The 72,089-nt window shown below is 40.5% G+C and overlaps 2 protein-coding genes across 4 annotated transcripts; both read right to left on the bottom strand.

The window, feature by feature from the left end:
- Window positions 1-5,736: 5,736 nt before the first annotated feature.
- Window positions 5,737-9,476, bottom strand: LOC147894115 (putative pentatricopeptide repeat-containing protein At3g01580). The gene has a single exon (XM_087385105.1). It carries the CDS (start codon window positions 9,368-9,370, stop codon window positions 6,674-6,676), a length of 2,697 nt encoding a protein of 898 aa, XP_087241231.1. The 5' UTR covers window positions 9,371-9,476; the 3' UTR covers window positions 5,737-6,673.
- A 36,870-nt stretch (window positions 9,477-46,346) lies between these two features.
- LOC147894114 (laccase-4-like) lies at window positions 46,347-49,974 on the bottom strand. 3 transcript variants are annotated; one of them, XM_087385445.1, is made up of 8 exons: window positions 49,499-49,974; window positions 49,235-49,384; window positions 48,945-49,096; window positions 48,513-48,760; window positions 48,205-48,333; window positions 47,518-48,110; window positions 46,996-47,356; window positions 46,347-46,854 (listed from the first exon to the last, which is right to left on the bottom strand). In XM_087385445.1, the coding sequence occupies exons 2-8, from the start codon at window positions 49,334-49,336 to the stop codon at window positions 46,724-46,726; spliced, it is 1,716 nt and encodes a 571-aa protein (XP_087241571.1). In that variant the 5' UTR covers window positions 49,337-49,384; window positions 49,499-49,974; the 3' UTR covers window positions 46,347-46,723. The 3 variants fall into 3 exon arrangements, with proteins under 3 accessions (XP_087241571.1, XP_087241573.1, XP_087241572.1); XM_087385447.1 differs by having other exon boundaries at window positions 49,553-49,974; XM_087385446.1 differs by having other exon boundaries at window positions 49,557-49,974.
- Between the last annotated feature and the right edge of the window lie 22,115 nt (window positions 49,975-72,089).

Below are 72,089 nucleotides of genomic sequence, written 5' to 3'. Positions count from 1 at the left end.
AAACAAAATTTGCAGCCATGGTGGCAATAACTGACCTTATGGTGGTCATCCGGAATGTAGGAGCAAAAGTCTCCTCATAATCTATGCCCTTCTTCTGTGCATAGCCTTTGGCAACCAGCCTTGCCTTGTACCAATCGATGGACCCATCAAGCTTCCTTTTCACTTTGAAAACCCATTTGGTACCAATGGCATGTTTCCCTGGTGGCAAATCTACAACATCCCAAGTTTGTTTTTTCTCAATGGACTGCAATTCATTGTGCATGGCATGCGCCTTCGAACTCGAGCAATCCAACCGTCACGATCTTCCAGTTGTCCCCCTCATAATGAGTGAACAACCTGGAGTCTTCTAGGCACCATGCTCTGAGGTTTTGTTTCAACCCATCCTTCCTTCGGCAGGGTCTGCAACCAATGAATATCTGCAGATAACTTGGACCATGAACTCTCGCTGAGTTCTCAAGCAGGTACACTTTTGGCTTCAGTACTCTTTGTCCATCACCTTCTAGCAATCTGCATTCGAGATTTCAAGAAGCACCAATACTTCCCCTTCTGCCTTCGAAGAAGGCCAATTCCTTCCAATCTCGTATCACCTGAGACAAATGAAGAGCAGAGTCTCTCCACAGCATGCTATAAAGGCTCAAATGTAAAATATCAAGTACTTATTAGACTGTCGTACTGCCTGTGTGCTTGCTCTGAAAGCAAACCCTGTACCTCATCGAGGCACCCACCAAAAGCCTATGTAATCCTATCGTGTCAGTGTCAACAGCCACGCACCTGGAAGGTACCAAGCGCTCCATGCTGTCCTTCATTTTCACAAAGGCATCTGACAACTTGAGATGGACCTCTGTACCAGATGGTGTGCGGAAGCGGAACCTGATTTGGTGGAGCAGGAGCCACTGGATGAAAAGCCAGGAAAAGATTTCGACATCGAAGTGATCCAAAGGACTACGACCAAGGAGTTATTGGAGCATCATCATCGACTTGTTGGCATTGGGCCTGGATGTGTCGGTGAGAGGGAGTGTTGGAATGGTCACCTCCCCATCTGTAAGCCCCCATATGAGGAGAGCATGGGGGAGGTTGACCTAGTGATGTATAGACTGCCACATGGGCAGAGAATGGGGCTGCCACATGGGCAGCACATGAGCTGTCATGTGGACAGCACAAAAGTCCTTGTGCAAGAGAGATGGCGGGGGCATGAACCCCTGGATCTGACCTGGCAAGACAGAACTGCAGAGCAGGTCACGGGCTGGAATAGGCCCTGAATAGAGGCGCACAAGTGGCGCTGACATCAGCATGTGTACAGAACAAGGTACAAGGGTGTGCAGACCTGGGACAGGTGGCGCAACTGTACAAGGCTGTACGGGGCTGGATGAGGCCTGTTAGAGCAGCAAAGGAGGCTGCCATGAGGCAGGGACCTGCCTTTATATAGGCTGGGCCCTTGCCTTGATTGGAGGGCCAAGGCCCTAGAAGAGTGGGCCATAAAAGCCCCAGTTTGTGAGCCCTAATAGGGCTGGACCAGTCACAGACTGGTCGGCCAGACATTGTCTATTTACTGGCTCACACATCTATGCACATAAGTTTAAGAAGTTTGTGATTCCACACCCACACGCACACTGTGTGAGCTCCTGGGCAATCCTATGTGCGTACCCTCTGTTGGGTCATTTCTAGCATGCAACACAATGCAACTTGTGCAACAGAGCCACTATCCGAAGGGCCCCCTAGGGATTTTGCTTGGGCCACCAAAACCTGGTTGACAAAGGGAGGCCATGCCTTCTCCATCGAGATGGTCACCCTAGTAAACAGGATCCATGGACATAGCACCTTTCGGATTGAGGTAAAGGATGTGACTCCCCCTTCTTGGCAGCATCCAGTCTCCTCTCGATAGGAATGTGTTTTGGAGACGGTGCCAAAATCACTGTTTAGAACATCTGGGTAACCCACTACAATTTGGTTGGGGTGTTTCTATAAGGCTTGGCCTACGGGTATCTTTTATGTATTTACATAGCGAGGTATTAGCTGGATGTATAGTCCTCCCACTTGGCTGTTAGACCCTATTCCAGAAATTCTCTAGGCAATGAGCTGGGTTCTCTAAAAACAGTCTGCTTTTTTCTGACAGCCGGTTTTTCTCTTTATTTCCCATGATCAGCAGCGCCTCTCGGATTGCTGATTGGTATGGTTGGTTTTTCAGGGGAAAAAATAGAAAGAAGCATATATAGCACTTCGCAACATGGAAGTAGACAAGTATCCAATGCAAGCCTAACACAACATATTTCACATTATCCATTGAAGCTAGCCAAGTGCCATGAATTGACTCTGCAAGATCTGCTCGAGTTACAATAAATCTGGTATGCTTGAGGAGATATGGTGTCCCCAAATGTGAAACATTTGCATGCCACAACATGATCCATGCGTCTAGCACTCGGATGTCATTACTCTTGACATGCCCATTACTAGCCAATTGTATAGAGTATTTAATTCCACCTCTGCAACTTCCTTGATGGAGGATCTTTCCACTTTCAGCACCTTACCGTACATTCTTATTGACTATAGGACTACAAGAATTGCTTCGAGGCTTTGAGCCCAGTGAAATAGACATCATCTTTCCTTTCCTTTCATAACATTGTCAGTTCCACCATTGAAGCTCTTCTTCCAGCTCTCCAATTAGCATGAGCCTCATCAGCCATAAAACCCATAAACTCAGCCTCTAGGAACCCTTCCTTGGCCAGCACTCTATACAATATCTCCCAAACAACACTTGTGCTTCAATGTCCTACACCTTGAAATCACAAATTGCTACCGTCTATAATTCTTGCACAAGAGGAGTGTATACATGGAAACCCATGGTTGCCTACTCTTTCAGTTGAACTTTCTAGCTCTCCTCTAGGACGGATGTTGTTTTCTAAATTCGTTCCACTGCTGGTCCTTGGCTTAACATCTTACAAAAAAGGCATCTACTAAATCCTGAAGAAGAAAGTTGACTAGAAAATACCACACTTTACTTTGTCTCAATGAAATTCGATTTTTTCAGAGGTAGGATCAATTTGTTGGCATACATCTTTCATCCATCTTGACAACCTGCAAAACAAAAATGAGATTTAAATTCTTCCTTTTGTTGTTGGGCATCAAGACAAAGTAATGAAACACATATTGAAGTCACCTCCTCTTCTCAGTTAATGGAGACACTTTATCAACTAATTCTAAAAAGAGCTGCATCAGAAATTCTCTCTCCAGCGGAAACCTCCTTTGGAAATAATGCTTCCAGTATTAACTCCTTTGCAATCAGTCATTGCATTAACTGTCGTTGAACACTAAGGTCATCACAAAGTGTACAGAGCCTCAAGCCTCTACTGTGTCAGAGTAGCTGCAATCTCACGCCCTACCTCAATCTGAACCTGTGGGATGAGGTCCTGAGCTGACCCATGGTGAGCCATACTACATGAGAAAGGTGAGTCTTGTAGGTGTCCAGGTGTCAGGATGAAGTGATCGTTACTCAGATGAAGAAAATGCTCTCAATAGAAGGCCATCTTGGTCGCAAGTGACTACAAGGGAAATATCCATGTCTGATTGATGTATATACGCCATAGATCAACCTAAATGATCTGATGAATCTTGTTGGAAATATAGGGCTATGTGTGGCTATGGTTAATGGAAGTTAGAGGGGGCTAAAAAGGCGTGCAGTGACACGTGGCAGAACGCCTTGGGGATTAATCCCATAGGCAATTGTGACATTCAATGAACCTTCGATATAAAGAAAGGGAGAACCCCTCCCCTTCATCCCAGCCGGCTCTTTTTTGGTGAAAAGGAGGCTCTGCATGCTAAGGGGCGAGGAGTGGGACCCCGCACCCGCATCCCGGTGGCGACACGTGGCTCTATCCCACGTTTTCTAACAGGTATCAGAGCAGGTTTGGGCCTGCAGACTGTGTGACTGTTCAAACAGGTTGACACGTGTACTGCACGTGACTGTTTGTCCTTGATGGCGGTTGCTGCAACTGATCCTGGAAAACTGCGCACTCGCAGGAGTGGCGACCAGCGTGTGCTCTGACTGCAGTAATGACCAACAAGCACGGCGGTGGCAACAGCAGAAATAACTGCGCGAGCGTGATTGCACTCTGTTGCACAGCATCCAGAACAGGGTATTCAGAACGGCGGCTGGCGAGGGAGTTGACGACCTGTGTCAGCTTGAGAGTTGTCCGTGAATTGGTGCTGAGCTGGTTGACATTTGATTGGTCAACCTTGCCCTGTGTGTGTGGTTGACATCTGTTTGTCTGACTGTGCCCTGTGTGGGTGGTCAGAGTTTGAAAAGGCTGGTCTTGCCCTGTGTGGGTGACCAGCTGTGTTTGGTTGGCCAGCTCACAGTCATGGAGTTTGAACCATGGAGGGGTGTTGGAAATATAGGGCTATGTGTGGCTCAAACCCCCTCATGGAGCATGTTGGTGATGGAAGTTAGACGGGGCTAAAAAGGTCCTTGGCTCACGCAGTGACATGTGGCAAAAGGCCTTGGGGATTAATCCCATAGGCAACTGTGACATTCAGTGAACCTTGGATATAAAGAAAGGGAGAACCCTTCCCTTCATCCCAGCCAGCTCTTTTTGGGTGAAGGGGAGGCTCTGCATGGCTATGGGGCGAGCAGTGGGACCCCCACACCCGGTGCATCCCGGTGGCAACACGTGGCTCTATCCCATGTTTTCTAACAAATCTCTTGCCAGGTAATTGATCAACATCCATGCGCCACGAGTGGAACCATCTGGAAACTCATGCATACCAGCACTGCTCATCTCCCTTTACTGCAAGCTGCATAGATAATGAGAGGGCCCTCCATGGTAGCCTTTATGGGCCTATATCAGCCCAACCAAGCTGTGTGACTCAGTCCAAATAGGTGATGATCTGGAATGATGCATCTACGTAGAGGGGTCACGTAGATAATGTCATGCGGAGTGCAAGCTGCATAGATAATGAGAGGGCCCTCCACGGTAGCCTCTATAGGCCTACATCAGCCCAACCAAGCTGTGTGACTCAGTCCAGATAGGTGATGATCTGGAATGAGGCATCTACGTAGAGGGGTCGCGTAGATAATGTCACGCGGAGTGCATCTCTTCCCTCAGCCCATGCAAGATAGCATCATGACCTGTAGTCTCTCAAAACCAGTCCACTCATCGTCTTTGAGGTCTACTGCCCAAAAAACACCTGTATATAGGATGACTGGTCAGACTACAGAATCAAACTAGAGTGACTTCCTGTTCACGTGCTGGAAGTGTGATTGGAACCATTGTCTTTCCCATCTTGCCAATGGCTGCTAGTTTCATGTGAGCTTGGAACCTGTAAAGGTGCATCCCAAATATACATATGATTTGACTACCTCAATCAACTCGCCTGCAAGTGTGAATGTCTGCAGCTGCACGTCACTGGTACTGAAGATCATGGCCTTGGTTTTACACAAGTTGACCTTCATGTCTTGACTCTCACGGATGCATAAGTAGTCCCTCTGCTATATCAAATATCAGAATGACATCATCCGCATATAGAAGTATAGGTATGGCAGTTTGTGCCAAAGTCGCTCCCTGATGGGCTCTGCACAACTGCTAGCTCCCTGCCTCTCCTGCACTGTCTTCCCCACCCCTTCGTTTCTTCCCTTCCGCTTCTTCTCACGCTTCCCCCTCGTTCCTTTTGATTCTTTCAAGCTGTTTTCTTCCCCTTCCAGCCTCACATCCGGTTCACTGTGTAGCCACCTGGATTAGCCTGGGGTTTCCTTGGTAGTTGGCTCACCTGGGAGTTCCCAGTTTGGTCGTGGCACCCCACCAGCATAGGTTCCTTGCCATGGGCCTCACAAAGCGTTGTGGCTCCAACAAATGCAACTTTGGTGGATTGAAAATTAATCCAAATGGCATTCAAGACAGATTCTCATCCAAGATCAGCACGGATCCAATGCATGATTCCAGCATGCATGAATCACTGCTTTGAGGACTTCTCTCTATTGTTATAATATATGCCTTCTAAAAATACAATAAAAGAGAGGCCCCCATTTGTTGCCAAATAAAAGAGAGGCCCCCATTTGTTGCCAGACCCCGTCGATATCCCTGTACTTGCTTCATTCATTCAATCAATGCTCAGCATTCTGTTTCCATGGTTAAGGTTCATTCTAAAATCTATTGCGGGCCATCACTGCTGATAAACCCTGAATGACCTTTATGCTTAATCAGCATCCACTCAGCGAATTCTTGCATGACAACAGGAAGCTTTACTTCGTAGAGGCATGACACTCAAACTCATTGGAGGATTCCCAATAATGTTAAGAGATATACAAGGGAAGGGGAAATGAGGTTTAAAGAAATGGCCACCTTGCATCCATAGGGAGTATGCTCCCCCATCTCCTTAATCCTTTACTGTTCCAAATAAGCCAAATAAGCCATCACATGTTACTCACGTATTTTGTGATTCATAAATGAGCTTTTCCACCTCTACCCTCTGATTCTTGACACCTTTACTCTTTATAGTATTGCAATCTTTGCACGTCATCCCACTGGCTGCTGCCCACTGCCCACTGCAAAAATATTCAAGGGAGTTACATGCGGAGCATCTATTAGAAGGGCCCTCTGATTCTTGACACCTTTACTCATAATCTCCCGCAATTTTTGCACAGCATCCCACCTGCCCAGTGCAGCATAAATATTCGAGAGAGTTACATCTCTATTAGAAGGGCCCTCTGATTCTTGACACCTTTATTCTTCATAGTCTCTCGCAATTTTTGCACGTCATCCCACCTGCCCACTGTAGCATAAATATTCGAGAGAGTTACATATGGTGCATCATTGGTTGGATCCAATTTGAAGACGTGACCTGCAACACGTGCTGCGCGTTCCACGTCACCATGGATTTTGCAGGACCCAAGCAAGCATAACCATATGGTGGAACTCTTTTCAAATGGCATTCTGTTGATCAAGTCTTCTGCATCATCCAAATGTCCTGCACGTCCAAGAAGATCAACCATGCACATGTAATGATCCACTGTGTATGTCAAGCCATAGTCCTGGCTCAAAGACATGAAGTAGTATCTGCCATCATCAACGTGTCCTGTGTGGCTGCATGCATTAAGAATACTAAGGAAGGTAATTTGGTCTGGCTTGATGCCATTGAGCAACATCTGATGGAAAAGATTCAGGGTTTCAATATCAGGACCATTCTGAGCACACGCTGCAAACATGGCATTCCAGGTAATCACATCATGGTGGGGAATCCTACCAAACAGTCTCCTTGCATCAGACAGACTCCCACACTTACCATACAAATTAATTAGGGCATTTCCGACAGTGATTTCTCCCTCATACCCACTGTTGACAACTGCAGTATGGATATCCCGCCCCTTTTCTAAAGCTGCCAAGCCAGCGCATGCATCAAGAACAGAAACAAAAGTGACATCGTTGGGCACAACGTGCTCAAGCAGCATCTGGTTGAAAAACCCTAGGGCATCCTTGTCATGCCCATTCTGACCACATGCTGCAATCATAGCACTCCAAGAAACTGTGTCCCGATGTGACATTCTGAAGAACACTCTTGATGCATCCTGTAAACCCTTACACTTGCCATACATAGAGATGAGGGCATTCCCCACAGCAGCATCTCCCTTGAATTCACTGTCAACAATAGCAGCATGGATCTTCTTCCCCTCTTCCAGAATTGCCAGGTTTGCACATGCATCAAGAGCAGAAATATATGTGGCATTATTCAGCTTCAATCCATCAAGCTGCATTTGATGGAAATATCCAAGAGCCTCCTTGCTATGCCCAGTGCTAGCAGACATTGCGATCATGGCATTCCATGAAATGACATTCCGCAAGGGCATTCGACCGAACATGGACCTTGCTGTTTGGAAATTCCCACATTTGCCATACATGCTAACAAGGGCAGTTCCAACAACAACGTCTGTGTCGGATCCGCTTTCAATGATAGCTGCATGGATCTTTTGTCCATCTTCTAGGGCAGCCAGGCTTGTGCATGCATCAAGAGCAGAGACAAAAGTAACACAATTTGGCTTGAATCCATCAAGCTGCATCTGATGGAAAAACTCCAAGGCTTCCTTGCCATGCCCATTTTGAGCACACGCTGCAATCATAGCACTCCAAGTGATCACATCCCTGTGTGGGATTTGGTCAAACACTCTCTTTGCCTTGTGCATACTCCCACACTTGCCATACATGTTTACGAGGGCAGTCCCCACAACAATGTCATCTTGATATGCACTGTCTGCGACAGCGTCATGGATCTTTTCACCCTCCTCTAACATTGCCAAGCTGGCACATGCATCAATGGCGCAGACAAAGGTGATGTGGTTTGGTTTGAGCCCATCAAGCTGCATGTTGTAGAAGAAATCAAGAGCCTCCTGGCCATGCCCCTTCTCGGCACAGGCTGCAACCATAGCACTCCAAGAGACCACATTCCGCTTAGACATTCGGCCAAACACTCTCTTTGCATCGCATAGGCTCCCACACTTCCTGTACATGCCCAAAAGGGCAGTGCCCACCACCACATCTCTGTCAAATCCACCCCCAACAATAGAGACATGGATATCCTGTCCCACTTCTGAAGCTAAATTGGCACAGGCATCAAGAACACAGACAAACGTGGCCTGATTTGGCTTGAAACCATCATTCTGCATCTCGTAGAATAGCACCAGTGCCTCCTTGCTGTCACCATTGTGGGCACAAGCTGCAACCATGGCGTTCCAAGAGACCACGTTCCGCTGAAGCATTTGGTCAAATACAGTCCTTGCATCATTCAAGCTTCCACATTTTCCATACATATTGACGAGGGCAGTTTCCACAATAACATCCCCAGCATAGCTCGTATCGATAATGGTGGCATGGATCAGCTGCCCTTCTTGTAACAATCCAGCACAGGTGCATGCATTAAGGACGCAGACAAAGGTAACATGGTTTGGTTTGACACCATCAACACGCTGCATCTGATGGAAAAGCTCCAAGGCCTCCTTGCTAAGCCTATTCGTCACATAGGAGTTGATGAGTATGTTCCATGAATACAAATTGGGATTAGGTAGTTTGTCAAATACAGCTCTGGCATCCTCTATGCTCCCACAGTTGCCATACATTTGGACAAGACAGGTGCCTAGAAATGTATCGTGATCATATTGGTTCCAGCTCATGTGAGCATGCAGATGTCTACCGTACCCCAAAGCCTTGTCGTGAACGCAATTCTTCAGTAGGGAGGCGAGAATAGCATAGCCAGTTGATCCATTTGGCAGGTGATCCAGGCCAATCAGCTCGTTCTCGGATCCAACTGTGATCTCGTTGACAGATGTTTTCGGCTGTCTAAAAGCCTCGTGATGCTGAATACACCAATCCTTCAAAGGGTATAGTTCCATGCTTGTTGCAGGCTTGCTAGTACCCAGAGTGGCGCGTTTTTTTAGTGCCTCCTCTCCTAGATGCGACTTCTGCGAATAAATCACGTCGTCTGGGATAATGGGCACCCGTCTTGCATGATCATTCACTAATGAATCCTGCGTCTCTCGGTTGTGCCCGCTTAGAGTGATTCTCATATCTGAACCTCGAGAATATCTACATAAAAGAGCGCACCCTTGAGTTCTGCTAACAGAAAAGAGGAATAACCTCCCTGACTGATGTGCAGCTGATGCCCTCGATGATGAAAAGGGGGGTGAACAATACGTGCAAGATGACAAGCAGCTCATTGCCGCTCAAATTAGTTACTGAGCAGAACATGAATTGTGTTTAAGCAATGATTGTAAGCCAACCACCGAGCTGAAAACAACGAGAAGCAAATTTTCAAAGTGCGCAATTGCAAAAATGGCACTTTTTTTGAAAATTTTCCCAATGTCGCACTTTCTGTTCATTTCACTTTTTGCTCTTACCAGTAGCATGACCAATCTACCATGGTTACAGACCCGACCCTCTCAGCTTGGGTCTCAAGGTGGGATATTAAAATGTCCTCAATTGCAAGAAATAAAATTTCAAATTTCAAGGCCCCTTCCATCGTAGGCATTGCTTTGCTTTGCTTGGCTAGTCTTGGCTTGGCTTGGCTCTATGCTGAGTTTACTCAATGATTTAGCTAGATGAGTGGCCATGTGATGTTAATTTAGGGGCTCACAAAAAATCTCCCCCCCCCCCCTCTCTCTCTCTCTCTCTATCTATCTATCTCTCTATCTATATATATATATATGTGTGTGTGTGTGTGTGTTACACACACTCTCTGTCTCTTCGCCATCACAGACCCATGCTCTCTCTCTTGCTCACATGCATACACGCGGACACTCAAACATAGGAGATCCCCTCCCCCCCTGTTACATACTCTCTCTCTCTCTCTCTCTCTCTCTCTCTCTCTCTCTCTCTCTCTCTCATATACACAAATCTTGTGACTATTCCCCTCACACACATGCACACATTCACACAAACACTCAAATTTAGAAGTGCTTGTATATTTGTTTCTTCATTAAAAAAAGGTTATGAACGTACAAAATTTCATCCAATCAAATGCAAATGTGTCAAGAAAGCCTAATGCTTTACGTCAACAATCATGCACAAAACATGTATGCCAATGTATACTGCGTTATAATATGGAGTCTTCAAAGGCCTACCATTTCATGAGAGCTTTAGGAAAAGTCATATCCAGATTGATGCCCTCTTCTTCCTCTCCATCGTCACCTATGGGCTTTCACCATTCCACCAAAAGAAAGAGCACATTTGTAGCATGGCTCATGTCAGGGTGTTGGTAAGGCTCTCAGCCTTATGCAATGGTTAACTCCTTGGGCAACTGTGAAGATGTTTTAGGTGGTCTCATCGCCCGCCTTAGCCACAAAATGTACCCATCTGAGGAGTGCCTCCTTATGGACCATTAATCCATAGAACCACCTGACCAAATGCATGCATTTTGAAAGCTGCCTCTCCTCCACCAGTGATGAGATCCATCCATACCTCCCCAAAGCTGAACACATCCACCTTTGTTGTGACATGGCCTATTACTCTAGGAAGAAGCCCAACATAAGCAAACATGCACCTCAATCACTATAAATAATCATAAACACAAATTTACCCACAAAGAAGCTCCGATCCCCTAGAGTTAACATGCGCAAAAATCGATAGACATGGTTGCCAAATCAAAAGTAAGCATACTAACATATTCAAGAGCCAGATATCCATAGGTGCTAGCCAATCTCATCTCTATGGAGAATGAACCTTCAAGTGCAAGCTTTGCCAACCTAAAATCTAAGACCTTAGCCCTATAGTCATCGCTTAGTAGGCTTGAGATCTATGTGAATAAATCTCTTGCAACCTATCACATTGAATCCGTAACCTAAATCCAATGTGATTCTCAAATGCCTTTTCTAGTTCAAAGCTAATAGGTTTGTTGTGTCCAATTGAAGAGATGCTGGATTAGAGTGCCCAAGTGTGTGGTGAAAGGAGTTAGACATCATGGAGCATATGAGACAGGAAAACCCATGTGCATGGCACGTGGCTTGAACCTCCAATTCAAAGTTGAAATTCCCCTAGGCTACTTGAGCAATTGTGAAGATACTTTGGGTTGTCTCATTGCCCACTTCAACCACAAATCTACCAATCTGAGGAGTGCCTGCTTACTATCCATTAATTGATAGAAATAACTGACCAAATGCATGCTTTCTGCAAGCTTCCTCTCCTCCACCAATGATGAGATCCATCAGTACCACCCCAAAGTTGAACACATCCACCTTTGTTTTGATTTGGCCTGTTACTATAGGAAGAACCCAACATAAGCAAACATGCACCTCAATCACTTTAAATAATCATAAACACAAATTGACCCACAAAGAAGCTCCAATCCCCTAGAATTGAAATGAGGAAAAATCAATTGACACGATTGCAAATCAAAAGTGGGCATACCAACATATTTAGGAGCCAAGTATCCAAAGGTCTAGCCAATCTCGTCTCTATAGAGAATTTGTCGTCAAGTGCGGGCTTTGCCAACCCAAAATCTAAGACCCTAGCCGATGGCTTGAGATTTTTGTGAATATATCTCTTACAACCCGTGAAAATATTTGAACCCATAACCTAAATCCAATTTGATTCTCAAATGCTTTTTTTGGTTCAAAGGTGATAGGTTCGTCTCATCCAATTAAAGAGATGCTAGCTTAGCGTGTCCAAGGTATGGCGAGAGGAGGTAGACATTGTGCAGCATGCTAGAATCCCACATGCATGACACATGTCTCTAGCCTCTACTTCAAGCCTAGCCAAATTGGGTAAATTTTTTCTGCTGGTCGGACCAAACTCCCCTATTCTAACTTGCCCTTGCCACATGTTAGCCTTGTATGCTTGTCGCCACATGGCAAGTTCTAAATATGAAAGATAAAATAAGAAGATATGGACATTTTTGCCCTTCAAGTGCAAGCTTTATCCCATCGCTGAACTTGGATCATTTTGTAGCTTCCTTCCCCTACTTATCATCCTTACTGAGTGCTCTTCTCCCCTCACCAACACTCTGTCACACCTTCCTTCAGCCACACTTTACTCCCCTTCCCCTTCATATGTTGCAGGCTACTAGAGTCAAAGCTTCCTCCACAATCACTCACCTCACCCCCATGGCTGATTGGGAAGTGCCATGTTCATCGAGATTGCCATTTGTATCCATCTTCCATCCAAATTATGCTCAAACATAGTGTCCACGTCAAGCAATCTACAAAGGATTTGCATGCAACTCTCATCTCATCATCACAACAAATGCCATCCTAGATTAACTCGGTGGATTGGATGCTGAAGCCATGAACTACAACCAATTGTGCATTGCCAAAAACTCAGACTCCTGCCTAAGAGCTATCAAAATAGAAATCAAGCACCTAGAGGTGTTCTAATGCAAATTGTAGAATGGTTTCACCTAGAGCACAATGCTTTTACCTAGAGCAACGTAGACAACCAAGCATTCCATCATGTAGAAGTGGTCATCACCAAAATTAAGAATTGATGAAATCTTATGCTAAGATCACAAAGGGTTAAAGTGTTGCCATCGCTTCCTCTGCTATGGATCCATAAAGATGCCTCTGCCAAATCGCCCCTTGATTTTGCTATAGACTATGGTGAAGGATTCAATCATCGTTGGACCAGGCTTTGGCCCCAAATTGAATATGTCACCCCCCTAGCTTATCAAGAGAGACATACACCATAAAGGGTTTGCACTGAAGTCCCCTCTGCTACAAGCTCACGGTCGACTTGTTTGCTGGATGATTTTTGCATTGTTGTGGAGGATGATCACATTTAATGTTGATTGAGCTTTGCTTGGCACCCTCTTCCCTACAAGGAACATGAAAGCCCAACATTTTTCAAAGTATGTGCAAATCTTAGATTTTGAGGCCTAGGCAAAGGTAGAGAAAGGGCGGGGCTGCAGGAAAGGAACAACATACATATCTTGTTGTAGGAAACGTGGGGAAAATAATGGCAAAGCTGAATTGCAAGCAAAGCTCTTATTGAAAGTGTCGAATGCCACAAGGCTATTGAGTTCGTGTCGACTTGAGCAATGCTAAGAGAATGGGAGAGTTCAAAATCTCCATCACCCCTACTTCACGGCTTCTTCTTGCAATTCTACAAACGAGAAATCAACCTGATGGATAGCTATGCAATGCAAAAATATATTGGGGAGGACATCTCAATATTCAAAAGGAATTTAATATGCAAAATAAGGACAAGCTCTCGATCAACTCCACCACGAAATCCAAGATTGCCTGGTTGCTGAGGAGCGATTAAAAAATGAAGAGACAACTCTAATGAATCAAGTGCTGGCTCTGGTAGAGCTTCTGGAAGCAGAAAAAGAACATTATTTTAAGAGCAGTCACACTCCGGCCCCCAATTCCATCCCAGCCCTGCTTGCACTTTCCCCTGCACCCCCCTCTTTAGTACCTGTTTCTTTTGTGGGCCCTACCACCGTCCACCAACTATCAACACCTGTGGCCACCCAAGTGGTCACCCCCCCTTACGCTCGCTCCTTTAAGAGACATTTCTCACAGGCAGACCCCTCTAGTGTATCATCGGGAGACAATGTCAACATAAGACTTCTTGCAGCATCAGCACAACAGCTCTGCCTCTCTTCCAACTCCTACTATTCCTACTCTTGCTATTAAAGACGAACCATTTTAACCTGATGAACCTATTCCTGCTGCTCCCATTCCGGTTGATCCTATTTCAACAACTGATCCCGCTCATACTGATCCCGCTCCTGCTGATCCCATTCATGTTATTCCCGTTCCTACTATACCTGTTCCTACTTATCATTCATGCTATTCCCATTCCTACTGTACCTGTTCCTACTTATCATGTTCCTGCTGATCTCGGCCTTGACATCTTAGTTCTGAATGAGCAGATGTTTATTTTTGCATGATTGTAGTGTTTTTCATCTGAGAAGCTATTCTCGCTAAAAGCTCTTCGAGACAATTGTATATATATTTTTGACATCATAACATAAAGCCTCATTTTTGAAAAATAAAATAAAAAGTGCTTTCTTGAGTCTAAGATTGGGCCTGTTTTTCCCCCCCATTTCTCCTGCTCGCACTTTCCATCCATGGTAATAGGCACCCCAGGGCATCTTTCTTGCTTGTGTTCCAACTTTCTATCCTAGTTCTCTCGCTTGCATTTTACCCATTTGAAAGTTTGGTTCTCTTTCACGAATGGCAACATGCAACCCAAGGCGTCCCAATGCGAAGTGGTGTGTAACTTAAAATGCAAAAGTCCAAGACATCGAGGTGAGTGTTGTTTCTCGGTGACCTACAACATTCATATCATCTATAAAGGTTGCCAATAGGGTGAATGCAGATGATCACTAGCAAAAGATGGTTGTGTCGAAAGGAAGTTGGGTGCTAATGCAACCAATGAGGAGGAAAAAACCACGGTCGAAGAATATATTTCTGGCCTCTTGGAAAGGCAGGGTCAAAGATTTTAGAACAATAGATGGTACGAAAGGTATTAAGGAAATACTAGTCAAGCATGTATATATGCACAATGCTGCATGATTATCCAGATTATCTTCCATGACACAGGCCCAATTGTGAGTTTTTAACCCTTTTAGTTTTTAATGGTAGTTAGCAAGGTCTACTATGAGGTGGTGCCAAGTACGATTACCATTAAGTATATGATTGTAAGCCATAATTTTCTATTTTCTTTTTACTACTACAAGCACAGTAGGTTCATTGCGGATAAATTAGTTCCAATGGACCAAGACCTAGAAACAAAGTATTGGAGGTCAAGGCCTATGAAGATGGAATATTGGTCAGTGTAATCTCAATAGGACAGTGTTGTACGCTAGCCCAATTGCGTCATTACATTCATGTGGAGATAGAGGACAGTATTTTGAAAGAATTCTCATTCATTATCAACAACAAAAAGGTGCATATAAAGTTTACAAATTTGTTCTTTAGTATCTTCATTTGTTATATTTACATGATTCATTTGTTGTCTTCATTTGTTAGCATACATTAAAGAAGCAAATCGTACAGGAGGAGCTGGTGGACGAGGAGAAGATACAGGATCGATTCAGGTGCATTACATGCTCTAGTTGCATCAAAGTCCTCCTGAGGAGTGTCCAGGTATAGCAGAAGTTGAAAGTCTCCACCATCGCCCGCAATAAAAATTGCATTTAGAACAAGAACCAGAAAAGCCATAGCCTGCGAATGAGGATCGGCCTTCTCTATGAGTTGGACCTGTGGTGGTAGATATCTACACATGTACACAATCACTAAGATCAGTGTGATTGTTGGTCACTAAGTCATTGAGAAGTACTATACATGTACAAAAATCATGCAAAATCCTATACATTGTTATTATTGAGATGTAATATAAACAATCTCTCCAGCGATGCTTTTGCATTGAATTGTGCTCTCCCTCATACGCAATAGTATGCTTGAACATCTCATCGTCATCTCTTCTTGAGCTATTTGAGAAGCAACTAGAGAACCTTTGCTACTAGTCTAGCTCTCTACTCCAATCATTGGGGAAACATACTAGAGAAGCTATTCTACTAGTCTAGCTCTAAAGCTATATACATACTTTGAGTAAAAAACAGTAATGCAAACTGAGTTTTTTAATCCTATATGAAACTTTGGTACATGAATTATTCATAATGGAAAGTTTATGGTTTTACAAGTGATAAGGTCTCGATCTTTGTTAATTTTACTGATTTTCCATATGCTATCTTTAAAGCCTTGTAAGAAGATACCCTTGATTCTTGATTTGAATTCATGTTCAATTGTATCAATACAAAAATCCATAAGCACAAACATCCCAAATGGGATTGTTGAAATAAATAAAAACTCATATTATAGGTATTGTATCAATACAATGAGTGAGTCATAATCAAAATCTAAAGTCCAAATATGATGAAAATATGTAGCTACTCCTATGCAGATGAAGTTGGAGGCTACTATGAAGGCTGCTCGTGCTATGAAGGAGGCTACTGATCAGGCTACTGTGAAGGAGGTTGTTGATCAGAGGCTGAGGTGACTGGTAATCAGGCTATTGTGAAGGATGAGGCTACTCATCCGGCTACTGTGAAGGCTGAGGCTGCTCATCAGGCTACTATGGATCCTCACTGGAAAACTTCTCTTTCACTTTGGGATTGTCCTTAGCTATGATGGTTTCCTCACCCCCTTGCTCCTTTCCTTCAGCAACAATAGACACCTTACTTTTGGAAGCACTAGCTTTAGATCTCACTCTGCATCTCCCTTGGGATACTTTATGAGCATAAGTTAATAGCTTTTCTATGACCATGGATCTATATCCATCAACATACACTAGTGGAAAACTATCCTCTGAAACCTGCAATCAAGAAAAATAATAAGAAAGATTAGATTATATTTTGTTTCACAATGGCATTTGTACCATTACGAATGCCATTGTGAAATTTATATACTTACCCTATCTGGTTGCGGATCTGCAAAATAAGTATCTAAGAAATACTTGGCATGGATCATTGTCCTCCACCCACATGAATCTGTTGTGGTGCCTACACAAACTTAACAACCTTACGATATGGTTTATATAATTTAGGAGGCCAAAAACATCATTGAACATCCACAAATGTCCTTACCTTTAAGTAAAAAAATTGAACACTATCTAGCAAGTCCACATTTGGAGGACAATGATCCAAGACATCCAATAACCTTTTTAGGCCTCTGCAAGATAAAATCCTATTGTTAGCAATGGTGAAGTAACAACTTAGAGCTTTATTTATAGAGGGCTATATTGAAGAACAAAAACATATAGATCAAGGTCCCTATGTGTTCCATAGAGAGAATTCATACAAAAGACTTGTTTTTGTTGAAGATCACTACACACTAGGCTCCAATGGTTGCTGTAAAAAAAGATAGATACATTAGTCAACATTACAACAACAAATGATAGAAGAAATGAAGTAGAACGTATTATTCACTTACTCAGAGTGATAAGGTAACATGATGAGAGTGATCAAGGTGAAGTCACACTATTTAAGTACCTTTGGATTTCTTAGTAAGGGAGATATACAGGGATCAAGTACATGAACCTCAAGTTGTTGCCACTCTTTTAACCCTCCTCTATACATGTTGGTAAAAATATTGTTATCAATGCAGTGTATAAGAAACTTAGTCCACATCATCAATTAATCAAGAAACTCAACCATATTCATCATCTAAGCATGCAGATCAATTACTTGAGAATAGAAAAAAGAATTGTATCAGTCACCCACTCTCCTCATGATATCAAAGCTCGCAAACAGTCTTGGGTTAGTGTTATATCTCTCACAGAAGTGGCATGTTAAAACTTGAGGATAATATTTGATCCCAATTGCACTATCCTTTGATTATTTCTAAGATCCCTTAGGGTAGTTTCTTGGATGAATTGCCTATTAGTAGCATCCCTCTACTCTATCATGGCCTCCTCATAAGCAGCCTTGCCTCTTGTATCCTTGCTATGTGTTACCTCCAACATATTTATACCTTCATCCTTTGGTTTCCTTGCTAGTGGCACAAATAGAATATCCCTTATTTTGAGCTTCACCCAATCACAAGGACGAAGGAGTTTGTCATATCTATAACAAACTCTCTTAAGTGTCTCAATATCCTCCATCATCAAGGTGACCCTAAGACTATGTGCAGCAATAATCATGCAATCCTAGAAGAATTCCAACATCCAATCCTCAGCTGCCTCTTGAAGGGCCAATAATGTAGACCTATGCCATCTATAACCTAGCTGATTGTCATTACAGATCTCCCTCACAAGCCTTTGAAAGGGAGCCTTTGGTATTGCATATCCCATGGTTTTTTGAGCCTTCTTTATCTCCCTAAGCACTGACATCTTTTGAGAAAATCTCCTCTTCTTTGCTTGTTTGAGGATATGCACGGACTTCCCTTCCTCTTATGAGATCCTCTGACACTGGCACTAGCAAAAGGGGTAGTGGCAGCTTGAGCAATAGGAGGCCCCTTACCAACCAACTGACTGTCTACTTTGTCCTTGCCAAGATAGTCTTCCAGCTTGCAACCAAGAGCTTCATTAGAGAAATAGTTACTATTTTCTCTGTAGAGGAAGAAGAGCAAGACAAAACTTGTAACAAGTGGATATGCACAAATGTGCTTACAGAGGCGATTTGGACAGTTGGGAATTGTCCAATAAGCCAAATCACTTTCTTAAGCACATCATTTAAAAACTATACCAAACAACTTGAAGGGAATAGCATCACCAAAATTACAAATGAAAAAGCAACTGATGCTCCTACTTCAAAACAAACTTCATACATGTGCCTAAGAAAGCGATTTTGAGTGTTGGGGAGATGCGCAAGCTCCCAAATCAATTTGTTGAGCACACTAGAGCGATGTCTCCAGATTTTCCCAAAGTGTTGCAATTTATAAATACACTCAAAAGACTCCAGAGAATATCCAAAAAGAAAACTTTGTGTACAAGTGTGCCTAAGAAAGAGATTTATAGAGTAGGTAACAGGACCAAGAGACCAACATGAACACATTTCTATTATCATCTATCAAATTCCAAATACATATGAATTTTGTGCCTTGTTTAAAGACATTTTTTATTTGTGCCTAAGAAAGCGATTTGGAGTGTTGGAACCTAGCCCAATAGCTCAAATTGCTTTCTTGACCACACTTTACTACCAAATTTCCAAACACGTGCATTCCGTGCTCTATCCAAAGAGATTTCTAATTTGTGCTTAAGAAAGTGATTTGTAGTGTTGGGAGCTTGGCCCAATAGCTCAAATTGCTTTCTTGAGCACACTTTAATACCAAATTTCCAAACACATGCATTTTGTGCTTTGACGAAAGACATTTCTGATTTGTGCTTAAGAAAGTGACTTGGAGTGTTGGAGCCTGTGGCCCAATAGCTCAAATCTCTTTACTATCTGGGTATATTTAGAACAAGGGGTTGGGGGGGGGGGGATTCATCATATCAAGCCTGTAGGTCAATTTTTGTAGCGTGGAGAGAGTGCGGTTGATGGATGTGGAACCCATGCGATGGAAGGAGAGGGGATTAGAGACAATGGATTGGAGCAGGAGCAACAGTGTGAGATAGTAGAGAGCTCAAAAAAGCAAATGACTGAGGTATCAGGAGAGGTATATGCACCCACCTCCAAAAATGGTCAAGCTACCTTCGAATCCGTGTACACATGTGTGCCATAAATAGAAGGAATCCCTATTTAGCCCCCAAGTATGACCATCGTACATGCCATAAATAGAAGGACTCCCTATTTAGCCCCAAGTATGACCACCATACAAGCATCATCATCGAGAATCATGCCCTTCAATGGCTATCGTATGGACATTGGGAGTTGTGCCCATGGGTATACAAGGCTAGAAAGGCTTATTGAATGCCTCCAACTCTCCGATTCTTGCTTGCCTATTGTGTTCGCCCTTTCGACCTCCTATAACATATCCATACTCTCCTCTTCTTCATGATGTACTCTGCTCGTCCGATGCCTACAGCACCACCATACTCAATTCTCACATTACAGTAGCAAACATCCTTGGCCATGCTAGAAATGGAGCAACACCCAGGAGGCATGCACCCAACACTGTTTTTAAGAGTGCAAATTTATTTTTTTAATGCCTGGCAATAGGCCAAATCTTTTTTTTAATGGACAATTGTGCCTAAGAAAGCAATTTGAAACAGTGGAGGCCTAGCCAACAGACCAAATGCTTTCTTAAGCACAATCTTGAAATTGTGCTTACGAAAGCAATTTGGCATGTTGTCCAGGCCTCCACTCCCTCAAATTGCTTTCTTAAGCACAATCTTGACAAAGTGCTTGAGTACCATTGGGTTGAATGATTTCTTGGGCTCAACAGTCTAAAATTAAAAATATTTCCTTTCAGATCAAAGGGATCCAAGAAGAGTATCCCAAAAAAGGAGGTTGGATTTCACCTCCAAGATTGTGTCCAGCCAAAATCCTATACCAGGTAGAATCATCACTCTTTTTGTCAAAAGTTGCTTTGCTGGTTTTATTTTGAGTGAATGTAGATTCTACGTATTGTAAAGTAATGTAGATACTATGCTTTTGAATATGTTTCCTTGCTAGATAAATAAAGATAAGCGTAAAGGGAAACAAGAAAAGACAATGGAGTTGATTGCTGGGGTTGTGGTGAAGGACCAACCTAGACTTGGTATGTTCATCATTCAATGTGTGTGTTTCAATGTCATGTGTCCTTAAGAAGTGTGGGGACTCTATGAAATGTGGATACAAAGAAATGTTCTAATGTGGTTAAGAAAGAAATTTTGATTGTTGGAGCATTGTCCAACAGCCAAAATCGCTTTCTTGGGCACACATCTTGAATATGGTCTTTCATAAGCATATGTTTGCATTGGTTTGAGCTAGATACATTTATTGCCCTCATAAGAACTCTATCTTCTATTACATTGTCACAGTTTATTTTTCAAGATATATTTAGTCATGTTCCTCTCCCTTTTTGGTTGTTCATGCCATTGAAATACTTTTCCTTTGTGTGATCTTATAGACAAGGGTAAGAGCTTCCAAAAGGAGACCAAGGTAACAAGTTTTGATTTTGGGGCCATGGACCAACCTATTCCAAGAACAAATTTTAAAAAACCCAATTTGTTGATTGATGCTCTAGAATCTGCTCAACATTTTAAAATATCATTTGACAAAATTATTAAGAAATGTGCTTAACAAAGCGATTTATCTTGTTAAGCAAGCCTCCAACAGGCTAAGTCACTTTCTTAAGCATAGTTAAGTGATATTTAAAGATGAGCATATTCTAAAGCATCAATTTAACATATCTGCTAAAAATAATGCCTCATATCAAGTTGAATTTCTATTTGTCTTCAACTCATCATATAAGTTTTCCCTCTTTTAAAATATTTTTTCTTTATTAGAATCACAAGATAAGATCAGGGTTTCCTCTAAGAGAACTGTCTACTTCAGTTCTGATGTTACCCTCATGGAGGATCCTAAACCTGGTAGACTCTCATTTTATGTGATTTAATTTTCCTTTTGTTGATGTCTATACACAAGTAGATATTGATGAAGAGTTGTAAATGATATAGGGAAAAGGAAAAGGGGTTCAAGAGTATCAAGTACCCCAAAGGAAAGGACATCAGCACATGCCCCGGAAGGTTCCAAGGCAAGAGAAGAAACAAAATCATGTGATGAACTACTTTTTGATTTCCTTCATAAGTGCAATGCCTAGCAGGATTTCCATATTTTCTATGAAATGTTCAACAAGGAGCCAGATTATTCACATTTGGTTGAGCAACACATTGAATATTTGGATGAATAATGCAACATTTTTCAAAAGCTCACAGTGGAGGGCAGGATTTGTATTGGAAATAAATATCACATCCACATCAAGGATTTATTGACAGATAATAAGTTCAGGACTTCCATTCATAAGAGGTATGAGCCTTTGCCAAAGCATGCTAAGGCAGAGTGCAACATGCACAATAGAAAGTGCAAACTTCTAGATAGATCCTTGGGGTTAAGAATAAGTATTGCAATACCTATACCACTTTGGCCATGATTACTTAGACTATTGGTTTAATGGCAAAAATAGACAAGTGTTAGCAAACCAGGTTATAGCTATAATAATCGATCACCGAGCGGCAAACCTCCACATCCCAACACAAGGACAAACATAAGAATGGTAAAGAGAAAAGTGTTTCATCTAAAACTAAGTGTTTTTGTTGTGGAGAAAATCATTTTCATTCAGATTGTCCAATTTGGGTGGAACACTTTAAATTCTTAAAGAATAACATGGAAAGGAAAGAGGTAGATTGAGAATGTTGACTAGTTGTAGCTAAATCGCTAGTAATAGTTGATGCTAAGGTAATTAATCGGTCAAAAGGGGTAGTGACGACATTCAACGACATTGAAACTGTGGGTAAGGACATCAATTGGAAGGCACATAAGGAGTTGGTAGTAAACATTACAAGGGAGTTGAAAGAAAAAGCACCATTAGTTGAAATGCCTGAGCAATTCCAACATTCTGTTACCGAGCAAGGATAATCTTTGAGATCTATCTTTAAAGCAGAATCTGTTATGCCACATGAAACTAGCACAGAGCTAGCCCAAGCATGGGAAGTGTTCAAGAACATGAAAGTTAGTCTAACTTTTGTAGAGCTGATGCAAATAGCTCCATACTGTCATGACTTCTTTGCTCAGCAAATCAAGGAATCCACCAAGCAACCCAAGGAAGTGCAAAACTTAGCCACCATGCCTATGATTGATACACCAATCGTGGAGAAAGAAGTTCAAGTATCATCACTATCAAGATTAAGAAGCAAATTATACTAGATGTAATAGTGGATGGAGGATCAAGAGTGAACATCATTTCAGAAGAAATTTCCCAAAGATTAAAGTTCAAATCACATAACCATTGCCGTTTCAAGTGCGTATGCCAAATCAATGACTAGTGGGGTATGCTACAAGAAGATGTGGCCATCTCGATAGGAGGCCTTTATTATATAGTTAGTTTTATTGTGATCATTATGGAGCAACATGCCTACCTAGTTTTATTGGGGAGAACTTGGCTGAAAAGTGCAAAAGTACTCCATGATTGGGGTACAATTAAGATAGAGCATCAAGATGTGCGTATACCGACCAATCCTCAAAAGGTTCTGAGTTGTTGTCATCCTAAGAATGTAGAAGTTAAAGATCCATTTCTGCAAGATGTTGAATCTCGGTTAATGGAGTTGCATATCCTACCTATGGGTGAGATATGCATTTTTCAAGTAGCTGCTGACATCAAGAAAAAATTGTATGATGAACAAATTGCTAAATAGAACGACCTTTTTCTAAGCAATTTTATAGAGGAAATTGAGGGAGAAAGAGAGATTGCTGAAGTACCAAAGTAACAATTACACATCTCAGAAGTGAAGAGTTGGTCTTAAAACCTACACAAGAGTTGAAATTGGGAACACAAGAGTACCCAACCATGGTAGTGATAAGTGCCAACCTATCTACCGACAAGCAACTTAGAATGACAAGGGATCTATCTATTAGGTACGAGGATGTGTTTGCATGGAGTTATAAAAATCTGAGAGGAGTTCCTCCTACACTATGTCAGCATAAGATACCTTAAGTTCCAGATGCTAAGCCAATCAAGCAACAAAGGTATAGAATGAATCCCAATTATGCCAAGCAAGTCAAGGCTGAGTTGGATCAACTTTTACAAGCTAGGTTTATATATGCCATAGACTGAAGTTATTGTCTTTTTCCTATTGTATTGTGCCTAAGAAAAATGGCAAATTCCAAGTCTGTGTGGATTATAAAAAATTAAATGCTCATTTAGTTCCAAATCCATTTCCTATATCCTTTACTGATGGAATTTTAGATCAGGCTATAGGCCATGAGAAGTACTCATTATGGATGGCTATAGTGGTATAATTAGATTATCGTGGCTCTTGAAGGTCAATCAAAGAATGCTTTTATTATAGAGTGGGGTGCTTATGGTACCAAAGTGATGCCGTTTGGATGGAGGAATGCTCCGTCCACTTTTTAGAAGTTTATGGTGGAAAACTTGAGAGATTACCTCATTGATTTCATTGCAGTTTACTTTGATTATTTCTACATGTTTTCCTCAGATATTCATCACCTGGAATATATTGAAAAGGGTTTTCAAAGATGCAGAAATGCGGGTATATCTTTGAACCCTGCTAAGAGTGTGTTCTATGTCTGAGTTGGTATTCTACTCGTTCATGTTATTTCTAAAAATGGAATCAAAATCAAGTAAAATCAAAGCCATCCACAGATGCTTGAACCTCAGATTTAAACTCAATTATGTTCTTTTGTGGGGTTTATTAGTTCCTATCATAGGTTCATCAAGGACTTTGCTAAGATTGTGGCTCCCTTGTATGAATTAACAAAAAAAAGATGCTAAGTTTGAGTTGAATGCCGAGTCAATGATATGAGAAACTGAGCAATGGCTACTCCAATTCTTAGACAACCAAGATGGGATGTCATTTTTCATGTGCATGTGGATGCTTCTAGTTATGCATTGGGCATTATCTTAGCATAGTTGGATGGTCCATTAGACTATCTAGTATATTATGCTAGTAGGCTACTTATACCTAGAGAATCAAACTATAGCACTGCTGAGCAAGAAGCTCTAGGAATGATTTTTTGTGCGCAAAAGTTAAGACATTATTTACTTAGAAATCCTTTTGTGTTTTATGTGGATCATCAAGCTGTACTTGATCTCATCAACAAAACTATCATTCAAGGATGGATTGTTCGTTGATGTTGCTATTGTAGGAGTTCAACTTCAAGATTATTCATAAGTTAGGTAAGACCCATGTGGGTGCTGATTCTTTGTCTAGGTTACCAGTACCTAAGAAAACTCAAGGAGTTGACATGGAACTATCAGATGTTGATTTGTTTACAATTGATTATCATGAGAATGAGTATGCAAAGTTAGTCAATTACTTGTCTCAAGGCACATTCCCTAAAACTATGCCTCAAGATAAGCACAAGCAATTAGCTCTTAAGTCTTGGAAATATACTTTGATTGGTGGATAGCTATACCAACAATGTGCAGATGGGATTCTTTGCTGATGGGTGTTACCTCATGAACGTGCAATGGAGAAGACACACTCAGGCCCATCAAGAGGGATATTTCAAGACAAGTTAACTACTTGAAGAGTCTTACAAGCAAGTTTGTGGTGGGAGACATTGTTCAAAGATGATCAAACTAGATGTACCTAGTGCGATATGTGTCAATGCATTGGATAATTATTGGCTAAACAATCTATGCCTTTGCAACCCACTAGGCCGTGGGAAGCCTTTCAATGTTTGGGTTTGGATTTTGTTGGGCCCTTTAAACTTGCAAAATTCATTCAAAACTAATATATACTTCTTGCCACTAACTATGATATGAATTGGGTAGAAGCTAAGGAACTCTGAGATAATTCGGCTTAGAGCACATCTAAATTTGTCTATGCAAATATTAAATGCCGGTATGGATTGATCAAGGTGCACATTTTCTCAATGATGTGATGCAGGTACTTAAAAAGGAATTCAAAATCATGCATAGAGTTTCTACTACTTATTATGCTTGTGGTAATGGGGTAAAGCCAAGTCAACTAACAAAACCTTAAAGCTCATGCTCACAAAGACAATACAATCTACTAAAGTGAATGGGAAATCAAGTTATACTCTACTTTATGGGTTTAGATAATGGCTTACAAGTAACTACTAGCCTCACACCTTTTCGTATGGCTTTTGTCTTAGAAGCAATTGTTCCCTTAGAATTTGTGGTTTCAAGTCTTTGCATAACTATCGAGCATCATTTGGTTGAGCCAGAAGCAATCAAGGGATGATTGGATCAGCTAATCCACCTGAATGAGATACATCTTTGAGCTGCCTAGTCACAGATGGTGATACAATGTAGAAGGAAAGCCTAGCACTTATTCCTAAGCATTTAGAGAAGGGTATGCTCATATTACTCTATATTGCTTAGTTGGGGCCTATCAAAACCAATTTTAAGCTAGGGAGGAATGGACCCTATCAGTTGGTGGAAGTTCATGTGACAATTGAGCACACCACAAATGACTAACTATACACTAGATTTAGTTGAAATTGTAGAATATATACAAACCCTTTTAGGGTTCAAATTAGGCCATCTAACCCTTTCCTTTATAGCACTCTATTGGGTTAGTGCTATGCACATATCAAATACATGATGTTGAGATTGTCTCTCAACACCTTCCCTCAAGATCAACATCATGAAGTAGGCCTTCCCTCAAGATGATGATTCTATGGAATTGAAGAAGGACTAAGCATTACATTCCATCACACCCCTTTAGTGGGAATGTCCTTCCTCTGTGTCAAACCAAGCACTTGTCAGTGCTTCTTGAAAAGCTCTTTGTCGAGTGGTTTGCTAAAGATGTCTATAACATTCTCTTTGCTTATCACAAGTGATGTCACCAAGTAACACTATCGATGTGCTTTGTCCTGGAGTGATATATTGGATTCTTGGGCAATGCTTGAGCCGATTGATTATCACAGTATATTGTTGATTCATCAAATTAATTTGTTTCTGACAATAGTCTTCTAAGCTATATAGCCTCACATGCACCTGTAGTGAGTGCTCTATATTCTACTTCACTTGAAGACAAAGATACAGTTGGTTCTTTGTTTGACAACCATGATATAGCACCTTGACCAAGGAAAAATGCATATCCCTATGTTGATCTCCTGGTCTCATGATCTCGGGCATAGTCACTATCACAATATCCATGCAACCTTGGATGACTTCCTGTGTATTTTATTCCAAACTATCTTGTACCTCTGATGTATCTAAAGACTCTTTTGGCTGCATTCCAGTGAGACTGTTTTGGATTTTCCATAAACTGTGCTAGGGAGCTTACTACATAACAAATATCTTGCAGTGTAATAGTTAGATATATGAGAGATCCAATAAGCTATAGATAGTACTTGTCATTGATGGTAGGCTCTTTGAATCTTTTGTAAGTTTTAAACTCTATTCTATCGAGTGGCTGTAATCTTGCAATTTGCCATATGAAACTTCTTCAGAAGGCTGTCAAGATATTTCACTTGACTCATAAAAGTGCTATCTGAATCTCTCCGATTCTAAGACAATAGTTCATAAGCCCAAGATCTTTCATGTTAAACTCTGTAGATAAGTCTTTTTTCCACTTCTTGATGATGAAGCTATAATTGCTTCCGGTCACAATCAGATCACCTATGTATAAAAGTGCAATAGTAATGTCTTCCCCTTGAACTTTGTAGTATAGAGTATGATCTGCATTGGATTTCATGTATCCTAGATTAGCAAAATACTTGTTGATTCAGCTATACCAACTTCTATGTGCTTGCTTTAAGCCATAGAGGCTTTTCTTAAGATGGCAAACCTAATTCTCTTTTTCTAGTTCAACATAACCTACTAGTTGTTGCATTATGAATTCCTCATCTAGGTAACCATTGAGAAAAGAATTCTTGACATCGAGCAGATACACACTCCATTTGCTGAGTGTCGCTAGTGCTATCAAGGACCGTATGGAATCCATCTTTGCAACTGGAGGCTAAGTCTCATCATAATCTTGACTATATTGATGTGCAAATCCTTTTACAACAACTAGTCTAGCTTTGTGTCTTTCAATGCTTCCATCTAGATTGGATTGTACTTCACTTTGTATACCCATTTCTTTGCTATGGCCTTCTTTCCTAGTGGAAGGTTGCATAATTCCCAAGTATTATTATTGTACAAAGCTTTCATTTCTTCATTCATAGCAGTTTGACATTCTGGCTTGTCAGCTGCATCTTCAAAGTACACTGGCTCTTCTGTAGCCATGATGGTAGTCGTAAGAGCATAGTTGGTGGTTTCAACTTGAATTGATTTGTCTTTCTGAGCATGTGTCAATCTGGCTGGTGGTTTTCTTTCCCTAGTAGACCATCTGAGTTGCTGTGGCTCTTCTTGAGGTGCTTCTGGCAATTCTTGCTTTGCTTCATCAATCTTTTCTATAGAGGACTGTGTAATTGGTGTGTCTATCTCCTATGTATTTGAGGTTTTCCATTCCGATTCCTCATCAAAGACTACATCTCTGGAGATAATGACCTTTTGGTTGATGGGATCATACAACTTGTATGCTTTGCTTTCATCAAAGTAGCTGACCATGATGCATTTATGTGACTTCGCCTCCAATTTTGTGCGATGATCATCATGTATGTGGGCATATGCTATGCAACCAAGCTGACATGGCATGCAAATTCGGTACTGTAGCTAGCATTTTGAACAAGTGTCCTTCTTTGAATGCTTTTCCTACTAGTTGGTATCCTTTGGATTTGTCTTTGATTGTGCATTCATCTCCATCTAAGATGACTTGATAGTTGTATTCCATCATTTGATCAACTGATAAGAGGTTCTTACTGAGTTTCTGAACATAGAGTACATCTTTCACCAATCCTTTCGTACCAGTGAAATTGTTCATAGGGACAATGCCTTTCCCTTGAATTGGATTTGATGTGTTATCTGGAGTGTAGGTAACATTCTTCTATCCTTCTAATGGTTTCGTCTCTGTGAACCATTCCTGATGTTTTGTCATATGAGATGATGCACCGTTGTCAATGTACCAAGGATCCTGATCTAGTTGATTGACTTGATAGTTGAATTCCTCTTTTGAATTGTAATCAATGTCAAGATATACTGTTTCGGTCTTTTGCATATCTTTGCTTGCAAGAAACATGTTCTCAGGCTCATTGGCATAATGACTATGAGTGGAATGTCCACCACGATGATTTCCTCTTCCATAAAAATACCCTCGATTGCTGCTAGATTGAGTGCCTTGGTCGTATTGCTTCTTGTGGCAATCTCTTTCATAGTGTCCAAACTTATGACTGTAGTTGCACTGAATGTTTGACATGTCAGTGGATGCATTCCCTCGTCCTTGGAATCTTCCTCGGTTAGAATGATTTCCTCTTTGCTGATGTTGATGTTGCTGAAGATGATGTTGATGTTGATTTTGACTTTGATGCTAACTTTGTTGTTGATGATGACCACTTCATTGAAAATATCCCTTTGCCTTTGCCTCTACTTATGCTTCTATCTCAAGTTGTGAATACTTGATTATTTGGAATGACCTTTGCATGCACGAATGGCTTGTGTCCTGAGTTCTTCACTAAGTAAAACTAACTAGAGCTCTTCCAGTGTTGGAATTTGCCATTGGATGACAATACTCTGGGCTATATTCTTGTATCCCTCTCTTAGCTCATTCAGGATTACTTGAACCATTTCTGTGGGATTCATGGTCTCTCCTACTACTGCGAGTTCATTGTTGTAATCCTTGATCCTAAGTACATAAGCATGATCGATTTCACTGCTATTGCAGAAACTCTGGTTGATTTGGTTTCTCAGTGTGAGAATCCTAGAATGGTTCTTAGACTCATAAAGAGCTGCAAACATATCCCATTCTTCTTTTGATGTCTTGACTATGTTGAGCTGTCCTAGCATGACATCTTGCACATTCTACTTTATCAGATGATATTCACACTTGTCTTTCTTGTCCCATTCTACCTGTGCTTGGGCAAAGGTAGGATCTGTTACACTGTTGGTATAGCTGTAGATCCCGTTGTTGTTGGTACTATGGCAACATGTGGAATAGAGCTACTACTTGCTGCATTGTCTAATGGTTTAGGTTTAGATCCATCAACAACTCCCATTTATCTTGAAGTACAATAATGGTGTCCATTTGGTATTTCCATGTGCCATGATTGGATTTGTCTAGCTTAGAAGATGCCTCCAAATTGAGGTTGGTAGTTGTAGACATGGTGCAAGAAAAGTACTCAAGGTGTTTGTGAAATCACTGACTGAATCAACTGCAATACACTCAAGTGCAATTTGAACTATCGATGAAGATATAATTGTAATACATAATCCAATCTGTTACAAGGTTTGTGGCAAATGATGTCGGGAATAGCCAAGAGGCTTTACAAGGCTTGAAATGATGTGCACAATGCCGAAAAATAGCCAAATTGGCTTTACAATGATGACATGTGTGTGTGAAATCAAATCATGTGCTATCTACCCCACTGAACAATCGGTCAAACCTCTAAACACTTTGAAGTCTACTCAAAGAGCCGTGGAACGTTAGGTTTCAGGTAATGTGATGATGTGAAACTGCATGGGAGTGAAGGATGACTCCGAGTAAATACTATTTAGGATTTTTTTGGCATGGTTTTGATTGGCTGCTTTGGAGTTCTCTCTACTATGGATGATCTAATCTACTCTGAACTAGATCTAGAACAACTGTCAAGCGATGTAAAAGCACCAAATAATTAGAATTCTTTGTTCATTTTAGCTGTTGGGTCAGATGCGTCAATGTAGAGGCTGATGTGCATGCAAGAAGTGGATTTGTCATCAGCAAAGCTCAAAATTGTGTGATACTTGTCCCAAAATGTGTGTGTGATGTGATGATCTTGTAGAGCACAAAAAATCAAGCATTTTTTCTTTTTGGAGCACCCTCAAATTCTTCTTGGATCAAGAGATACAGCTTGATGTAGGTGGAGGGGGCAAAAGGGTGCAAAATGATGATGTGGCAAGAGGGGGCCACATTGAAAAACAGTGCTTGTGGAGAGCTGTGATAGTGGAGCAGTGTGCTGAGGTGGCAATTGTATTCACATGTAGTATATCAATGTGCCAATGGAGAGGTGACTGAGCCTAGCAGGGGGTCAGTGCCATGTGGCACTTGACTTTGATTGTTGATGTGGCACTAATGAGCTAGAAATGGTGACACAGTAGTACAGTTAGATGTTGACGTGGATAGATAAGCTTACATGGAAAATAAGTGATGATGTGGATCCTTTTGGATAGGTTGCCACATGTCAGTTATTGAAGGGGTGTGATGTGGCAGATAAGATCTACCACATGGCCAGCTAAGGACCAAGGCTCATGATTGCCATGTGTGATGATGGAAATTTGAAGATTCTGATGAAAAATCTTATAGATTATGTTGTCTTCCATAGTTGAGGTCTTTTGTATTCTAGTGCTTATGGAGGTTTGCACCTGGGTTTGCTTTGTCGCTAAAGCTGGCTAGGCATTTGGTGGGTTGGACAAGGCATGAGGCATGGAGAACGCATTCCTATGTCTTGCTACACAAGATCATCAAGGGAACCTTCCACTATGGCCGACTGTAGCACTCAACGCAACAAAGACACCTAGCAAATATCTCCCACAACCAGCACTCTAACGCTCATCTCCTTCCGAATACTTCTGAGCTCTACTCGAGCAAGGACACTAGCTATCCCCAGTGCATCAAGGATATGGAGACCTAGGAAACTCGGGTGAGTAGATACGTTCATTGGCATTGGTCATAGCTGGTATTCTATCGATGGAGTTGTCGAATGCGGTGGTGTCATGTGAGTAGGAGTGCTCGTTAGTGGATGTTGCATGCAACCCCATTAGTCATGTAGGTAGTCATCGCCGATACTATTCTATTGGAGTTGCACTGAGTGGAGCCTCTCTGGGGAGCCACAAGTAGGTTGCGATAGAGGCAGATTTGTTGTAGGAGGCTGCTAACAAGGTCTGCAAAAGGAGTCACCGATGGAGCACTACCTTAGTCGATTGAGTCGCTTTGGAGTCCTGGCTCATTTAACCTTGGAGATTTGCCTTGGAGTATATTGTTGGAGAAGGACACTCGGGTCATAGAGGCCTCTATGTAGAGGTTGATAGAGCTGCCAAGGCTCGTTGTTAAGTTGATGGAGGAGTGCCTTGAGTCATTGGAGGAGCAATTGGAGCCGAGTTAATACTAGAACTCTTGTGACTCTCTAAAGCATAAGGTGCTTGAAGGTCTTTGACATAGATGCTTTGGAGCTTGCTAGCTTTAGTTGTTGGAGCTCCCTACGCACTCAGCCACTCTAAATATGTACTTAGCCCTCAAAATAACTATTTATTCTCTCTCTCTCTTGGATCTCTCACAATAGTTCTTGTAGGACTTTAGAAATCTTGTAATAGAGCTCTTAGTACAAAAGCATAATCTCCATCTCTCTCTCAGAACACTTGCCTTCTAAGCTCTAAAGGATGGAGATAGAAATCTTGTCACACAAAACACCAAAGAGACTCTCTCTCACAATAGAAGAGATGAAACAAAATGGACAAAAATTCTTCCAAAAGGAATGGGATTTTTCTCTCATAGAAGAGAATACTCAAGGTCTCTCAATCTCTTGATCTCTCAATCATCACACAAGGATCACCATGTCTCAGCAGAAGATAGGGATGCTCTGATACCATGAAAAAATACGAAGAGGGGAGCAGAGAAGAGTGGAGATGAGGACAGAGGGCACAGCTAGAGAGCGCACACCACAAATGACTAGCTATACACTAGATTTAGTTGAAATTGTAGAGTATATACAAACCCTTTTATGGTTAGGATTAGGGCATCTAACCCTTTCCTTTATAGCACTCTATTGGGCTAGTGCTATGCACATATAAAATACATGATGTTGAGATGGTCTCTCAACACTTGGAAGGTAATGTGTTTTCAAAGTTGGACAATGGCAGAAAAGTTTAGCCATATCAAGCAACGAGTCTTCACACATAGGGAACTCAGAGGTTAATCACTTGGTTCACAATGCCTTGGTGAATTTTTCACAAGCCAGCATGCCAACTAGCTATTTAATTATGGTGGATCAAATGCATCATGTGCCACTGGCATGGCATGATTAACGTTAAGGGCTTGTTAATGCAAAGACATTATGCCAAAGGGAGATACATACACCTACTGATTTGATGGACACTACAGTCACAAGTAGTAAATGACTACAGTTGATTAGAAGTTTTGATGATCAAAACTAATTGCCAATGCAGTTGTTATCATCTTCATCGTCTCCAATAGCTACCTTTAAGATTTTTTGTGATCTCGTTCTTCCACCTAATCTTTTGTGATCTCGTTCTTCCACCTCAGCTCACTCATTTCAGCTTCCTATCATCATCAAGCCAATCTATTCCTTGTCTATAGCTTTTTGCATAGCCTTCTGTCTCTATATCTAGCTTCGTCAAATTCGTTGCAATGGTGGATCATCAAGCTTGCCAGAAGCATAAGCATAGCTCACACACTTCTTCTCCTCCACACCCTATCGAAGGACTTCTCAAATGGTGTCCTCACCAGCATTCTTGCATCGAATAGGATCCTAAAATTTACTCAGCTACCATGGAAGGACGTTTACGATGAGCCATCAATAGGGGACAAAACCATTGCAAGCTTGGTCCCCACCTTTGTATGCCCCGTAGTGTCCAGGCGAGTACCATGGTTGGGTGCATTACCATTAGGAGGGCTAGGAACTTTAGGAGCAAGATAGGACAAGGAAGAGAAATAGAAGGAGCAAAAGTAAGAAAATGACAAGGAGAAATAGGAGGATGAGCAGAGGGAAGAAGGCAACCAAGAGGGATAGGAGAAGGAGTAGGAAGGTAAAAGGAGTAGGCCCAAGAGCAATAGGATGAGCAAGAGAAGGGGCATGAGAGGAGCAGATGTAGCACAAAGGCTTGGAACAGTAGCAGTAGGATAACTAGGTAGGTGAACAGGGTGACGGGAAGCCAAAGGGGAATGGTGATGGGAAGCCAAAGGGGAATGGTGATGTGGGCACCTTCGAGCAAAATGATGAGGGGGAGAACAGCAGGGAGGGCACCCCCAAGGAGCAAGAAAAATAGGAGGGGAACAACCAAGAAGGTACCTCTAATGCAAAGGAAAATGATGGCAAGGACACAGTGGATCATGAGCCACCAAAAGAGGCCGAGTGGCTTTGTGCAACAAGGAACTAGCTCAACACTCGGTCCTCTTACCTTACCTCCACTTCTTGCTCCCCTTTACTACCTTGGACTCGTAGAGACATTTCCTCTCGACTTGCTACTGACTGAAGATGAGCATCAAGATTGCAATGCCACATAGAGTCAGTGGTAGGTGTTGAGGGAGAATATGGTCTATAGGGTGCAGTCCCCAAACTATATGGCTAACCATTGGATTCTCCCTAGGTGCTGGAGCATAATCGTTCTTATAGGCTAGGTACCGGGAGGAGGTGACTAGATTTTTCGAGGAACAGGCAGCAAATCTGCATAGGGTAGAAGGTGATTGGGCTGCCAAGTGTAAGTCTCTACAAGAGCAACTCGAGGGCATAAGGGGAGTTCATAATGAGCTCCTTCAAGCACACATCATATGAGCTCTAGAGCGATTATAGCAACCTACAGTGTGAGCTCAAGTGTGAGAAGATCTACGAACAAAGCCAAGGGAATGTGGTGTCCATTGCTTGCAAAAAATGTGAACATGCAACGAGCTATACAGAAACTACAGCAATAGATCACAACAAGCAAGCAGTAGAAGGTGGACCATAGTAGAGTCGAGGTGCTAGAACAAAAGAATACGTGTTTGAGGAACGAAGTAACATATGGGCAAACACTGGAATGCATGGCTCCAAGCAAATCTAGAGAAGTACCTACAACTCCAACAACTGATCCATCTCCTCCAAGTGCCCAAAGAACATCCCATCAACCTGCCTTGTAGACAACCACCCGATCATGATGGAGTTGGTGGACCAATGGGTGACCTTCAATAGTCAATTCCAAGTGCACAGGCAGGAACCTCGGGCCAACATTCCTCAACCAAGGGCGAGACTTCACAACAAAAGGGGCAAGAAGGGGTCACATCCCAAACACTACTGATGCTGCATTCTAGTTAGGAGACACATACCGGCATGCGGTATAGTTGGACTGCAATTTTTATATGTCAAGGCAGTTTTGAGTTTTGGCCTTTAGGGGAGAAATGGGGTCTCAGAAGGGCCTCATAAGGAATGGATTAAGAAATGGATGTCATAAGCAAAGGGCCATGGTAGGGCCCAAAAGTTCCTCCCCCCCCTCCCCCCCCCACCTAGGTGGATTAAGCCCACAAGTGAGCCCATCTTTTACATCTCTTACACAACTCTTACTCCTAGGTGGGAGAAAAAAAAATCAAAATTCAAATTTTGAATTCCCTCTCTCCTCCCTCCCCCCCCCTCCCCCTCCTTTTCTTCTCCCTCCTCCTCCCCCTCCTCCTCCCCCTCTTAATTCCCTCCTCACTCCCTCCCCCTCCCTCCTCCTCCATGCTTGCTCCTCCTCCCCCCTCCCTCCTTCTCCTCCCTCCTCCCTCCCTCCTCCTCCATGCTTGCTCCTCCTCCCCCTCCACACCTACTTGTCCTCCCCTGTTTCCTCCTCCTCCACACTTGCTGGTCCTCCCCCTCCATCCCTCCTCTTCAACTCCTGGTCCTCCCTCACCTGTCCCTCCTCCTCCTCTCCCTCCCCCTTCCTGTGTGCTACTCCTTCAAGCCTGCTTCTTCACACCTTCTCCTTCTCTACACCTCCAGAAAGGCAATTGTGTAGATGGAGGAGGTAAATTTAAATGTATGCTCCATGAAAGAGAGGGCATGTTCATGGTTGTTGGCAAGGCTGAATTTGAAGATTACATCCCTTGAAAAAAGCCTTGAAACTACTGTTGATGAAGCAAGGAAAAAGAGTTACAGGATGGCATTGGAATGTTGTAGAGTGTTCACCGCAACATGCTTGAGGACAACGATGTTTCCAAGGATCTTGACAAAGAAATTGTTGATGCATAGGTAAATTTACAACTCTCACTTCTATGTTTTTATAAAGTTCATTTCTTTTATATGCATTTGAATTCACAGGAGTTGTTGAAGTCATGCGACGAATAGGAGATTGACTTTGCATCACACATGCTGCACTTTGTAGAAACCAAGCAACATGTAGCATTCATCCTGGCTATCCCCAAGGTTGGACCTGCCTTCAACAAAGAGCTGCTTTTCATCAAAGTGGGTCCATGTATTGGGTGTGGCCATGGCCTCGCCATAGTAGATGTTGATATGGTGGGTGTTTACATGCTTTCTTGCAAACACCACTACCATATCATGTGCTTTTCATTTATGTGTCAGACGGAGACCACATGTATTGAAATTTCATGCAATCAACCAATATTGGATGCTACATTGGGCACAAATCATAGGGTTCACCCCACTTGGGTGCAACAAAAAACCTAAGAGTAAGCATTATGTCATGTTTCACATGTATTTCTTGAATATCAATCTGTGTATGGGTTGTTTGACTTGCAGTTTCAATCTCCTTCATTAATCAACATTAACTACTAGCTTTGAAGTACTTGGAAATTACTCCTAGGACAAACTAGCTATACTAGTTGGGTAGCTAGTAGATGCTAGGTAGTAGCTACTAGCTACCAGTACCAGCTAGCATTAGTTACCAGGCAAGTATTATTTGCCAGATAGCTACTACTTAGGTAGTAGCTAGTTACTAGCTAGTTATTGCTTACTAGCTAGCAAGTTACTGCCTACTAGCCAGCTAGTTACTGTTTACTAGCTACTGCTGTCTAGCTACCTACTACTTATCAGCCAATAGCTAGCCACTACTTTCTGGTTTTCTAGTTACTAGCTAGTTATTAGAGATGCAAGTATATAAACACTTTCAGGTTTGGTATGCAACAATTCATAAGTTTGCTCATCCTTCCTTGCATAGAAGAGTCCTTTCACCTATGAAGGAGCCTCGAGCAATGATGCTTGGGCATCTTTGATAGCTCTTGTGGTAATTTCCTTCTCTTTTGTGCACTTTATAATGTAAAATTTGGCATTCTCTATGTTGGCCTTTTCTGCACTAGCTGTAAAATTATCTCCAACTAGCAAGCCATCACTAAGTGTGTCATAATGCCCCCAATATGTTGTAGTATCAATGACATCCATGTCAAAACCATTCTCAAGACTATCATCTATCAATTGTTCAATATTAATGTAATTCCAGCAAAAGCATGATAATTTTAGCTGTGTCATCATGATCTGAAAACCCAAAAACTGAATGCAATGATTGGGACTATGGTATAGCTTTGCAGTCCCATTTATTCTCTCTCTTTAGATCACTAGCTTTTATTTTCCAAAACACTCTGGTCACCTCACGAGCCTAGGAATTATACTCAAATAATATGAGCATTCATCTCCACAAGATAGGTTTTCCATAAAAAATCTCACTACATGAGCAGCAACACTTTGCAGCTTTGCACCATCCACCTTTAGTTGCGCGTGAGTCAATGATCTTTTAATAGTAGCTCCTACACCATCATGCTCACCCTTCTCGTGACTGGAGCTAAAGAAGTTCCACATCATTTGCAATCCAATCTTGCAGGTGTACTGAGCTACAAAGTAGAAAGGCCTTTTAGCTTTGAATTAAGAGGGTGCTCCATCAAACCATACCCAATGTCATCTAAATGGTAGAACAAAACCCTTCAACCATTCATGATGATGAAGCATGAGCAATACTGCACAAAAAGAGTGCCGTGGTGCTTATCACTAGATATGTAGAAGTGATGGGTTTTGTGGATGTCACCTGCAATATGAATGTAGGAAATGTGAACAAAGATTGTTACTTGGTTGGAATACCAGTGCATGCACTATATCTTATTCTGCTCCTTGAAGCTATAGTTTTTAGCAAAATCTATGCATGATACAACCACATCTTCAGGGAACCTTGTCAAACATTCTTTATATTGCTTTGCTTGCCAATATATACACAAAATTGTGTCTAATAAAATCCACCAGTGAATCGATCAATAAGTTTGGAGTAAGTTTGCTAGTAGACATGTCCTTGTGTGTTAGAACCTTCCTTTTCTTCTTCTTCCCATTAGTAGAGTAAATCATGCTTCTATGTCCTCCAAAATCTTCATAGCTATAGGGTGTCCGCTGAATTCTCAATTGGACATACTGGAAACTTTTGAGGTCCATAGTAGGGCATTCTCCCATGACACACTGCAAAGCATGGAATGCAAAAGTTGCTGATTTTGCACACAAAACGGACTCCTAAACTGATGTGACATCCTTATAGGACTTATTCATAGACTTGCATCCTTTTGAATGGCCATCCACTGTACAAATATCACAAGCACATTGACATGCACATCCATGCAATCCAAAAGTAGGACTCCTCATGTGATTCAAGGCATCCTTTAAAAAACACATCTAAATGTGTGCAATGCAACAACATGTGTAGCAATCCTTGAGTTTATGCACGATATAAGGCTTCAAGTTATCAAATTCTCTTTGTTGAATCTTGACTCTCTAGGTGCATTTCCTTAAATAAGAGATAAATCTCCAATTGCTGCAGCATCAATTAAATAGATAGATTACTTATGTTATACCACTATAAATTGGTATTTTGTTCCCATTGGTAATACTAGTATACACTGACACTCTTGGTAAAATTATACCGGTAGTCTTGTGGAACCATTGCAAATTTTGCATGGAACCAATCTTGGTTTAAGAAAATGTTAACTCAATGGTATGAAAAAAAACAATTTACATGATATTGATACAATAATGGGAAGTAAAGTATGCTACTAACCTACCATGATAGCACATAATCTTACCATGAATCTGGTATTGTTGTGCTTCCACTGGTTTCAAGTAAAGTACATTTCCATGATAGCATACAACCTTACTACAAATCGTTAGTATCTTATGCTTCCATTGTTTCACACATCCTTACTTTTATACTGGTATTGTTGCACTACCAGTGCAACCTCACTATGGAACTGATTTCTTGTAAGGAACTTACTACAACCACCTACAAGCAGTATGTCACATTGCTTTCTACTACATAGGTATCTTGCTAATGCAAGCATGGCAGAAAAGAGATTTCCTCCATAAGATATCATAGCTAGTATGAAACTTGTTCATACTACCACACAGTCATACAATGATATTAGTTTTTTAGTACTACCACTATGGCATTGGTAAGTAGCTATTTTGTTCATAATAAACGACTAAAAGAAATGTGATACATTGCAAACTACCACTTGAGTGATCCACACCATGATAATATCAATATCAAAGTAATATATAGTTGGGTATATAGTTGGGGTATAGCAATAGCCCAAACCTAAGGCTGGTTAAGGAGGTGCACAGGGTGCTTGATCCAATATTTTCTTCCGAGTCACATTTGACAAACATCTTTTTTGTTGGGTGACACATGGGTATGAGCAACCAAAAAGGAGAATACCACCTCCTTAACCTCATCACTAATTGGCCCAACTAGACAAGGTTGTCATTCACATGTTGACAATGACAATACACCATATTTTGCCTGCTCCAAACTAGATTTAGTTGCATAAAAGTTTCTCCTGTGTATGTTTAACATTCTCGACGTGGCAGAAATGTTTGTTTGGGATGTTTTTATTGTGGTACCATTCATTAGCATCATAGTACGGGCTGTTTTGAAAAATAACTCTTGAGAGCTTCTAGGCACTTTCATTGTAGTGAGTGTATTGCATATGTTTGCTACTAAACCTCCATGAGCATCCTCAGATCTCTGTTGTAATCTAGTAAGGAATCCCCTCATCGAAGGATGTTGGACAATTGATGAAATATATAAGCCCTTGTATCCACATCTAGACTTGAAGTACATTGATTAAAAATTTGAACAATCTCGTTTCATATTCTTCATCACTTCTCTTCATTGGCTCGTTTGCGTGAATTATTATCGTGTAATTTTATCACCTTAACACTAGCATTATAATGTTGCTTCTTCTTTCTCTCTGCATGATAATCCTTTATTACATTGCTTCTAATGCTAGCATAGACCTCAGATTCATGTGGACAGCCAAGCATAGAATATGTATAGATATCATCACGTTCTTGCATTGCAACTATACACTGCCCTTGGTTTCTTCATTCTAAAGGAGTTGAAAGCTCCATGCCGTACAACACAAACCAGTGGAAGGACAGAGAGAGACAAAGAGAGAGGTAGAGTGAGAAATGCCAAAGCTAGAGTGGATAGAACACGAAGAAAACACACGTGAGGGGGGGGGAGAGAGAGAGAGAGAGAGAGAGAGAGAGAGAGAGAGAGTAATTGAACGATTGTATTTTCTTGCACAAATTCACTAAGACAAGCTGAATGAGAGATAAAGAGAGAGAGAGCATGAGGAGTAGAGAGAGAGAGAGAGAGAGAGAGAGAGAGAGAGAGAGAGAGAGTAATTGAACGATTGTATTTTCTTGCACAAATTCACTAAGACAAGCTGAATGAGAGATAAAGAGAGAGAGAGCATGAGGAGTGAGCGGGAGTTAACTAAGAGAGAGAGAGAGAGAGAGAGAGAGAGAGCGAGAGAGAGAGAGAGAGCATAGGAGTGAGTGGGAGTCTGCTGAGGGATTGTATGTGTGTGTAAGAGAGAGAGAGTGAGGTGCTTGTGCAATCGTTTCTTGCCCACGTTGTACATTGAGTGCCAGTCAGTAGCACATTACTAGCAAAATTTCAATTCAAAATGTTTGTTCATTTTGCACCCAAACCGCTTGCCCTACCATTGTCTTTAAAGAATGAAAATGGGTGAAAGCATATTAGCATGCTACACTTTTTGTGCTTGTTAGCAATAATAGTTTTGCAAAAAGTGTCTGTAATGGTACAATTTTTGCAAATCACACCATAATGTGTTAGAAATTATACATCAAGTTTCTTTTTTTAAAGAGCTTTCTAATGATATATAGCATGATAGGAAATTTGCATTGTGGGCCATCTTTGGATCTAGTTAGCACATCCAAAAATTGTGTTGATTAGTACTATCTAGGAACATGCTATTTTGTGCACGCCAACATGCTTTCACCCAAATCAACAATTCGGTAAGCTAATTTCTTTTTCTTAAAAAGAAAATCTCACACATAGTTCTCTCATAGAAACTCATAAAAAACGTAAACACTAAAGATATAAAGGTTTTAATGAGCATAACTCTCTCTCCATAGCTCAAAATGATCAGATTTGTAAACAAAAATAAAGATGACAACCCAAACTACATGAGCGACTTGAAGGTTGTGGAAAATGCCTCAAGGAGAGAGTTTGTGCCTTTCTTGAAGCCAAGGCTTAACACTCATGAAAGGAGTGTGAGCACCATAGGTTTTGATATAATGTTGGAGGATCAGAGAGAGAGAGAGAGAGAGAGAGAGAGAGCATAATACATCACTAACTAAACATTAAGTTGTATTCAAAATAGTCTAAAAAACATATATCCCCCCTCAAGTTTAGGGCTTGTCCCATGAACCCTATCTCAATGGTTCAACTTGCATTCTAACAACATAAGCCACATCCTAGGTTGAGATGCATATCATAATTATTCAAACATACCAAAGTGTATCCATTGCGAGGTGCTCTAGGTTCACTATTGTGAGCCACACACATAACAACAAATCTGTATTTGCTTTTAAAATATGTAAATATTGAATCCCTACAAACAATACATAAGTTATAAAAGAGACTTAATCTAGTATTTAAAATCAAACCAAAATGTCTTTAAAAAATGTGTTCATTAAATAAATAAGTCATATCTTTCATTTATGTATTTTAGCTAGAGGCATTGTTCTACTTCCTTTGTGCTAAACTATAGGCCTTAGAGAGAACAAAGCCATAGATCAAGATGGATATTTTATTCTTAAGTCCATTGCATGCTAAATTACTATGTGCCACATAGTAATTAATAGCTACCACATAATGTAAACATAAAACCCACTTAGTCTTTTGTCCCCAGTAGTAAAATTCATGTACAAGACAATGACTACTAAGAAAATCACACAGTATCTTTTTAGGTGATGAGTCTTTATAAATACCCCTTGAACTTACATGATACATAAGGTCTCTTATTTGTGCACCCTAAGAAGGGGTTTCTTAATCTACTAAAATCACAAAAATATTCATGGAAAAGGAGTTGGTAAATTTTAAGAAATATTCCTTTATAAAGGGAAAGGAATGTAGGACATTTATGTAATTAGTTATTCACATAGGAACTATATGCTTGGTTTGTTGAGAGTTGTGGTGCCATGAGCACATGTAGAGCAAAGGTATGAGTAAAGGGAAAGTTGCCACATGGCATGGAGGAGATATCCCACATGTGAGCAAGCAAATGGATGTAAGTACCCTCACCTATAAAAGGGAGGTTCATTTGAAGTACTATCAATCAAGCACTTTGCACTATCTTAAGATTCTCTTTATGAGTCCAAGCTAATCTATCTTGGAACCTAATTGACTTGAGCTACATGTCATGAGCACTCTCTTCATCATGTCTCCACATAGGTTCCATCCACCTTAGAGTGCTCCATAGATCCTGAGGCACACATGTTTTGTCATGGTATCAGAGCATACGTTTAGCTCTCCTAGTTTAGCTCATTAGTAGTTTACTAGGATTGCTCCCATTCCTAGATTAGTTGTAGGCATGTCTTAGGAGCTCATGTTTTTTCTCCTAGCTTAGTTTTAGTTTTAGATTGAGAACAAATTTCCGTCCCTTGAGAGAGACATTTTCCATCCATCCGTTTCTTGAGAGATTCATGTTCATACGTCTTGAGTGATTGTTCATGTTAGAGATTTGCTAAGAGATCCTTGTGTTTGAGAGAGATCTGAGAGAAAAGATTTTGAGAGGGAGAGAGAGCCTGAAGCTCTACCAAACCCCACACATCCAAGCTTTTCCTACATGCAACCTCAGCCAAGCTCTTCAAATAGGCTCCCTTCAACGACTACTTCTCCATCAAAGAGCAATAGCACAGAGCAATAGCACACCGCTCCAAGCCGTGCGTGCATCTTGGTCAAGAATCTGTGTCAACCCTGTATTATCAAAGTTGTCATTCTCGAAATACCAAAACATGACGCTGTAGATCTGAGACTCTAAGGCATAACTAGCATGCACCTTCCGAATAAACATGGAGTTAGGCTCCATTTCCATTAGTGTCTTCACTAGAGTGTAGCCAAACAGCACCATTTGCTGCATGTACACTCGGCAGAATATGTTAATCTCTTGGCGACACTAAAGCAGAGCTGATTTGAACAGCAAGAAAGTAGCAGACACGAGGTCGGGGTCGTCCAACTGCATGCAAAGATCCACCGGTGGTGACTCCGTTCTTGCTGGACTGTCGTGAGTGTTGTCCTGATCACATTGAGAACTTGCGGTTCTTAAAAGTTCACCAAGAAGACTTACACTGGAACTCCGATGAGCGGCTCCATGTACACAACCTCTCGTGTCCACGTCCGGCCCCTACGACTACAACGGCCAGTCTCCCAACTCCAAAGTGAGCACTGCCTCCATCAAAGACGGCCTTACAAGCTCCAATCAGCAACCATAGTCTCCCAGTGGCTAAGGAAGCTAGCTCCCAGCCAATGACTAGCTCCAGCCGGTTGCACGATGAACGATGCCGCCCGTTGAAATGACCTTCACTCCATGGCTTCTCTCAAGGAGTTCCCAGCGCTCCTCACAGCTCTCACAGCACCAGCAAACTCCGAAAAAGCCAGTGGCTCTTGCATCCTCACCAGAGCATCGTTGCCATCATGCCTTCACCATCACACTCCAGGTCTCAGAGATAGTATACATTGCTTAAGGTTTCCCACAAAATGCCACGTGGCAGATAAGAAATGACTAGGGTTATTGAAAGCAGCCAATGTTAGTTTATGGTTAGGTTGAATTACATGGTTTAGGTGGACCATGATAAAGTTAAAGTAACCTTGGGTTAACTTGTTTGGGTTTAAAAATTGCCACATGGCACAGTGCCACCTAAGCACAGAGCCCTGCTAAGCACAGTATGGAATTCAACATGTGAATCCCTGTGCCACATCATCAAAGACCCTCTTGTTCACAGAAACTTCGACAAGCCGTAACTTGCAATCCAGGAAGACTTTGCACATGCTCCAAAAAGAAAAAGTGATCATCTTTTTGAGCTCTACACGCTTGTCAGATCAAAATCATTGTATGCAATTAGACACTACCAATATTGAAAGAAATCTATTGGTAAGACCTTTGCAACAAATGGAAAAGCGACGCATGAATGCAAAAAGCATGCCAAAAGCACAAGTGCATGAGATGACCATAGCAAAAAGCATGGCATCCACACATAAAGCATTAAGGCACATGGAAGAACAAAGCATCATGCATGAGGCTACACCAAGCAAAGAAGACAATGACATCATCATCAAGCCATGAGCCAGAAGGTGACATCAATGGAATGTATTGAGAAACCAAAACCTTGCCAACCTTGTCTATATTTTGTAATCAAACCTGACCACCTGAGAGTAGCTATGAAAGCACCCGGGGGAGGTATTGACATGTAGAAACCACACTTGACCACCTTAAGTAGCAATGCATGCACTAAGGGGAGGTGACGGAATGTAACTCACATCTGACCACCTTGCAGTAGCCAAAGGATTATGGCACCAAGGGGAGGTGTTGAGAGTTGTGGTTCCATGAGCACATGTAGAGCAAAGGTATGAGTAAAGGGAAAGCTGCCACATGGCATGGAGGAGATATCCCACATGTGAGCAAGCAAATGGATGTAAGTACCCTCACCTATAAAAGGGAGGTTCATTTGAAGTAATATCAATCAAGCACTTTGCACTATCTCAAGATTCTCTTTATGAGTCCAAGCTAATCTATCTTGGAACCTTATTGACTTGAGCTACATGTCATGAGCACTCTCTTCATCATGTCTCCACATAGGTTCCATCCACCTTAGAGTGCTCCATAGATCCTGAGGCACACATGTTTTGTCATGGTTGAGCCAATTGAAATAATGAGGTGACTGATTTTAATTCCATTTTTCACTCATTGAAAACAAGTTTAATAAGTCTAAATTGATCTATTTTAAATTGGAGCATCCCAACCAAGCCAATTGAAATAATGAGGTGACTGATTTTAATTCCATTTTTCACTCATTGAAAAAGAGTTTAATAAGTTTAAATTGATCTATTTTAAATTGGAGCGTCCCTGCAAACAATTAATCTACTTAATTGGTCCATGGACTAAGATATGCCCCCTACAACACTCCCAAAAATAACATCTATCTCCAAGATTTTTTTAAAAATGACATCTGTTGATTAAATAGTAAGTAGTGAGAGTTGCAAGGTTGAGGACTAATACATTGATTGTTTGTATTTTGTCCTCATTGGCTTCTATATGCAAAATTTGTGTCTTCACATGATATAAACTATGCATGTGGCATATACAATTTTTGGGAGTACATAGTGTTGCATGTAGACTCAAGAATTTAGGTAGTATTGTATGCTTTCCATATGGAGAACCACTCTATAAAAACTTTTATACCAACTTGATGTGACTTTAAACAATTGCAACATGATATCAATTTTTTTAAAAACATACTCGTACATTTGTGACATAGACTTTAATGTTTGTAAGGCATACTTTGAGAAGAGTATTTCCTTTACATTTTATGGATTCCATGGTACCTATTCTATAAGCTACTTGGATGAGATATGGCAATTATATTAGTCATACCTTCCGATAAGAAGTGTTTGTCAATTATCTGTCTATGTACCTTAAAAGTTTTCCAAGTGGTACTCAACTTTGAATGATAGCTAAGACTTCAGCTTGTCTACTATTGATAAAGATTTTTGATAATTTGGTGTAAAAAACGATAAATTTGTATGTTTTGAGATGCAAAGGCCAACTAACATAGAATTGCCTTTATTTCCAAGTTACCTTATTAATCCATGCGTAAGGGCACGTGTATTCAAATGAAAGATTAAAGTATAGACATGAGTAAACACCAAACTATGGGCCTTATGTCATGGAAGGGAAATATTTAAGAAATAGCTATTTCTATTATGCTATGCCAATGTACCATGGAAAATAGAGGGAAAATACACGGGAAATAGGGTGGGACCATGGGAAATAGCACTCCATGCTCTAGACCTCAAGGTGTTGCTTCCCATGCTCTTGAGGACCATTGATGTGACATTTCCTTTATAGCATTTCTCATTTTTCCTTGGATCCTTATGTCATGCACCATTCGAAAAACATCCAAAATAGCCATCCTTATTTCCCTCCCTTTCTCCCCTCCATGACATAAGCCCCAAGTATGAGTGAACGATGGATGTAACTATGACTCTCTTAAGGTAGCCAAATGCCTCATCATCTAATTAGTGATGCACATGAATGGATTAATGAGATGCCCATTATTCCTATCTACTATCTAACGAAACCACATCTAATTAGTGATGCACATGAATGGATTAATGAGATGCCCATTATCCATATCTACTTTCTAGCGAAACCACATCTAATTAGTGATGCACATGAATGGATAAATGAGATGCCCATAATCCCTATCTACTATGTAGCAAAACCATAGCCAAGGAAAGAGGCTTGGAGGAATGAGGAAGAAAGAATACCCCTTGAGATCAACTCAGTGTGACTTTGTGAAATGAGTTGAGGTGTAGAATAAGTGGAATGACTTGAAAGGTGTGCAATAAGTGGGAGGCTCAGCCCGAAGTGAATATCTAAACCTTAGCTCTATGCATTTCTTTTGAAGTACTACTACTTTTAACGTTATTTTACTTAGTCTATGAGGTGGAGGCCAGCTATGCCCATGCTTCATGCCTTATTAAGTACAAGAGGCCAATATTGACCGTACTAGCAATCTGATCATAGGTTGTGAATGTTGAATTGATTGCACTTCTGATCAAATAATCCAATCTTAATGTAAATTCTTCACTCTCAATTGAAAAACACACAAACTGGAAGCCATCCAGTTTCATCAAAGTCCAATACTTGAATCCGACGTAGTCCTTCTCAACAAAAACCGAGGCACGCAAACGCCTGCTGTTCGATCGACAAAAACTGGACGATCGATGGACTCCTCGATGAGCAGCGACGCTCAGCCCATCGCCCTTGCCATTTTTCTCTTATTCACCACAGGTGTGGTTCGCTTGTAAGATGATCAGAGATGAGATTGAGCTTCAGCAAGGAGGTAGATCAGCCGGCGGTGGTGGCAGGGTCTGCGAAGCTCCAACGCCGTTCAATGTAATGAAGGCCATGTCCATACCCCAAGACTGGTGTATGTCAAAATGGCAATGCACGAACCATACACCTGCTCCAAAGGCAATACATAATCATCAGGCAGCTGCAAGAGCGTGGAAGCTTCTTGTTAGCGAAATGTATGCAGCAAGCAGCTTATGCATTCATGGAAGAGTGACACGCTTATGCATGCATGGAAGAGTGAGGTGAATACCTGGATTAACCGCTCGAAAGCGGACAGCAGCCCAGCCCCCAGGTGGCACAGCGATTGTGTTCCTTGAGGGAGGATTCACAAGGTTGAAATTAGCAGGATCCGTGCTCGGATTAAAGGTGCCATTTCCAGTTCCAACAACGTAGAAACTTTGGCCATGGAGATGAATGGGATGTGATTCGAAGAATAGTGTTGCTGTATCCTGATAGGTTATTTGCACGGTCGAGTTGAAGGCAATGACCCTCACCCTTGTACCCGGCAGGGCTGCTTTGTCGGTAGGATTTATCGCTGTGTAATTGTACTGAAACAGCGGAACATCCGGAAAGTCTGAGGTATAAACTCCGTTTATATGATCGTAATACGCCTGCAACAAAGTAACCATCGTCAGTGAAAAAATCATCGTTCAACCCTCATAGTTTTTTCTGCATTGAGGATAATCTCAGACCACCTAGCTACGCCCTCCCCCAACCTGAGCAATCTATAGCAGATTCTGCGTTTGTTTGACCGGAAATGTCTACACGTTACCTGAATCAACGAGACGTTTGGTGTAACAAAGGTGATGTTGTTGATGGTTGATCGGAAGATCGTGTTGTTGGGACCTTGGCATGTTCGTCCTGCAGGGCAGGGTTGCAAGGCATAACCAACAGTGTGGAGGAGATCCACGTCCACTTTTTTCGGAACGTCGTAGTAGTAATAGCCTTGTGAGAAGTTCTTGCCTCTCAGGCTCTTGGTAAAATTCGCTTGGAACACGGTATCATTGAATATCGGAAAATTGGGCAGGGTCAATTGGGAAGACGAAACATCCGCTCCTTGATAGCGTAGTATGGCAGTTGTTGGTGTCTGAGGGAAAGGAACTAAACTTATATTCGGAACGGAATAGACGGAAGCTGCAATATAGTATTCTCCGACGGATTGGTTTGTCGTCAACAGAACATTTGTTGTCTGCCCGGGAGCTATAAGGATGACATCCCGAGTTAGGGGTTCTGTATACTCTGCATCCACCTCTACGACCGTGATATTGTGATTTGCTACAGCGAAGAACATCTGGAAATTAACTGCAGCGTTGATGATGCGCAAAAGATATGTTTTTCCTTGCGTCACATTGTATACCACTGTCCCTGTTAGCAGATCAAGCCAGTCAGAACGTCAAATGCTTGAAAGTTTAATCCCGATCTACAAAGTTGAAATCCTCCAGATTATGCGTATCGTTACCGTCTGCCGAACAATTGTACAGATCGCCTGGTTGTCCGTTGATTGTTATAGCGTCGGATATGTTATAAGCTCCGCCTGTAGCTAGTGCTTGATTTATGATGTCTTGCACATTTGCATTCCACCACTCACCTGCAACGAAGCCGACGACAGATTTTAGAGGCCATAACCGGCAAGAAGAGCTAATTACGGCCGTTCTGAAGGTAAACGCATTTTACATTGTTAGAAGTTCGGAAAATAACACAAAAGAGGCAACTCATATAACTGATCGTCTGAAGTTTCTCTCGATCTTGCTCATAACAATTCCTCACCTAAAAGGATCGGTGCCAGCTCTTGATGAGGTTTGGCGAATGGATACGGTGTTTTGTTCTTTGGGAGTATAATGAAGGCTCCATACGCCGTAGCTCTCAGCCAGCTGTAATGCGCGTGCCAGAAGAGTGTACCTCTCTGCCCGATCACTTGGAACTTATGAACGAACGATCGATTCGTTTGTATGGGACACTGCGTAATGTAGGCAGGTCCGTCAGCCCAAGCGGACAGTAGCTGGCGGACGCCATGCCTGGATGGACGGAAATTTAGCAGGGTGAGTTGCACATTCACAGAAAAGACTTGGAAATCATTATGTTTAATTTGCACCCAGCGCTTCTTATTGCTGATTTCGTTGCAATATACGTGCGATGAAGTTCTGGCGTGAGAGATCGCCACTCCATCATCAACATTGGTGTAGAGATCTAGGAAATTACCAGTGAATGGTTGCGTTGTAGGAGACCAGATTGGTGACGTTTACGACCACCTTATCACCTTCCCTCACGTAGTTCGTCGGCCCTGGGAATTGGCCGTTCACCGATACGAGAGACTTAGTGTGACAAAGGCGGGTGACACTGGCGTATTGGATCTGTGGACAAATTCGTGCACAACGTTAGTTCAAGTAGTTAGTGCAAGCTTGGAGTATCTCTGCAAGTCTAACAAGTTCAAGTGACTACGGCAGGCATAGCTCAAAGGTGTGCAAGAGTACTGTGCTAGTAAAGCATACCGTAAAGTTGAAATATCGAGTCCTGGCGGTGGCGAAGCCAGAGAAGGAGAGGACTGCGAGGCAGAAGGAGAGGGTGAGCAGAAGGGTGCTCTGGGTTGCCATGGCGATGAGATTCTGGAGCTTGGGAGCTAGCAATGACTCACGGATGACCTATTGTACAGAAAATTAAGTAACCTAAGAAGCAGCTGATGAGATCAAACTTGTCACAAATGCGCTTCCATTCAAAACTATTACAACAATGGCTGAACTCTGATTCAAGCGTACGATTTGATTCAATTGCAAGGTAGCAGCTGCAAACTAGGATAGGATTGAAGTTACGAACACTCTTCAGTACAGATACTAAGCTTTCATTGCAAGGGTGGGGGGTAAAGCTCCGATGGAGGGCAGCTACAAAAACTTCGCAACTTTGGGTTTCTACAACAACTCAGGGAGCTAAGATTGGAAATAGCGAGGACAGCTGATGAGCTACGCAGAGTCGATACAAGCGAACAAGAAGCATGCACCAAGTGTGGCTAACAATGATTCAAGCTATAAGCAAGCAACTAAGTGGACAGCTTAATCATTGTTGAAGCTAACAAGGAATAATGATGCTCTGTGGCTAGCTAGAGCTTCAACAATGATGCTTTTGTGGCGAGCTAGAGCGTCAACAATGATTCATTCAAGCCATTAAGCAAGTATTTGAAGCTAACAACTAAGACTGAGTCATCTTGAACTCTACTATGGATGGCCTTCCCTCTTGTATCAAGTATCTGGTCTTTTCGAGTCTCATCGACACTTTGGTCTTTCCAAGACTTTTATAAACTTTCTTTCTTTCTTTCAGCTGTACCCGAAAAAGTTGAGATAGCTTGAGAACACGCGCTTGCTTGTGCATGCGGTCCACTGCAGCAAAATCAGCAATGGGATTTTGACACCCCCACCGATTTTGAATTTCTTAAACACGCCACCCCCCAGTTGTTGGAACAAATCTACAATATCTTATAGACTCTTTCAACGGCGCGTTCTTCCCAATATCTTTTACTTTTGCTTTTTTTTTTTCACTTATTCGCTCCGTCTTTAAAACAGAAAAGCCTTGTACGCCTTTCAAAAGGCATAGCTCTACATTGAAGAGGTTAAAAACTAATCTGCCCCCCTTTGCAAAAGTGCAAAATTTGATTAATTAGCTATGATTGCTTCTATATGTTTCCGAAAATTAGACATATCATTAGTGAAGCAAAAGTCCCATTTCTGCATTCTCGTGTATACTGATTTGATAGGTTCTAAGAAGGCTTTCTTAGGAAATCTTGCTCAAAGAATGTAACCAATGTCAAAACCCACCCCTTCAAAAGATCATCTCCACATGATAGTGGTATAAGGTTTTTCTTGTCCCCCATTGGATGAGTTAATCAAGGAGGTTTGTCTCCTTTGTCTTACCTAGTTCCTAGTGAGCTATGTTATCTATAGCTATTCATGAAATCATTCATCATGTAAGTGTTAAATAGTACCTTATCACCTAGTCCCTAGTGAGCTATGTTATCTATAGCTATTCATGAAATCATTCATCATGTAAGTGTTAAATAGTACCTTATTAGGTCTTATTTCCATCCTTAAGGTTTGTAAATGATAAACATAGCAATGGAAAAAGAAGGGGCATAATGCAACTAGCTGCACAAACTTAACTTCAAAGTGATTTTTAACACACTCTGAATTCATGGCTAAGGAGATAAAAACATGGGGTACTAAGCAATCTTTGAAGGACATGAGGTCTCTAGAAGTGATCATGGATGAGTTTTTAAAATTATTGCACAAAGAATGTGGTATTGTGCTTATTTTGGTGGAAGCGTGGTAGTTCTCCACTTTTGTCACGTATTGTATGTGAATTACAACTTATTGTACATCAAAAACAATGATGGACACCCTTTGCATATTAGTAATATAGCTAAATAATAGTTATGCTTAAAGCATTAGTTATGTACACCACTCCAAAAACATCACATGGGTTATCTTTATGCTTCCAAAAAACTGTTCATAATAACTTGAAAAGGTTACTATTTTGAGATTATGTTTAAATCGACTTTTCATTTCCCACCACTTTAAATGCATCAATATTGATCCTTCTAATGTCCACCTTTGTAAAATGCATCAAAATGTTATCTTTGTGCTTCTCTCGTACTTCTAGCAACCTAAAGCGTAACTATTTAGCAAGGAAAAAATTATGCACAAGGTCACAAAACAAAAAGTTCAATAGTAGCATAAAGATGATCACTTTGAATATGGTGAAGGTTGAGCACAGGACTATTATGCTATATATGTCTATGATATTCTTTGAGTAAGTAGGGGACTTTTTACAACATTGTAAGTATATTTAAGGTATACTATAGATGAAATTTGCATGGGGTCCTCATTTGAATATTTATATGTGTAGCACCTAGATGTAGGATGCTAAATGCATAAATAAAATAGCAAATACCCCCCCCCCTTGCCCTTCTTCTTCTCTCTCTCTCTCTCTCTCTCTCTCTCAAAAAGAAAAGAGAAAAAAGTTACAAGAAAAAAGGGAGAAAAGGAAAAAGAAACATGAAAGAGTCTTTGCAACTTTTTATTTAAATGATTGATCTAACCTAAAATTATGTTGCAAAAAATTGATATGGAATCGTATTAATCATTAATCACAAGATCTTTTGTCTAGTATAGTCATTTATCTAGGCATTTCTATGCATAGTTAAAAAGGACAAGCTTGGGAAACACACATCTTGTGATTGATGTTAGAATCAAAGCATTGTTGTTTAAAATGCCTCTAAAAAAGGTTTGCAAAAATGGATGCAATAGTTGGTGGATGTCTTTGAGTCGAGGTAAATATATGTGTTTTCAAATGTTTCACTCGAATTGCCAATTTATTAATTTATTTTAGATATTTATAGGAGTCAACCTGAAGAGTCAAAGAAATTTATGTGGGACCAGTTACAACCATGCTACACTTTTTGTAGAAATGCAAGAGCTCCTAAAGCGAAGGCATAATGATGTTGTCTATTGTTAACCATGCTACACTTTTTGTAGAGATGCAAAAGCTCTTAAAGCATAGGCATAATGATGTTGTATACTCTTACTAGTTAGATTTGAATTTTCTTTGACCACTGCACTTGTTCAACAAGCGTGTTACTTTCGCATTAAAATAGCAACAAGAGAGCTACTTTAGCATTAGGGATATTTTAAAGCCAATGCGTTGGTCTCAAGAGTTCTTGTTATAGCTAGTTTGGTGCAAAGAAGTACATCAACCATTTTATCTAGTAAGAATTTGTGTGCATTGTTGCATAAAGCAAAAATTCTAAAGTTGAATGGTGTCTTGAGGGCCCCCAGTTTGCGAACCAACATAGGAGATAATTGTGGGAATAGTTCTAACTAACCATCTGGAGGGCTGGTAAATATGCCAACCTTGTATTTAAGTAGCACCCCAACCATGGCAATGGTTGGAATGCACTTTTAACACTTTTTGATCAGTTTTTGGGACACCTTTTAGAGCAATTTTGAGCCTATTGAAGCATGCTCATGATCACACAGAGCTCGGGGGGGTCACTCATCATATGTAACCCTATCACGTGAGTTCAACAAAAGGATATTTTTTATTCCTAAAATTTACAGAAATAAATATACATAAGGGACTATTTAAAATAGTTTTGGAAAAAATTTACAGATTTGTATAGAAAAGGGGTACATTTTATTTATGAAAAAATTTACAGATAAGGGATTTTGAATATAGGCCTTGAACGCACGTGATATAGAGGGTTTATACATAGTGAACCCCCCGAGACACAGAGACAAACACAATGCAAAAAAATAAGATTGCACAAAGAAAATCAAATTTTATATAAAAAAACTAAACAATTATGTGCATTCAAGGGTATACTAGAGATCCCTTAGCACCCCAACAATAGCATACTATGCTACAAGATCACAGTCTACTGTAAATTACAATAGTCTAAGCATATTTACCATTTGCCATCCTCGGGCCCAGTATACTATAAAGTTTTTATTACAACAATCCAAGAAGATTCACCATTTGGCATGTTTTAAGAGAATATAAGAAAGGAAAACGTGTTTGTATTATTACAAAATTTTGTAGCATTGTGCCAAGTCTACTACATAATTTTTATTACAACAGTCTAAGTAGATTCACTATTTGGCATGTGTTGAGAGAATATAAAAAATGAGAAACATTTTTGTTTTGTTACAATTTTTGTAAATATTACAAAATTTTGGCAGCCTTGGGTCTTATGTACAATTGGACATTTGCATCCTGAGATGTAGCCTTGAGCCCTATATACAAAATTTTAACCATTTGCATCCCTCAATGCATCTTGAATGAGGTCATATATAAAACAAGGCACCTCCATTTTGAAAGGAATACTACCCTACCTTGCAAGCCTTTGAATGAGGTCAAACATAAACAAGGCCACGAGTGGAGCTCCACTTAGAAGGAAATAATTGTTGCCCTACCATGCTAGCCTTTGAAGTAGGTTGGACATAAATAGAATAGGGATGCTAGTGAGCATAAGGGAATATATGAGCAAACACTTCCAAATGCTAACTATCATAAGGGGAAAAATGAGCAAACATTTCTAAACAAAATGTGAGCTCTTGGCATCAACATCTAAATGGGATCCATAGAAAAGAACTAAATGCAGTCCGTTTGTGTTTATTTTTTAAGTCCTCGATCTTGTGAACAATTGGGAACTGTTGTTGAAAACAAAGCCTAATTTACACCATATATGGTATTAAAATATTGGAGCAATGCAATGCAACCACCTTGCAGGAAGAAGATGGAATAGAGATGGTGGTGGTATAAGGAATGTTGGTAATAGTAGGTGTGGATGCAAGAGCAAACATGGTAAATAGGGAAGTAGTCTAGAGAAATAGGTGATGAGAAGTGGAGAAATAGAATTTTGTATCCAGCAACCATGGAAGCCAACAAGAAGTGGGAAATAGCAATGGAGAAATAGTGTTAGTGGAGAGATAGAGTTATTATCTCGATGAGAAGCGGGAAATAGTGATGGAAAAATACCGTTAGTGGGAGGTTAGTGGAGAGATAAAGTTCTACATGGTAAACAAGAAAGCAAATAGGGGAGATGATGAGCACTGGAGAAATGACATTACCTCATTACATGCTACCTTTAAATGCATGAAGACAAGGGTTCTCTTATATGACTGCATCTAAGAATATGGCATGTCCAAAAAATCATCAATGGCCTTAAAACAATTAAACTGGCCTTTGAATTAGTCACATGCTAGTCCATTGGCATGTCCATTTAATCATGAGTTGTCTTTAATCAATCAACCAATTAATGCCAGCTCGGTGGTTGTCATAGCTACTCACTCTACTTACACTACATGCAAGCACGGTATTGCATGCAAGCCCAGTGGTTGTCATCATGATTGGTAATGGCTTACTCTACTTAGTCTACGAGCCTTGTGGTGCTTGCATGCCATAGCAAGCCTAGTGGTTGTCATAGTTTCTTACTCTATTTACTTTGCATGCAAGCCCAGTGGTTGTCATTGTGATTTCAATTTTGAATCATCATTAATTGTGATTCATTACATTCTTAAATTTATTCTACCCTTGCACACTCCCCCTTTCGTCTAATGCATGCATGCAAGCTTGGTGGTATATTTTACTTAAATGGAGGCCACCCTTGCAGAATCCCTTATATTTTACTTAAATTGATGCCACCCTTGTAGAATACCTTGCAATTAGCCATATTACTTGGGCCTAGCACACTCCCTTGCCCTTACCCTCCATAGATGTGTGGTACCTTTGAAAGTGTGACACGAAGCCAAGGAGTCAATGTTTTTGCGATCACCTATGGCACAAATGCCACATGTGCAAATGCATCCTGCTCCATGGAGCCCAGATGTAAGAGACCGCATGTGGTTCAACGCATCCTTTAGAAAGATAATTTGCACATGGTACCCACAGTAGCATTTGTATCTATCCCCCAAGCTCCGTACAAAAAAAGGCTCGGTGGTTGGAACATCATGCAATTGTGGTTGGGTCAGCTCAAACACCAATTATGTGATTATCCTGAACCAGTGTGGTTGAACAGAAAGTAACAGTAATATATTTTACAACAAAACAACAATATATTGTTATTTTACTAAACCAGCTTGGTGGTTGGAACATCATGCAACTATGGTTGGTTCAACTCAAACACCAGTGTGGTTGAACAGACATTAGTTTTTTACCAACTCGATGGTTGAAATTACTATGTTTCTTAGTACTTAAATTTAATTTCCACATACTATATTTTATTTTTGCATATACGGTATTTTGTTTGTGTTGCAAAAAGGGGGCCTACACATTGGGTCAGCAGACGGATTGTATCTCAATTTTATGGATCAAAATCCTAACATTTCAATTGGGCAGAGGGGCTATGAGCATTGGAAGCCTTGGTACATTAGGAAACTCAAAGACAAGAATATTTGTTGTTGCCAATTTGCCATACACAGATAGGCTTTGACCTGTGCAGGCAAGCTATGAATGACTTGAGATTTGGTCATATTGGAGCATTGCTCCATGGGCATTGATGCCCATGTCTCCTCAATGAATGTGGTCTATAGACCACCTGAATCCTCATCATGTGTCGCAAGAAAGGCCACCTAGATCCTCATCATATGTCCCAAAATACCACATTACTTGTTTTTGTAAATCCCAAATGATAGATTAACCCCACGCTTGTTTTTAGTGTATGCGAAACAACCATGGTGCTTGTTTTTAGTTGTCTAATGGGACATCATGGGATCCAATGAAATATTAGAAAATGCATTTGTTTATGGTGTCCCCTTTAGGCTGGTTCTCTTTAACTATTGTCGAATTTCAACCATCGGGCTATGACCACAAATCCATGGGTGACCGTAAATCCTAAACGAATGAATTGCATGCCATTGACCTTGTAATAATAGAAGCAAACCACCGCACTGATGGAAATTAATATCCTAGTGTGCAACCAACCAGTGCATTGGCGAACACTTATCCTATACTATCGCCTTCCTATCCTAAAACGAATCATATTGTTGTAAAGTGCTATACTAAAACAGTGCCTTTAGGCTATTTCTCTTTATCTATTATCAAAATTTAGCCACCACCACAAATCCTAAATGAATTGCAAGCTATAAAATCGTACTATATTATTGGAAAATGTCCATCAAATGATAAAGTCCAACTCAAGGAGACATTTTCAAATTATAAAGTCCAACTGAGTGAAGCAGTCATAAGAAAATAAAACCTTCGAATTCAACTAAATGCAACATTTTCAAATTATAAAGTCCAGCTGAGTGAAGCAGTCATATCCAAGGATGGATAAATGGCAAATTATTACTTTATATAACTGAAGTTATATACAAAAGCCAAATGTATTGTCAGTCCCTAAAGTTATATACCCGGGTAATATACAACCAAGTTTTTACTCTTCTACATTTCGAAAAGAGACCAACATCGTATCTAAGGATGGATAAATACAAAGACAATTTACAACTTTTTTTTTTCAAAGAAGACAATTTACTAATTAACTTAAGCTCTATTGAAAAGACGATTGTATTAGAGGGGTGGTCAGCCTCTAAAAAAGTCCTGGGTAATATATATCCAAGATTCCAAGAGATCAAGTCCAAGGTCTTTCAAGGACTTTATATTTACACAAGGATTCCAAGACAAGGGCTTGACACTTCGCATAATAGGAGCCTTCAGCAACATACTTTGCAAACTGTGGGTTCTTATAGTATTGAAGGCCTTCCCACAATTTGTCCTACAATATGACCATCTTGTGAATGACACTCTTGGTAACTCTATGTTCCTCCTCTAAGTGATCAATCTCATCTACAACAATCTTGGGTTATTAAGGGACCCCTTGTGAAATGGCTTCATCAAAGCTCAGGACAAGCGGCAAGAAAAATGTCATTGCCTCTATTGCTTTCCATCTCTATCCCTCCTTTGTTCCTTCACTCAAGACCTGTGAGTTTTTTAACTAGTTTGCTCTCTTGCTATCCAAGCTGTAATTGTTCACATATTATAATCTATCAAATCAAGCTATCTTGACATGCTCAATGATGTAATCCAATGAGATCTTTGCCATCTTTGAAGACCCATGTACCGATAGATTCTCCACACATTACATTGATGGGTACTCAGGGGGGTCACTATATATAAACCCTCTATACCACGTGCATTCAAGGCCTATTTCTAAAATCCCTTATCTGTAATTTTTTTATTAATAAAATGTACCCCTTTTCTATACAAATCTGTAAATTTTTTCCAAAACTATTTTAAATAGTCCCTTATGTATATTTATTTTTGTAAATTTTAGAAATAAAAAATATCCTTCTGTTAAACTCATGTGATAGGGTTACATATGATGAGTGACCCCCCTGAGGATGAGTATGATAGGTCAGTCATATGATAGTTAAGGCTAGAGGAGGTAGGCATTGGCAACAAAATGCATTTTTGTTGATTTAGGATTAACTGCAACCCCCACAAAATATAATCTTTAGTAAATTCCAAATAACCATCGTGCTTGTTTTAGTAAATCCCAATCAATAAATGCCAAACAAGGAAAAATGTAAATCCCAAATAATATACTAATCCCAAACAACCACCGAGCTTGTTTTAGTGACAATGACTATGCCTGAGGGACCATCTAATTCATAGGTTCATATTAGCATTCAATCGGAATCAAACTATAATAACAATGATAGTGCATGAGGGACCATCTAATTCACAAGCTCAGATAAGCATTGAGCCAAAATTAGACTGTAATAACAATGTCTTTGCATGGGGGACCATCTAGTTCATAAGCTTAGGTTAGCATTTAGTCAGTTCATCATGCCATAATAGCAATAGTTTAGAATGTCAAGAACTATTTTTATTACATCTTGATAAACCGAATCAATGCTAATTTGATGTCCTATTTTGATCTTCCCTTTCTTCAGTTGACTATAATAACAATGACTTTGCATGAGGGGCCATCTAGTTCACAGGCCTAGATTAGCATTGAGTCAAAATCAGACTATAAATAACAATGACTTTTCATGAGGGACCATCTAATTCACACGCTCAGATTAGCATTAAGCTGGAGATAGACTATAAGAACATATCAGATTGTTAGAATTTTTTGACGACCGAGAAATTCTCCCATGGCAACCATCTAATCGCACGTCATGGCTAGACAATGATGTATATGATTGCCTATGCTAGGCTACCAGCAAGCTAGGTGTATGTGCCACTGCTCCTCTCCCCTCATTCCATTGAATTATTGTGATCCTGGCTTTAAAATCCTCCCATGGCAACCATCTAATCGCACGTCATGGCTGGACGATGATGTAAATGACCGCCTAGGCTAGGCTAGGGTACGAGCAAGCTAGGTGCATGTGCCACCACTCCTCCCTCCTCATCCCATTGAATTATCATGATCTTGGCTCTGATGATGGAGAAATTCTTGCATGGCAACCATCTAATCACACATCATGACTAGACAAAGATGCAGATGATTGCCTATGCTAGGCTAGGCTACCAGCAAAATCCAATGCATGGATTGTGTGCTCTTAGCAGTGATAGGCACCTAGAGTCACACAAACTGACATAAGAAACAAAGGGGAAATGAGTGGGAGGGCAACAAGTCTAGCTACATAGAGGCCTTAAGGAAAAAAAAACAATTCACTGCACCTAGGAAAATCCCTCTCCTACCCCCTTCCACACTCTCCAAGCCCCCTTCCACCCCTATGATGAATCTTCTGCTGTATCCTCGATGCCCCTTCATAATGTTGCCCAAGTCATGAGATACATTGTTTTCCTTGGCTCTCCATCCTGCAACACTCCACTAGCCATAACCATGACCAAGGGAGTTGCAGGATGGGGAGCCAAGGGAAATGGGTCATCGTTGTTCCATCAAGCATTGGCAAAGAACTCAACTTCGTGATGAGACTCTTGAAATTGAGCACAACCTTCGGCACTAGGAAAGTAGAACTCAACTTAGCTGTAAAACACTGAGAGCATGTGTTAGTGTGCTGGAGCTCACCACTAGATTGAGTTCCTTGTCCACTACTGAATGTTGTGCTTGATTGAGTTCACCGCTAGGTTTTCTCTCTACTAGTGCCTTGAAAGAAGTTTCTATGAAGAAGTCAGTTCCTTGAAAGACTTTAAAGGTTGGCTGATCAGATAGTAGAGGAGTTCTCTGACTATTTTAGGGATGAGTTGCCTTATGGGTTACCTCCAGAGCAACCTCATGACCAAGGGATTTGCAGGTTGGGAAGCCAAAGGAAATGGGTCGTCGTTGTTTTGTCAGGCACTCGAAGAGAACTCAACTTGGGGATGAGCCTCTCATAATTGAGCACAACCTTCGGCACTAGGGAAGGAGAGATTAGTTTGGTGATCAGCTCTAACACACTGAGAGCATGAGTAAGTGTGCTAGAGCTCACCACCAGATTGAGTTCCCTATCCATTGTTGAATGTTGTGCTCGATTGAGCTCACCACCAAGTTAATTTCCCTCTACCAGTGCGTTGAAATAAGTTGCTATGAAAAAGGCTATGTTCAATTATGAGGTGCTCATATTGCCCCCTACATATGAGGAGTTCTGGGTCAAAATTGTAAGAAAGTCCTACCTACAATAGCACTATGAGGTGCTCACATTGTCCCCCTACATATGAGGCACTAGGTCAAAAGTGTAAGAAAGTGCTAACAAGGGCAAAAAGTGACACCCAATCTTGCAATAGCAATGGTGTTGACAAAAGCTAAAAGTGTTTTAAGAAGTGTCACAAAGACAAAGTGCTAGCATCTTTGTATGTAATCTGTTTTGTTAAATGTTTGCTCAAGATGTAATTTATTTTGTTTCAATTTTGATGTAATAATATTATTGCAAAAACTATAGGATGAAATTTCTTTTGTTTCAATTTCAATGTAGTACCATTATTGCTAAAACTATTGTTGTTGTTACTTTGGTAGTGAAAGTGGCTCTAAAGAAGTAAAAATGGCATATTTCTGCCTCGTTCATATTTTACTACAACCATAGGGATTGTTGCACAAGAAACTGTTGAAAAAATTATTGTTACTATAGTGAAAATGGTTCACAAATGCCCTCATTTAGGATTTACTACAACCAGTGAAACTGGTGTGATTGCTTCACAAGCAATTGTTGCAGAAAGACTAAAATAGCTCTAAAATAGGACTACATTTTCCTTAGCTTGGAACCAAAATAGCACTAAAATAGCTCCATGAACTAGCAGAAATTATTGCACAAGGATTAGTAGGACTAAAATCGCTTCAAAATAGGAGTGTATTTTCCTTGGTTTAGAACTATAATAGCTCCAATAACCATAGCACAGTGGTTTAGAACTATAATAACTCCAATAACCAGTGCGACAGTTGCAAGGAAACTTCAAAATAGGAGTATATTTTTCTTGGCTTAGAACTATAATAACTCCAATAACCAGTGCGGTGGTTGCAAGGAAACTATCATAAATTGAAAATGTCTACATTTCCCTTAGCTTGGAACTAAAATACCTCTAAGAACATGTGCGATGGTTGAGAAATTGTTGCACAATAAGTAATATGACTAAAATATTTCAAAATAAGATTATTTTCCTTGGTTTAGAACTAAAATAGCTCCAACATCTAGCTCGGTGGTTGTGGATATCGACCTTGAGGTGTCCCCTTTAAAGATTGACGTGCCATAGTGGTCTTCATGCCAACATGGTGGTCTCTTTGCTCATGAGTAAATGCATATAGTGCCATGTGTTGAGTCTGCGCCATTGACAATGATAAAATCGTGTCTCATTATTATGCCAGTGTGGCAATCATGATGTCAAAAAAACTTCAGAGAGAGTGCAGGTCCCGAGCAAAATTGAAAATCTCACCCACCAATGCATCGCATCACGGCCCCAAAATGGTTTCGAAAATAGTTTCGTGATTAGCTACACCCAAGAAAACATTGACCCAACAAGCGTGGGAGAAGTAAATTTAGTGGAAATTTAGAATGCAATAGTGGGAGTTATCAAAGTGGCCATGTTTTTCCGACTCCAATTATACATGCCACCAACTTTCCCCCCTAAAGAGCCCCTAAACAAGTGCAAAGAAGCCCAGAATGGCCAAAAAAAGAAAGGAAAAATGAATTGCTAGCAGGTTTGATGCTATGGACTAAGAAAAGGATCCACCTGTGGCAACCTTATGGGCCTCATTGTAAGTTAGTAACTCTAAAAGGAACCAATGCAAAATAATAAACAATGTGGGATTTATTCAAAGAGCATTGCACATGTATCAATTTACGCTTTTTTTGTGCATCCATTTATGGGTGAGCTAGACTACAAATTTTACCAAGCATCAAAGTTTTAATACCACCATGCACTAGCTTTATAAGTCTGGAGTACAAATTTTCAAAAAGTTTGCCTTTCTGATCAAATGATAAAAAGATATTGAGCTTTCCCTCAAAGATATGTGCACAATCATAGCATAGTATTGGAGACCCTTTAAATCATAGCAAAGGTTCTCAATTGGTTTCTGCCTTTGCTTTGTGGGAAGCTCAAGTTATGCACTTTCAGATAAACAATTTGTTCGATTTGTATATATTTGATGTTTTTTTGGGATATCATGTATAATCCAAACGGCATTCTTCAGAGGCATTACAACATTTGCAATAGTTTAATGATCTCATTTAAGATGCTAGTGTAAATTTTAATCCTTAGATTCAAGAAGATTAGTTTAGACACCAGTCTATCAAATTCCATTGAGAAATGCATAAGTTATGAATCGAGCAAGTTAGCCATATGCAATATGTTTCCTAAATTTCATAAAGAATGGCTACACCTAATCCCAAGGGATTCACAAGGGAAAATTTATGATATCATGTGAGTGTACAATAGGGTTTTTTTATATAGATGAGGCATAAGCTTATACATTTGGGGGGAATGGGGGGGCAGGGGGATGGCGTAGAGGGGTTGTGGGGAGCTACTAATCTTTACCCTAAACATAAGAAGAACACAAATATGCATATTTGAATACTTACAATTGATCATGTACCAAGGTTTGCATGAATTAAGGCCAAAATAAGGCTAGGTTTAGGCCATGGCAATGCAAAAAATGAAAATTAACATCAAATCATTAGTGAATATTTAAAGATTCAAAATCACATGGGCAAAAGGATTTAAGTAGATTTAAGAAAATGGGGGTCATAGTAGACTTTTGGTGGTATCCTTATAAGCTTAGGTGGGGGTGTTTTGTGATCTCATAAGGACCATATATAGGGGGTTTTCTTGATTTACATGGACTCAGGTGACGTCCCCTTTTTTCTGATAGTGAATCCCTCGGGCACCCAATCATGCATTGGCTCTCTCAATCCTTGAACTCTTGAAAACTATATTCATAGTCTTATACTATGGTGCCAACCTCTCAAAGCATTCCCATCTACCCACTAAAGGTCTAGGGCTAATCATCTCTAATTGATTCCTCCTCCTCCTCCTCATCTACAATGAAATTAGAATTTTTGTGGTGGTGGGAAGCAAATACTCTTGATCAAGCTCTAAGTGTTGTGATGGACTCTACAAAGGTAAGGATATATCTGATAAAGTGACATCCCCCACTCAAACATAGGATACATCCTCATCAAAAGGTGGTGGAGAAGGGGTATTTCTTTTGAATGCTTCTAATGGTGCTTAGGAGTTTCTGACATGAAATTTTCTCTAATTTAGCTACATTCGTATTGATATTGAGGGAGCATAAACTAGGGCCTTCCAAGCATCCATGTCGATGACTTTAATCACCCTGCTTGACCCTACAACTCCTATCAATGATGACTACTCTAGCATCAGTTTCTCACCTCTCTATGACTCACCAATAGAAAATCCTTCTTCATGCTGACTCTCTACAAAGTCTAGCTATAGATAATACCACTTTACTTGGAGGTTCATGATTCATCTCTGATTATTCAAGGTTGAAGGACATTTATTCAAAGGCTGTCAAAACCTGAAAGGGTGCAGTCAATAGATATCTTTAAATAGCTACTAACCTTGAGCTCATTCCAAATTTTTTGGCATTCCTAATCTGCACACATTTAACTTCATGTAGCCTTTTCTTGTAATCACAGTGTGTACTTCAATGGTCAATCCTTGTTGTTGAATTGCAAATTATCTTGAATATATTTCATGCTCACATAAGCCATGATCCATTGTTCCAATACCCAATCAATGATGAAGGCGATGAGGTCTCAGTGGAAGACATTCACTGATAAAGGTGATAAACGTTTAAAATTGAGGGGCTGATGTAATTTTGATAGAACTTTGGTAATGAAAGCAAAGGGCTAATGGAATTTGGATAAAGCTTTGGTAGTGAGAATAACTAGTATAATCTGGGATTGCCTTTGCTCTTCCTCTTAAGATAACTCTAAATTGAAGCAACCATGCTAGCCATCACTTTGCCCTGCTATGCCTCTAACTTCCTCATCAATTGGAGAGAATGTTACATGACTCTTTCTAGATGAGTCCACCATAAGGTGTATTTTGACCAAGGTATTTTCATGAAACCTACCAATTCTGGACCCTGGCACAAGTGAGGAGCTAGCTTCCTAGTCGAGAGCTAACTCTTTATCACCTCTTTTTCTAGTTTTGCAAGAAATCAAGGCTTGTATGGATACTCTAGAAAATAGGCTAAAAGTGATAGATAGAAGAAGAACTTGGTACTATGCTTTACATGAGGAGGGTACAGGGGGCACAGCCATTGGAATATTATCTCATTTTACAAGGATAGTATCTCACAAGTCATAGTAGATGACCACAATAGATGGATAATGCTGAAATGTTGTATGAAGGAGATTAATTCTTAGTTATCTCTCTTTATGCCCCTAACTCAGCTTTGGAAAGGAAGGATTATGGGAATCTTTATAGTGTGCAGATGGTAACTGCATTGCAATGGGTGATTTTAATATGGTTGAAATCAAGGCAAACAAATGAATGGGAAAGGGAACATGCATCAGAGGCTTTGATTTATTGTTTTAGGAAGAGTGCAAGGATCACTTGTAGTTGGTGGATGTCGGATCATGTAGGGTTTTGATAGTACTTTTCTTTGAATTTCATGAAGCCTTTGCAAAATCTGATTTGAAAGATGCCTTTGACTTTCAAAGAGTTTTCAATAGCAATCTCTATCATTGTTGATGGCTATCCGGCTTTTGATCTCTCTCCTTTTTTTAATAAAATAAAATGTGGGTTTATATTAACATGTCAAACTAAAAGAGACGGATGTTTTTACATTGAAAGTTCTCTTTGCCCAATAACAGGGGTAAGTAGTACTGTAAGAGGGAGCAAGGGATTTCAGTTTTTCAAAAGAAGTCGTGCTGGACATTATCTACATCAGTTCGTCTCTTCCTTGGGATGACATGAGTAACAACTTTGATAACAACAGTACTCGGAATATGAATGTAGGGGAACGAGCATTTGTGCTTCTTAGCCTTCCTTGAGAATTCTTTGTGGGTTTGCTACAAGGACCAGAGGAACTATTCTCTTGACATATTCTTGTTGTGCACTTTAGTAGAGGTGCTTGTAGGGTTAGCACCTGAGACAAGTCTCTTGAAGAGGGGTGGGCATGGTGAGGCTCTCTTCGGTTTTGGGGGGTACCAAACTTCTGAGCGTGAGTGGGTGACACACATCATGCCACAGTGCTCTCGTCAAGAGAAGGAGAAGGAGTAACAGGTATAGTTACATAGTAATGGAATAGATAGGGACGAGGGTAGCATCCTGAATGGGGGTGAGACGTTGCATTCCCTAGGATGCCAAAGTGCTCTACTCTTGGCATTGCGTCTCCTCTCTTTCTTTCACCTCTCTCTGTACAAGATTACGTAGTTGCACCATAAGTGTGTTCTCCTCTTTTTCCAAGTTGTCCTCTTTCTGGATGTACACTTGTGGCTGTGTTTGGGTTTGGAAAATTCTCTACATATTAAATCACTTTGCTCCTAGTTGCATACATAGATTTTTAAAAAAATCAGTAGCATCAATAATGTTATCGTTAAAAACTTTTGCACATTGAGTAAACCAAATTGACCATAGCACAGAAGCACGGATAGCATTCCGGTTGGGGGAAGCTCTGCTAGGCGTGTCGCCCAATAGTAGGTAGGCAAAGTTGAATGGGAGCTTGGTGTGTTGTAACTGTGTAGAGTTCTGGAAAGGGAAAAGGTATGGAATGTTCTCCTATGCGCACCTACATCTCTTGCATATTCCATCACCGTGACCTATCCTCCATGCTTGACTGGCTGTACAAACTCCTTTGTGCATGCTTTTGATCTCTTATTGATTAATCTTGACTTTTTTAACCTAGCAAATATAAAGTTACACTATGACATTGGCATTGTCTTACAATATATGAAATGAGTGTTTACTATCTTTCATTAGTTTAAGACCCTATGAACTTTTTTGAGCATGTCCTTCAATCAAAAGTCTTATCTTGGACACAAGTTAAGTTCTATGAATTTTTTTGTTTATGTAGATTCCTTACATTTATAATAACTCATATGTGGGCATCCATGAATGAATATGTAAGATAGCACATGCAATGATCATAAGCTTTAATTAAACAATTTGCATATTTTACTAGAAAAGTAAATTTATTATGGATGAAGTTTATGAAGAATTAGGATAAAATACGTATGTAAGATAAAGGTATCCTTTACGTAGGCTCACATGATTGCAAAATTATGATTATGCCTATAAAGCTCACCTATGAATCTTGATAATTTCTTTGTAAATTTCTAGTATAATCAAAATCTTAAACTTCTTGAAATCTTCTAATATCTTTCTCTTTTAATGAGTCTATTAAAAAGAAAGAAACATTTTCTTTTATCTTAAACATAATCAATACATCATTTTTTCATATATAGATTCTTTTGAACATAGTGATAACAAGCATTTATCCATAAGAACAGTGAGAAGGTTGTGCAAAGTTTCTTTGTACAAAATAGTTGTTTTATATCACATTCTTACTAATCCTGACAAAACCTTTCACTTTGGCACGTGATATATTGTCTCTTGAAATCGTTCAATCTTCATTTTCTTTATAATGTCCAGTTGAAATGCCAAATCTTCACACATTTGTCCTTGCAAATTTGAATAGAGGTGATGTCATTGTAACCTGTGCATACTTCTTTCATTCAACGTAGTGTTGCTCTTTAACTCTATTTCGATGCTAGACATCGACAACAAGTAGCCAAGCCCTATGATACCCGCCTTCCTTATTTCTATTGGATTGTGATAGTATCTGGTCCTTTCATTAGAGTAAAGCTAGAGTCCAAGCATCTTTCCATTCAAATAATGAAGTTTCATATTGAACTTTTGTTTCAATAAATTTGAGAACTCTATAAAGATGTCATCGCATTTTTGGAATGTTTACAAACACACATATATAATAAAAATTATTCTAGACTAAAATTTCATTTTACAGAGTGTGACTTCATAATATCTTCTCTTTTTTTTTTAAACCTACAAATTTTGTTTGCATTTTTTCCTGGTTTCTAGGACTAAGCTTATAGGTTTAAACAAACACATGAAGGGGTATGGGACATCTAGCTCACACATTGATTAAGAATTATATTGCAAACATGCCACTTTAAGTAACACAAATTTTTGGAAGGGTACATCCCAAGGAGTTTCCTTGTATCCTCCTATGATTGGAACATGCGCATCTCTTCTCATTCTTGTCTAAGACATGTGACAACATAGAGTTTACTGCAACAAAGCTACCATCCTTACTTAATGATGCTACAATTGATGCCATCTCGTCTATATAGAAAACAAGCTACTACTATATAAATTGACGCCATCTCGTCTATATAGAAAACAAGCTACTACTATATAACTATTGCATTGCCACATTAAGATGATTGAATATGTCTCATAAAGCTATATGAATTGATGTCATCCCGTCTATATAGAAAACAAGCTACTACTATATAACTATTGCATTGCCACTTTAAGATGATTGGATATGTCTCATAAAGCAAGAGTGCGCTTCTTAGAATATATCAAAAGTTGGTGTTGTGTTGCCTTAAGCTAAGCTGGTTGGAGCGTTGGGGTCACGAGTGTTCCAAGAGATCGGCTGGACACCGAATTATGCTGTTGTGGGATCACCCACGAGCTACGCCTACAGTGGGTCACGTAGATGGTGAACGAGATGAAGGACGTTTGGTTGAAACGGAAGAGGTACACGTTGGGAGGTCCGTCAACAGGGCCTGCTCTCCAGTCGTATCGTAACCACCGATCTATACGTCCAAATCGCTTCGACTACTATAGTTAGTAGTTTGAACTTTGTAGCTTTGCTCTCACCGGAGACTTCCAGGCGTCCTAAGAGTTTAACGTGATGCAAGTGCATCACGCAATTGCATCACGTAACGTGGCTTTATAAATCTGCGCTGTAGCGTTAGTCCAGGCCGTCGCCAATACTATTAGACTATGTTACGGAAATTTGATCAACTCTCGACCTGTGAACTGTCATGTGGTCCGCCTGAAAACCTTGGTACCTTAAAAGTGCCTAGTCAGTCACTGTGCACTGTGCCAAACCTTTGTCTGCTGGCCGAATTACTGCAGATGCCCCATGATCCCACAATTCATCACCTAACAAGTACTCGGGACTCGGTACCTAGCTCAATTAAATTCAGCGTCACCTACATAATCCCCAAGTATATTTATATAAATGAAAACATTTCTACCTTTTTCATTTGACAAATTCTTTTTTGAGCATTGGTAGTGCTATAATGTGTGTGTCCAAATGCATGCATAGTTCACCTTTCTTTTTTTCTTGCAATTCTCCCAAGGAGGGTCCGTCAAGCCCTCCTGAGTGTATCCTTTCCAAAAAATATAAGAAATCAAGCAAGATTCTCCATATGAAACCAAACCATTTGACACCACTTGTTAGTTGCTCTTTATATTGAACCCAAACACTATATTCTTAGGGATTAAACCTAGAGATATGTAACCATGCAACATGGGCTCAACATAAGGGGTTTTTTAATCCAACAAATTCATAGAAATTCAAATTTAGAAGTTATTGTCTAATTCACAAAATCATAAAGCTACACATCGTACATAAAGTTTTCTAGTAGTGCACTCCCAAAGTCTATGTTTCTTCACATCTCCTCCCATCCCTTATCCAACGTACTACCTCTTGTGTACTGATACCTTTTTCCAAAAACCTTGTTGCTTGGACTTTCATGTCTTCTTAGCTTTAAAAAGAGATTCAAGTCTTGTCATCGCTTGGGGGATTTCACCAAGTCAGAATGCAAATACACCCATCTGCATTTAATTTTTCAAAAGTGAGATTGAATGCAAAGTTGCGAGGCCTATACACTCTTAGAGAAAAAGGCATGTTATCACCTAAAAAGAGAGGAAACTAAGCCACATTTCTTGCCTACATGAGATCTTCTAGGCTTGATAACTAGTGCTTGTGGTAGTGTACAATGTTTTTCATTGCAATAGATTGTTTCACTCTAAGAATTTTGGTAAAATCATTCAAGTGACTTCCAACAATAGTCTAGTGAAAGTTTTTCTTTAGCAGTCATGCTATTTCGATTGTAATACCAAGACTATTGACGCTGGCTATGATAAGGAGGGAGATAACAAGGGACCATAATAAAGGAATGAAAAGGTTGGGGCCATAAGATAATGGTCTACCATCAAAGGACCTAAAATGTTTGGGGTCTAGGGGCATACCTAGACTTGGGTAATAATGAAGGAATGAAAAGGTTGGGTCCCATGAGGGAGCTCTAAACTGAAGAGCTTCCTTTTTAGGGATGCATGGCATGTAAGGGTTCCCCCCACATGGGAGGTTCCTTTGATTTAGGAAGTTCCTATGATGTAGGGGCTGATTGCCACTTATGTAGGGGAGGTGCCTATAACCTAGGACACCTTCATCTCCAATCTATATAAGGGAGGTTCTCCCTTCATTTTAATACACAAGCTTTTGGTTTCACTTGTGCTCTTCCTTTGTGTCATCATGAATCTCTTCTATCCCACCCATCTCTTCATTTGGTATCAGAGCCAGGTTCTAGAGAATCCACCTTGAAAGTGCCACCTCATCATCTTCTCCACCACCTCTATTTTTGAAGCTCCATCTTTCCCTCTTCTCCAAAAAATTTGTAAGAGCTTGTTCTCTCCATCTGCTATGCCATTTCTAGATCCTTGTGAACCGAAGTTTCCTCCCTCTGGGGTGCACCTCTAACTCAAAGCATTTCCCGTAATTTTGCCTCTATCACTCATGCTGACATGAATACAGTGCACCAATCTATCGTGTAATTCTGCCTGTTGGAGCCATATCCTCTGAGCTAAATCTGGGTGACTACTAGAGGAGTGTTGTGTCCAAATCTGAGCTCATTTGGTTTAGTGGTTGCTGAGCATTTAGCAAAAGACCAGTCAGAGAAGGCGCTACTATCATGAGCAATGCTGCACGTTTTTTTGGCAATCCTCCTAGGTGGACAATCTCTGGTATAAGGTCTTCAAATGTGCATTAAAAGACCTCTCAGTTATGCTTCATAGGGCTTGAATCAAGCCCTCCAAGTTACTCTATTTTTCACTACAATTTTGGGCATTTTTTCGTTGTTGGATGTTTGATGCAAGCGTGGAGATGACTCATTGACAAAAAATTATTGGTTAATAATGCCTAGCTCTTGTTCATCTTCCAATGCTTCATATGTGAAAGCAAAGAAGAAGAAACAAACACCTAGATATGTCAAAAGACTCAGAAGACAAAAATTCATGACAAGTTTGTATATATTAACAAGCTTATATTACAAAAAGGTGCTATGTTGATACAAGAATATAGTATTTGTAAAACCAAGATTCATAACAAGTTTGTATGTATTAACAAGGTTATATTACAAAAAGGTGCCAAACCTCATCAAGGCCTGAGACACTTGTGTCTGACTATCCATACTTTGCTTGTAAATTCAAGATCAAGAGGCAAGCTTGTAGTTTTGACATCCTCGCACCATCATACAATAGTGTTGATGCCAAATCTCACATCACGATCTCATGCTCAAACATCTCATCCCCATCTCCCATGGTGCCTCCAAAAAATAATCCATCATGTTTGCCATACCCTCATACTTCTCTAGAGGATGATCCTCAAGATCATCTTGATCGAATTGTGGTGGTGGTGCACATGCTCCCTCACTGCTCTCCTCAGCTTGTATGATATAATGATGCAAGGTTAGTGTGTGCAACAAGAACAAGCAATATAAATATCCATGAATCATTCAAATATCATTGGTTTATCGATGATGCACTAGCATGTTAACCAATATCCTCATTTGGTGGTGCCTCTCCATACATGTGCAAGTGGCGACAATATAATGCTGATGACAAACCCCTATCCTACAATCCAATGAGCTATCACTACTCATCCTCTCCACCTACACACATCCACAACCATCCCCCCAAGTCGATCAAACACCCAAATCCCCCAAATTCCCTCAAAACCCCTAATCCTCTCTCTTTCACAAAATGCCCCGGGGCTTAAATCCCCCCTAAATCCCTTCAAACACCCACTCACTATGGGGGTTAAAGGTCACTGTGCCTTTACCCCGGTTATGTACAAAACTCAAACACATATATAAATAAATGAAAAAGAAGATTAGGGTGTTCTGCACCCACCAAAAAACTTGTGTGGCTCTCTGTTTTTCTCTCTCTCCCTCTTCCGTTCTGCTTTCGTTGAGAGCTCTCTCAACTGGTATCAGAGCCCGGGTGATCTAACTGATCGTGCGTGAATGCCTAGAAGCTCAGCAGCTTTATAGGAGGAAGGAGAAGCTCAATGGGAAGCTTTGTGGGTGACTTTACTTGCATCTGAGTGTGCAGAGACCTTAAAGGAACCTTTGGAAAAGTCACTTTGGTTTTGCAAAGTGGTTTTGAGAGCCCGTGAAGCGTTTTCAAAGAAAAAGTCATTTTTTAAAGCTTTTCCTTGTTTCGTTCGACAACAGAGACTCCGTATTGACTTGTAGAGGCAACCATTGCTTGCTTTTGGTGTCCATTTCACTTCAGGAGCTTGGAAACACCTTCATTCTTGAATTTGGGATCATTTCATTGGATTTCTGACTCGCTGTGTCAGTTTCAACGTTTTTCTGCCCGGGGGTTGGAACTCAAGTTTGGAGCAACCATTTGCAAACCTGTTGATTTCGGTAGACTCAAGAGGTCCTAAAACTTCTATGTTGCTCATCATTCACACTCCGGTGGAGTTTACAAATAGTTCAATTTCCAAAAACGTTTTTCAGTCCGTGTGTTGGACCCAGTGATTGGGACCACGGTTTCTAAAACTATCTATCCCATTGCGTTTCGAATGCCTAAAGACCCCTACCTGTCAGTTCTTGCATGATTCGGTGGAGTATTTTCAGAGTTATAGATCTCTGTGTATTTGATTTCATCTTTATGTTATGCATTTTTCATTCTAAGGTTTTGAAACCTTGGATTTATGCCACATGGCAGTGGATAAGTGTTGATTCCCATTTCTCACTCATTGGTTGGGATTTTGGAGTTTCAGCAGAAGAGAGATATTTGCAGATTGTCTTCCTGAGTCTTTATGCAATGGTGCCCATGTTTTGAGGCATCTCAAGTTCTATTTTCAGTAGGGGTCATTGCTGTAGGACCATGATTTCTTGAGCATAAAGTTATGCAGATAACTCTCGTTGCAGTTTGAGCCATGTGCGCTCATTTGTGGTGTGCATTGGGTTCTAGTGGATGATTTATAGGCCATTTGGATGCATTGTGATCCTTATTAGATGCGCTAATAGGCCCAGATTGCCTTGTGGGATGCTATTTTTTATGGACACTTTGCACATGGATGCTATTTTATGCTAAGGGACAGCTTTGACACATTGCAGTTGATGC

The sequence above is a fragment of the Dipteris shenzhenensis genome, chromosome 14, assembly GCF_047967505.1.
Source record: "Dipteris shenzhenensis isolate YYH24624 ecotype China chromosome 14, Dip_SZ_1.0, whole genome shotgun sequence".
Classification (NCBI taxonomy): Eukaryota; Viridiplantae; Streptophyta; class Polypodiopsida; order Gleicheniales; family Dipteridaceae; genus Dipteris; species Dipteris shenzhenensis.
The sequence above is the reverse complement of the archived record's forward strand: the minus strand, read 5'-3'. Positions and strand labels throughout refer to the sequence as shown.

What these genes read in the sequence shown, in the direction of transcription:
- LOC147894115 (XM_087385105.1), bottom strand. Translation starts at nt 9,370, where the DNA reads ATGGAACTATACCCTTTGAAGGATTGGTGTATTCAGCATCACGAGGCT.
- LOC147894114 (XM_087385445.1), bottom strand. Translation starts at nt 49,336, where the DNA reads ATGGCAACCCAGAGCACCCTTCTGCTCACCCTCTCCTTCTGCCTCGCA. An exon ending in TACAACGCAACCATTCACTG is followed by an intron (nt 48,761 to 48,944) that starts GTAATTTCCTAG and finishes CCGTCCATCCAG; the next exon opens with GCATGGCGTCCGCCAGCTAC. An exon ending in GTACAATTGTTCGGCAGACG is followed by an intron (nt 48,111 to 48,204) that starts GTAACGATACGC and finishes ATCTGCTAACAG; the next exon opens with GGACAGTGGTATACAATGTG.